The sequence below is a fragment of the Somniosus microcephalus genome, chromosome 16 (assembly GCF_052327205.1).
Source record: "Somniosus microcephalus isolate GS21.2 chromosome 16, FLI_Smic_1.0, whole genome shotgun sequence".
Lineage (NCBI taxonomy): Eukaryota > Metazoa > Chordata > Chondrichthyes > Squaliformes > Somniosidae > Somniosus > Somniosus microcephalus.
In genome coordinates this window covers 27,888,881-27,960,969 of record NC_141002.1, presented here as the reverse complement: position 1 = coordinate 27,960,969, position 72,089 = coordinate 27,888,881, and the positions used below count along the sequence as shown (strand labels likewise).

The window sequence follows — 72,089 nt, the reverse complement described above, 5'->3', positions numbered from 1 at the left end:
AAAATGGTCCTCGAGTTTCTCAACAATGTCTTCAAACGACGCATCCTTCACTTTCCCTGGCACGAGTAGGTTTGTCAATGTTCCGTAGACATCTGGCCTGATCTCCGTTAGAAAAATTGCTTTCTTCCGTTCATGAATTACTTTATTTTGAGCTTGAACATTCCCATCTGCACCTTCGGTCTCAATAATGTTATTGGCCTTAAAAAACATCTCCATCCGCTCAACGTAAGAACTGAATGGTTCGTGAGCTCAGTCATACATGCTGAGGCTTCCGATGAATCCCATAGGCACGGCCATGATTGTCCCGATCCCATTGATCAGTGACTCAGCACGCTACCTGTGTACCTGTGAGAATCAATGCCATTGTTGCTGTGTATACATACATGTGAAGGTGAAGCACAGACGATTCTGCATCAGCATTAATGGTAAAACATCGCAAAAAATCAGTTTAGTTGCCACAAATTCACCTTAAACTTGTCCACTCGAAGGTTGAACACTGTGTCCTTCCATGATCCCTAAAAATGGTTTTGGGATCCCATCCTTGTCACCAAAATGTAATAGACATGGGTAGAACAAATGAAGGAGAAACACGATGAGTTGTTAGTCCATGTGCTTGCTTTATTAGGCCAGAGCTAACTGAGCATGCTCATACCAAACCATGTGATAATACATTACAAATACAAATACAATAGATGAAAGTGGAGGGAAAATGATATTTTTTCCCTCAATGTTTAGACTTGAAATATTGTAATAATCACAGCTGCTGCATGCTACAAGTTTAAAAGACACTTCAATTTGAAGAGATTTCATCGGCAATCTGGGCCTATCCCAAATGGGACCCAAGGTGATTAGCCCGGCTGCTTTTATATTCTTCAACCCAAGAGACTCCCAGTTGTGTCTACCCTCGAAAAGCTGATTTGCTTGATTTCCAAGCATCCTGCCTCGGCACATTCCAGAAGTTCCTTTCCTGATCTCCTCACAGCACCCAGTGGATTTGACTCTGCTGTTTGTGTTATTTTTCTGCATCGGCACATTATGACACTCAGCTGGAATGCTCTGCGACAAACTCTTGCTTTGTGGCAACGTGCAACAGGCTTGGTTCTTGTGTTCATATTGTTTTTAAACGCACTGAAGAGTATGGAGATGAGGACATAAAAGTAGAAGACTTGCCTTTATATAGCGCCTTTCACAACCACCAGACATCCCCAAGCACTTTACAGCCAATGAAGTACTTTTTGAAGTGTAGTCACTGTTATAATGTGGGAAACACGGCAGCCAAATTGCACACAGCAAGCTCCCACAAACAGCAATGTGATAATGACCAGATAATCTGTTTTTATGATGTTGATTGAGGGATAGATATTGGCCAGGACACCGGGGAGAACTCCCCTGCTCTTCTTCAAAATAGTGCCATGGGATCTTTTACATCCACCTGAGAGAGAAGGCAGGGTCTCTGTTTAACGTCTCATCTGAAAGATGGCACCTCTGACAGTGCAGCACTCCCTCAGCACTGCACTGGAGTGTCAGCCTGGATTATGCACTCGAGTCTCTGGAGTGGGACTTGAACCCACGACCTTCTGACTCAACTGAGCCATGGCTGACACGGTCAGGATGTAAACAATCTTATGGTGGCTTTTCTATGATTCAGTATGAAAATGAAAGAGATCTGGGAGTCCCGATTGACAATAAATTGAAGCTATCGCAACAATTTTCGGTGGCAGTGAGTGAAGCAAATCCATTGTTGGGATGTATTAAAAGGTCAATATCGACCAAAATAGTGGGGTAATCCTGCCACTTTATAAATCATTGGTACGACCGCACTTGGAATACTCCGTACAGTTCTGATCGCCGCAGTACAAAAAGGGTGTTGCAGCTATTGAGAGGATACAGCAGAGGGCAACCAGAATGCTTGAGGGGTGGATGGATTAGTTTTGATGAGCAGTTACATAAATTGGGCTTGCTCTCACTGGAAAAATTAGGGTTGAGAGCTGATATGGTGGCTATTTTTAGGATTCTCAAAGCTAATTTAAAAAAAATGTATTCATGGGATGTGGGTGTTGCTGGCAAGGCCAGCATTTATTGCCCATTCCTAAATGCCCTCGAGAAGGTGGTGGTGAGCTGCCTTCTTGAACCACTGCAGTTTGTGAGATGAAAGATTTTGACCCAGCATCGATGAAGGAGCGGTGATGTATTTCCAAGTCAGGATGGTGTGTGACTTGGAGGAGAACCTGGAGATGGTGGTGTTCCCATACACCTGCAGCCCTTGTCCTTCTAGTTGGAAGAGGTCGCGGGTTTTGAAGGTGCTGCTGAAGAAGCCTTGGCGAGTTGCTGCAGTGCATCTTGTAGATGGTACACACTGCAGCCACGGTGCATGGTGGTGGAGGGAGTGAATGTTTAAGGTGGTGGATGGGGTGCCAATCAAGCGGGCTGCTTTGTCCTGGATGGTGTCAACCTTCTTGTGTCTTGTTGGAGCTGCACTCATCCAGGCAAGGGGAGAGTATTCCATCACACTCCTGACCAATGTTCCTTCTAATTTGCGGTCTAAGTGCGCGGTCCCTTTAAATTTGCCAGTGGCCGCGCAGGTGCGGTATCTTCCAGCGGCAGCAGCTGGTGAGCGGCCACACAGCCTCGGGGGAACATTGTTCCTGACTTATGCCTTGTAGATGGTGGAAAGGCTTTGGGGAATCAGGAGGTGAGGCACTCGCCACAGAATACCCAGCCTCTGACCTGCTCTTGTTGCCACAGTATTTATGTGGCTGGTCCAGTTAAGTTTCTGGTCAATAGTGACCCCCCAAGGTGTTGATGGTGGTGGATTCGGCGACGGTAATCCAGTTGAATGTCAAGGGCAGTGGTTAGACGCTCTCTTGTTGGAGATAGTCATTGCCTGGCACTTGTGTGGCACAAACGTTACTTGCCACTTATCAGCCCAAGCCTGAATGTTGTCCAGGTCTTGTTGCATGCGGGCATGGTCTGCTTCATTATCTGAGGAGTTGCGAATGGAACTGAACATGGTGCAATCGTCAGCGAACATCCCTACTTCGGTCCTTTTGATGGAGGGAAGGTCATTGATGAAGCAGCTGAAGATGGCTAGGCCAAGGACACTGTCCTGAGGAACTCCTGCAGCGATATCCTGGGGCTGAGATGATTGACCTCCAACAACCACCTTCCTTTGTGCTCGGTATGACTCCAGCCAGTGGAGAATGTCCCCCCCCAGATTCCCATTGACATCAATTTTACTAGGGCTCAAAAAAAAAACTTGATCCCTCCATCCTTGCAAACTAGCGCCCCATCTCCAACCACCCTTTCCTCTCCAAAGTCCTTAAACGTGTTGTCGTCTCCCAAATCAGTGCCCATCTTTCCCGCAACTCCATGTTTGAATCTCTCCAATCAGGTTTCCGCCCTTGCCACAGTACCGAAACGACTCTCAAAGTCACAAATGACATCCTTTGTGACTGTGACAAAGGTAAACTATCCCTCCTCGTCCTTCTTGATTTGTCTGCAGCCTTTGACTCCATCCTCCTCCAACGCCTCTCCACCATCGTCCAGCTGGGTGGGACTGCACTCGCTTGATTCCGTTCTTATCTGTCTAATCGTAGCCAGAGAATCACCTGAAATGGCTTCCCTTCCTGCATTGTTCCCTCTGGTGTCCCCCAAAGCTCTATCCTCGGCCCCTCCTATTTCTCATCTATATGCTGCCCTTTGGCGACATCATCCAAAAACACAGCATCCGTTTCCACATGTATGCTGACGACACTCAGCTTTACCTCACCACCACTTCTCTTGACCCCTCCACGGTCTCTAAATTGTCAGACTGCTTGTCCGACATCCAGTACTGGATGAGCAGAAATTTTCTCCAATTAAATATTGGGAAGACCGAAGCCATTGTTTTCTGTCCCCGCCACAAACTCCGTTCCCTAGCCACTGACTCCATCCCTCTCCCTAACATCTGTCTGAGGCTGAACCACACAGTTCGCAACCTTGATGTCATATTTGACCCTGAAATGAGCTTCCAACCATATATCCGCGGCATAACTAAGACCCCCTATTTTCACCTTCGTAACATCGCCCGTCTCTGCCCCTGCCTCAGCTCATCCGCTGCTGAAACCGTCATCCATGTCTTTGTTACCTCTAGACTTGACTATTCCAACACACTCCTGACTGGCCTCCCACATTCCACCCTATGTAAACTTGAGATCATCCAAAACTCGGCTGCCCGTGTCCTAACTCGCACCAAGTCATGTTCACCCGTCACCCCTGTGTTTGCTGACCTACATTGGCTCCCAGTTAAGCAATGCCTTGATTTCAAAATTTTCATCCTTGTTTTCAAATCCCTCCATGGCCTCGCCCCTCCCTATCTCTGTAATCTCCTCCAGCCTCAACACCACCCCACCCCGGCTTAATAGCACTGTTAACGACACCTTTCATCACTTTGCTGATGAGATCACCTTGTCCAGAACAGTAAACCCAGGAGCCAGTGCATGTCAGCGAGGACAGGGGTGGAGGGCAGGGGTTTATGGGCGAGTAGATGTGGAATAGGATAGAGGCAGCAGAGTTTTGGAGGGTGGACTATGGGAGGTTGGCCAGTCTGGGGAGCATTGGAGTAATCAGGTAGAGGTGACAAAGATATGAATGGGGGTTTCAGCAGCAGATAGGCAGAGGTTGGGGCAGAGGTCTGCAACGTTACGGAGGTGAAAGTAGGCAGTATTTGTGATGGAGAGGAAATGTGGTTAGAAACTCAGCTCAGGGTCGAACAGGATGGCAAAACTGCAAACAAACAGACTAGTTCAGCCTGAGAGTGGCAGGGAGGGGATGAAGTTTTCAGCAAAGGTACAACATTTATGGAAGGGATCAATGATGATGGATTAGGTCTTCCCAATGTTTAGCTGGAGGAAATTACAGCTCAGAGACTGAATGTTGGACAACCAGTCTGACACCATAAAGGCAGTGGAGGAGTATAGTCAGTGGAGAGGTAGAGCTGGGGGTCATCAGGGTAGCTGGGGAAGCTGACTCCATGTCTATGGGTGATATTGTCAAGAAGCAGCACATAATTGAGTTAGAGGAAGGGGCCAATGATGGATCATTGGGGGACTCGAAGTGGTGGTGTGGGGTGGAAAACGAAGCATTGCTGGGGTTGCTCTGGCTATGATCATATAGGTAAACGTAGAGCCAATTGAGGGCAGTCCACTGAGTTGGACAAGAGGGGAGGGCATTGTAGGAGAGTGGTGTGGTCAACAGTGTTGGAGGCTGCAGAGAGGTTGAGGAGGATGAGGAGGGATGGTGGATGGTCACAGTCACAAAGAATGTCATTTGTGACTTAGGCTAGGACCATTTCCATACTGTAGAAATTCTAATATGGAGTTAGAGAAAATATGGGCATGGAATTGGGAGGCAAACTGTTCAAAGACTTGAGAGGAAAGGAAGATTGGAGATGGGGCAGTCGTTCGGGAGGACAGATGGGTTGAGGGAGGGAGGACAGATGGGTTGAGGGAGGGAGGACAGATGGGTTGAGGGAGGGAGGACAGATGGGTTGAGGGAGGGAGGACAGATGGGGCAGTCGTTCGGGCGGACAGATGGGTTGAGGGAGGGTGATGACAGCAGTTATGAAAGAAAAGGGAACAGTAAGAAGGTGTATAGCAGATTACCTGTTGTCATTGACCCAGTTGTTGTGTGTGTATGTGAAATGGATCATAAGTACAACCATTGGGAGGATTGAGGGCAACATGATTTCTCCCTCTTTATTTTTCGGGAATGGTTATTGCCTCTTTATTCCTCCACTCCAAATCTTGGAATTGCCTACAATGTCCCCCCAAAAACTTCATACATGCTTGTGTCTCTGGAATGGAGGTCATTTATAAGTTTAAAGATGAATGAATCAAAGCTATTTTACGCCAAAGATTACGCACTTCCACATAAAGGGGGTGGATCTTTAAAAACAAATCGAAGACTTTAAGGCAAAAGTTTCCTAACTGGGGCTCCAGACTCGCAGGGTCTGTGAGTGGATTCTGGAGAGCCACAAGACCAGCAGAGTTCTGTCCACCGGTCATCAGAGTTCTGTATTTTATTGATTTACTAGCGTGTTACTTCTGTTTTGGCTTTTAAATATATTCTGCAAATGGTAGCCCTGTTTTCCTTTAAATAGCTGTCACTGTCTTCCCCAAGTCATTAACAAAGGGCCCTGGCGAACATGTGAATCATTCCAGAGCATCACCCACATAGCCCAGTTTGGAATACCACTCACTGTTTTAAAAGGTAGCATGAATATACGAAGATGTACTTAAGAAGGGTAGAATTCTTGGGCATAACTATCTGCCCATGTGCAATCCAGATTTTATTTTGTACTGCGCTGCTGATTCATTACAAGCCTACATCCAAAACTGCACTGCTAACATTGGTTTCCAGAAAGGGAGTTAATATTCTGCTACGTCAGAAAGTATTTTAATGTCTGGCTGTTTGCATTTGCTAATGAGCTTCCTACAAGCACACAATATACTGCACGGTAAAAATGAAACAAATATTACAAGGCAACCTCTTGAACATTTTACAAACCCTCCCACATTCCCTGCACACTCACCCATTGTGCACCTAATAGTGCTGATGGCAGAGAAAAGTTCAGAGAAGTCATTCTATTCGGAATTGCTTTATGATCGGATGTCAACATTTTATGATATTGCACCTCATTTTGATTGCATTGCGTGGGTACTCAGATTTAAGTATGATAATGTACATTTCAATCTTCATATAATGTCAATAGTGTTAGAAACTGGTCACTGTTTTAACAGGTTTGCCATAGTTGCAGTTTCTAATGCTGTAACTTTGGGGTATAGGTGAAATTACTTAGCATTATGCAAATGAGTTTTATTAGACTATTGCCACCAACCTAGGTACATTGTCCTAAAATAGTTTATTCCACGACACAGCTTAAGTGATATATCCCTGAATTCTCAATCCAAGGACTGCAAGCCACGGGCTGCCTCTCTCACCAACTCACTTGAACAAGCATCATGAATTCTGGGCGAGGCTGTTGGATGGTGTTGAAGTCATTCCATCCCGGGGGAGAAAGCACGATACCAATCCAAAGAGTCAGCCTTGGCACAATGGTATTGCTCTTGCATTTGAGTCAGAAGGTCATGGGTTCAAGCCGCACTCCAGGGCCTTGAAGGCATAATCTAGGTTGACGCTTCAGTGCAGTACTGAGGGAGTGCTGCACTGCGGGAGGTGCTGTCTTTTGGATGAGATATTAAACGGAGACCCTGTCTGCCCTCTCAGGTGGATGTAAAATTACTGTTCAAAGAAGAGCAGAGGTGTTCTCCTGATGTCCTGGCTAACACTTATCCCTTAAACATCACTAAATACAGATTAGCTGGTCATTTAGCTCATTGCTGGTTGTGGGATCTTGTTGTGCACAAATTGGCTGCTATGTTGTCTGTTAAAGTGCTTTGAGATGTCCTGGTGACGTGAAAGGCGCTATGTAAATGCAATTTCTTTATACCTTCTGCTGTCCAATTACACAGTGTCACTGATCCAACAGCTACAGAAGGAAGCACAACTCAAATTGTTCAGACACTACCCCACCCCTCGGATGAGTATTAATGTGGAGGAAATAGGGTGAAAATATAAAAATCAATCAAAGGATTAAGGATAAGTAGATTAATGATCTTCCTATTTGTGACCTAAGCGTATTACTATAATACTTTACAGTGTGATGCCCCCTAGCTGTTCTGGTATTTTGTTTTTAAAAAACCCAATTAATTTGGGTTTTAAAGCCAGAACAAAGCATTAGTGGCATCTGTAAAGTGGCAGCATACAACTTCCCACTTGAAGCTCCACTTTAGAGCACTTTGTGCAAAGCACTTTATAGAGATTAACCCCTCCTTTTTAAATGCATCGGATTCTGAGGGGCAAGCAAGCATCATTAATGTAAACAGGTACACTGGTCACTTAAGTCAGATGAAGGAAACTGGAACACCACGACTACACCAAATGCCAGGCTCCTGATTCATCAATCCAAATCAGGCATCACAACTCAGTCTGTACCGAGCAAGCAGCCAAACAAATACTTGTAAAACATTCTTGAAAGTCTGTAGTGATATTCTGCTCCAATGGGGTGCTAGCTAATGGCAAAATCGGTAACAATGAATAATTACTGCACAACACTCAGAATTATTATGTATGAGTTTGCAGCCATCTCACTTGTTCAATACTTCAGATATTCTGTGGTCTGTTGCTGTACATTCTAGTGACTGGAGGTGTTAAGCCCTCAAGCTGAGTGCACTGCTACATTTAAAGAGCTATCAACTCACTAGTTTTCATGCACTACATTTAAAAGCACTAGTCATCTCATTTGTGCATTGTTGGGGAGACTTAATTCCTGGCAAGGGCTGCTTCACAAACTTTACAATATCATCTCCACACTCACCATCAGGGAAACGTCGATACCAAAGCAGATGGTATAGCGGCCATAATACAAGCATTTGTACTACAGTTTTTGTTTTCTCATGTGTTACAGGTATAACTACAACTATAGTCAGTGCTGTCTAACCTGGCAAATCACCTTGCATGACGATTTGCCTGTAGGGAGAATATTCTGGGTAGTGCAAAGGTAAATAGAGATAAAGAAAAGTCAAGTTAATCTAGGAAGGGTGGCCAAACATTTTTTACAATAAGGCAAACACTGGAGCTTTTATTTACACTACAACCAGAAAGGTAGGCAAACTGCTGAAAAGCAAAATACAGGAGAGCTGGCAGATACTATCTGAAGATCGTGTGAAGTAATGTGTTGTTTTCTAACAGTTACAGTACTTTTGTTTTTAAATCTATAGCCCATTGTCCAATATACAGTACCATTTCATCACAAAACATTTGGCACCCATCCAGAAGCTTGGTATATACCATTCACCATCACCCTGAACACTGTTCAGATGATGGCATAGAAAGCCACATATCCAAGTTTGCAGATGACACAAAGATAGGCGGCTTTTTAGATGAAAGCATAAAATTACAAAGGGATATCGACGGATTAAGTGAATGGGCAAAACTGTGGCAAATGGATTTCAAGTAGGCAAATGTGTGGTCATCCACTTTGGACCTAAAAAGGATAGAACAGGGTACTTTCTAAATGGTGAAAGGCTAAAAACAGCAGAGGTCCAAAATGACTTGGGGGTCCAGGTACATAGATCATTAAATGTCATGAACAGGTACAGAAAATAATCAAAAAGGCTAATGGAATGCTGGCCTTTATATCTAGAAGACTAGAATACAAGGGGGTAGAAGTTATGCTGCAGCTATACAAGGCCCTGATTGGATCACACCTGGAGTACTCTGAGCAGTTCTGGGCATCACACCTTAGGAAGGATATATTGGCCTTAGAGGGAGTGCAGCGTAGGTTTACCAGAATGATACCCGGATTTCAAGGGTTAAGTTACGAGGAGAGATTACACAAATTAGGGTTGTATTCCCTAGAATTTAGAAGGTTAAGGGGTGAGCTGATTCAAGATATTAAAGGGAACAGATAGGGTAGATAGGAAGAGAAACTATTTGTTGGTTGGGGATACTAGGACTAGGGGGCATAGTCTAAAAATTAGAGTCAGACCTTTCAGGAGTAAAATTAGGAAACACTTCTACACACAAAGGGTGGTAGAAGTTCGGAACTCTCTTCCGCAAACGGCAATTGGTGCTAGATCAATTGTTAATCGGTGATTGATAGCTTTTTGTTAACAAAAGGTATTAAGGGATATGGGCCAAAGGCGGGTATCTGGAGTTAAGTCGCAGATCAGTCATGATCTCATTGAATGGCGGAACAGGCTCAAGGAGCTGAATGGCCTACTACTGTCCCTATGTTGCTGCTGGGACTGCTGAGATACTTTATGTATTTTATGGTTAAATACATCTGCTGCACATCAAAGGCAAAAATCAAAGAAGTACCACAGCAAGTTACAATTATCACAGTGAGTATACAGAACAGAAGAGTTTAAAAAAAAACTTACTTCAGAAGTGTTTGGGTCTAACAGCTCCAGAAGAAATCAGGTTGATATCTCAGCACACTGCCTCAAGCACACTCAGCATAAGACCCTGGTTCTAGATTCCAGGCTTACCTGAGCATATTGGTGTCACCATCAGTGCAGCCTCCCATTAAGACTCCTAGATCAACTGAAGATAACTCTCATTGTACATTCCAACTAGTAGTTTAGGGGCAAGGGCGATGGCAGCACATTCTTGTGGTTTCAGTATGAGTTGGTTCCCTGAGCACTGGTTCATTTGCGGGATGGAGTCTAGCCAAGAGGGAGAACGATGCATCTAGCATTGCCTGCTCCCTAGTAGTGGAATTGTGTTGTTAACACTCTATCTCTGTGCTGTACTTGATGGCAGCATATTCTCCTGGTTCAGATTAGAATGGGAGACATGCAAAATTCAAACCAGACCCTCTTCAGTACGCAAGTCAGTTGACAAATACTGAGAAAGTGATCATCACAAACCAGTGATAGTCTATCATACATAGTTTCATTCTTGTATTTATCAACCACATTTTTACCTTTGCCTACTCACATGTGTAATATTGCTCATTATGGCTCAGACTGGAGTGTGAAATCAGAGCCAGTTAATGGTGAGACTCCAGTTCCACCATTTAAAATGGCTGCTCTTCCTGCTGTCCTGAGCCTCCAATTCCAGGGAATGACCATCTCTTGGTGGAACTGGAGTCTCACCATTAACTGGCTCCGATTTCATACTCCACTCTGACCCATAATGAGCAATATTACACATGTGAGTAGGCAAAGGTAAAAATGTGGTTGATAAATACAAGAATGCAAAACATTTAATCAGTTTCTTAGAATGGACTAAAAAGAAACACAATTTTCATTTCAGGGAATGACAAAGTTTAGAAGAGTCTCTGATGAAGAAGCAGTGGATCTTGATAAGGAGTGTTTGTACGATTCTAAAGATCCAATCATATTAAAAAGCAGATTTCCCACACTGTAAAGAAATATCTTACACCAATCTTAGATTTCTTGCCTATAATCGGAGGTTTAGTCATCTAATTAGCACTTCTTGATCTTCTCTCCTACTCATTTGGAACCTTGGCCATGTCCTGCACTATGGGCTTTCGTTCGTCACCTAGAGGTTCGAATGCAATGATTGAAGGCAGCTGTGAATTGTTGTGATCTATTGGCAGATGTTTTTGAAAAGCTGGTGAGTGGTTTCCCCCCCCCCTCCACATAAAGACTTTAATAATGATAGCTCTTTAAAAAATTTGCAAAGTTGTTTGTATATCTGTAATTTCTTCTCTACAAATAAGCAAATCAACAGATTTGGTGTTCAAAAGGGGGAAAATCAAAAGCTGCACCACACTGTCACAGAATTTATATCAAGGACAGAATACCCTGCCTGCTTCTCATTCATATATCACAGCAGTAAACACAACCAATTAAAGTATCAATATGTTTAATTTAATGCGTACGGATTTCTTATCTCCAGTCATTACCTGTTGTGGCTATGTTGCTCCTCATTCTTTAAAAGCAATTTAAGTTCCACATACAAACAGTTATTTACCAATTCACAGAAGGGTTTCCACTGGGCAGTCTTTTCCTTTTCAGAACCACCACCGATTTGTAGTCGCATCGTAAATGGTTTTATTATTGGAGGGAACAACATTGGACTGCCCAGTGCAAACAATGTTCTTTGTTCAGGGTTTCATCTTGTTCATTTAAAATGGCTGCTCTTCCTGCTGTCCTGAGCCTCCAATTCCAGGGAATGACCATCTCTTGGTGGAACTGGAGTCTCACCATTAACTGGCTCCGATTTCATACTCCACTCTGACCTATAATGAGCAATATTAAGTGTTACATTCATTACAACAGCTGGTGATAGTGTGGATATGATGCTCTACTGGATATCGCCTTTTGTTTAAGGTTTCAGTCCTGTTATCAAGTGATAACCTAATTAAAACAAAAAGCAAAATACTGCAGATGCTGGAAATCTGAAATAAAAATAGAAAATGCTGGAAACACTCAGCAGGTCAGGCAGCATCTGTGGAGAGAGAAACCGAGTTAACGTTTCAGGTCGATGACCCTTCGTCAGAACTGGAAAAAGCTGGAGATGGAACAGGTTTTTAAGCAAGTGCAGGGACAGGGGGAGGGGAGGAAAGAACAAAATTGAAGCTCTGTGATAGGATGGAAGGCAGGAGAGATTAAGAGACAAAAGGGATGACGGTGCAAGGCAAAAGGAGATGGTAATGGGACAAGTTAAGAAACAAAAGATGGCTCAGATGAAGTGTAAATGGCACTGGCAGAATGATCGACAGCTGCCATATGAGAGAGAAAAAAAATGGAAAAGAAAGATAGGGGCAGAGGTTATGGTCTGAAATTGTTGAACTCGATGTTGAGTCCAGAAGGCTGTAAAGTGCCTAATTGAAAGATGAGGTGCTGTTCCTCGAGCTTAGGTTGAGCTTCATTGGAACAGTGTAAGAGGCCAAGGACGGAGAGGTCAGAGTGGGAGTGGAGCGGAGAATTAAAGTGACAGGCGACCTAATAACCTAATTAACCTGCAGTAGATCGTCAGCTTCTCCCATTAGTTGAACAAGCGATAAATACACAGGAATGTTTCCTATCATAGACCTTGGTGTTACCAATATGATAAAAAAACAGTAGTCGACCAGCGGAATTTTTTTTTAGCAGTTATTCTGAATAGATTCTAATCAGCAAAATTTACAGCACTAATCATTGTTAAGCTCTTCTTAAACAAGCTGTGACAAGCCTTTAACTGATTTCCTTTTAACTCGTGTTCCAAAAAATCCACTTCAACTTGAAAGCATGTTCTCACCTTTCTCCCTAAAAAGGAAAGTTGAACTGGACTTCTTGCTGACCTGTCAGCTGTGACTCTCTGGTGCCTTTAAAGCTGTGTGGACACTACAGTTAAAGTGTCATGGCCGAGTGGTTTTGCTTCCTCCCAATACTACAAATGTAGAGTCAGGAGTGAAGTAGGGCGAGGCTCTCTGGAGGAGGGATCTCTTTTAACTTTGTTTGGGAGTCGGGTGGGGCTCTGAATCCATCCGGATTTACACTAACTTCAGGTCGCTTTGAAGTAGAGTATTTTGTACTGACACTACAGTTGTATTAATACAACCTAAGATTGCAACTGAATAGCAGATAAACTGCTGCATATGCCTTCTGTTACAATTTGCTTTTGCAATGACTCTATAACATTGGGTTTTTAGTCACCTTGTGCTATGAGCTAGTGACACATTTAGTTCTATTATTTAAAAAAAGGCAGAAACCCCACCTGATACACTCCTCTGGTTCTCGGCCCTCTTCTTAAAAGGCCAGTCCTCTTACTAAATGTTTCTCCAGGTTATTGCACCTCAGCTGAGCGCTACCGACAGCAGACATGCACTTCTCCTGTTGACGATGGCGCTGTAATATGAAGCAGGGGAACAGCAGAGCCCCACGTTTTTACGGATCTTTTGAGCTGCTATTGGTTCTTCACTTAGAACTAAATACACAGCACCAGATTATCTCACTGTTACCAACTAATTACCAGCTTCCAGCCTACAATGCACCTTCATGGGAGTTCTCCCCCCGGTGTCCTGGACAATTATCCCTCAACCAACCATCACTAAAACAGATTACCTAGTAATTATCTCATTGCTGTTTGTGGGACGTTGCTGTGCGCACAGTGGTTGGCACATTTCCTACATGATAATAGTGACGACTCTTCAATAGTACTTCATTGCCTGCCAAGCGCTTTAGGTTATCCTGGGGTCGTGAAAGTGCTATATAAACGCAAGCCTTTTTTGCTTTATTTGGAGTAAAGAAAAATTGTCTTCTTGCCGGAACACAGAGATTACCGGTCTCCATGATCTTGACTTTGAATGTATGTAAGAACATAAGAAATAGGAGCAGGAGAAGGCCATTCAATAAGATCGTGGCTGACCTTCTACCTCAACTCCACTTTCCCACCCTATCCCTTGATTCCCTTAGTGTCCAAAAATCCATCAATCTCCATTTTCTCCATACTCTGAGCATCCACAGCCCTCCGGGGCAGAGAATTCCAAAGATTCACAACCCTTTGAGTGAAGAAATCTCCCCTCGCCTCAGTCCTAAATGGTCAACCCCCCTATCCCAAGACCATGGCCCCTAGCTCTAGGCCCCCCAGCCAGGGAAAGCAGTCCCTCAACATCATGCAGAATTAAAAGTGCACACTTTTTAAAAGCATAGGCACTCGTGGGTTGTGCTGTTCAAATGAACAGGTTCGTACACAAACCCAGACTGTTCCTCAGTGAAAATCATACTCTCCGTGTTGTTCACAGTAGTATGGCATTTTGTGCTGATTCAACATCTCAAAATTTAATCTGTTGAGCTGCCAATGAACAGTCGGTGTTGCACATTATTATTCTTTACTTGAATTATGTATTATATTGTTCTCTGTGTAATGTGCGTTTTATCTGTAAACATCTTTAAAGCTTTCCATTTTGCACTTGGTGCCACGTGACAGATAGCTTGGATTACGTGTAATGGTGTGTTATTTAATCTTTGCAACATATTAATAAAAAGTGGTACAGAGGGATTCAGTGCTTGGGGCAATGAACACAATCCTATGCTGATTGCAGTTCTATCCTTTCTCGAGACCATAACAGGTATGTGATTGTATGTGAGGAAGGCATTAGAGTTGGAAATTGCAATACCTTTCGAGGTGATCTTTAACATCCTAAATGCAGCCACAATTTCTGTTCCACTGGTTTTAAGGACGTCTAGCCTGCAACGAAGGCTCGCAACCAGCATTTTTCTACTCCCCTCTGTGTCTCCTAGGCTACGCGGCTCCTGCAGCCTGGGGGGGGGGGGGGGGTGTGAGGGTCTGCAGGCGGTCTACTCCTAGTCTATCCTCAAAGCTCCTTGTGACCAGAGGAGGCACACGAGAGTCATCGAGGGGTGACACCCCACAAGGTTTCCAACCCCCACAGCGAGATGCCTGGTCACTGTTCTGATTCACCTCTGTAGTACAGCTAGGAAGTAAGGAGGCCGGGAGATTAAATCTAGCAAACAGCAATCCAAAAGCACTGGCATTGTGTCCCTGTTGGCAGTCTTTTAGCTGTAGATGTTTACTACACAGGAGGAGGCCATTCAGCCCAGTGTGTGTGTGCCAGCACGTTGCTACAGCAATCCAAAACTAAACCCACTGTTCTGTTCACTCCCTATATTTCTCTCCCAGACTTTTCCTGTGCTTCAAATGTTTATCTACCATAGAAATAAAAATCAGGAGGGGTGTAAAACGGGCTGCCGATTCGCTGTCACCCGGTTTACACTATTGCACAAAGCCAAAGTCTACCCCACCATTTTTTAGTAAGTGTTTATATCCAAAGAACTTATGTATCACAAATAAGCTATTAAGATGCAGCTTTAAAAAAAAATTTCCTTAAAGGAACTTTCTGGAGCATGCTCGACTGTTGTCTCATCTGAAGGCTTCAAGACGAGTTGCAACCACGTTTGAGATTGGGAGAATGTCCTTCAGCGTAAATGTATTAATTAGCTTTATTGCATATTCCTGTCACTGCACAGAGGGAATTGCCAGGATTTAGAAATAAAGAATGCGATAGAAATAATAATGAACTTTACTTATTTTAAATAAATGACAATGAGATTCCCATATTTGCAATATTACTAGTGTACTGTGGGGAGGTGTGATGCAGACTGATGGCTTGTAGGTATGCGAGTTGCAGTGCCTGGTTATGTTCTGTAATGTAAACTATTTTCAGTTTATTTATCCACACATAGCTGAGATCCCTTTGATACTGTGAAGTATCCCCCAAAAAGCTGTTGAGGCTAGGTCAATCGAAAATCTCAAAACTGAGATAGATAGATTTTTGTTCAGCAAGGGTATTAAAAGGTTATGGAACAAAGGTGGGTAAAAGGATTTAAGATGCAGATCAGCCCTGATCTAACTGAATGGCGGAGCAGGCTCAAGGGGCTGAATGGCCTACTCCTGTTCCTATGTAACCAGGAAAAAAAGCCCATGCCACCTATATTCAGAGCAGATGGCAACCATATATGAAGAGTAACATTAATAATAAGTAAAAATATAATAACCACCTCTAGACTGGAGGCAGTCAGTCAGGTAGGTGTATCTGACAATACAAAATTCAGCTCCCCACACATAGAAACATAGAAGATAGGAGCAGGAGTAGGCCATTCGGCCCTTCGAGCCTGCTCCGCCATTCAATGAGATCATGGCTGATCATCCAAACCCTAGCACCCGGTCCCTACACCGACAGCCATCCCACACAAGCCCTATCCCCGTAACCCCACGTATTTAATCCCCCCTAACACTAAGGGCCAATTTTTTATCATGGCCAATCAACCTAACCCGCACATCTTTGGACTGTGGGAGGAAACCGGAGCACCCGGAGGAAACCCACGCAAACACGGGGAGAATGTGCAAACTCCACACAGACAGTCACCCAAGGCCGGATTTGAACCCGGGTCCCTGGCGCTGTGAGGCAACAGTGCTAACCACTATGCCACCGCACATGTTCCTATTGTGCGCTTTACTTTTTTTTGAATGATTATAGTATGTAATGATTCTTAGTTCCGGATGGAAATAAACTTTTTAACAGGTTTAAAAGAGATAAATGGAGTTGAAATTAATGTTTGTTATAATAGCAGCTAAATACTCAGTGTATTTGTTTGACTTTCCTCTATGTGTTATTTTAACAGGTGGTGTTAATCACTTATTGAAATCCATACACTTACCTTTATTTTCTCATTTCAAATCTAACCCATCCAGAAGAAAGAGTTTTTGGCTTGAAAGACAGAATTACAGTAAACTCAAAAATGCCAGAAAAACGTACAAAAATAAAGTGTCAGAAATCAAAACTTTCTGGGGACATGTCTCTACATCCCCAAAGAATAAATCACCCTTTCAACACCCATGTCCCGGTCTCGCCCCATCCTATCTCTGTAACCTCCTTCAGCCCCACAACCCCTCGAGATATCTGCGCTCCTCTAATACTGCCCTCTTGAGCATCCCTGATTATTATCACTCAACCATTGGTGGCCGTGCCTTCTGTTGCCTAGGCCCTAAGCTCTGGAATTCCCTGCCTAAACCTGTCCACCTCGCTACCTCTCTTTCCTCCTTTAAGACGCTCCTTAAAACCTACCTCTTTGACCAAGCTTTTGGTCACCTGCCCCAATATCTCCTTGTGTGGCTCGGTGTCAAATTTTTTGTCTTTTAATACTCCTGTGAAGCACCCAGGGACGTTTTACTACGCTAAAGACGCTATATAAATACAAGTTGTTGCTGTTCAGTAATTTCTAAATTCACTATTGCTGCAAACTGGACTTTAGGATTTCCCCCTACAATAAAAGTTGGATATACCTCGTTATTACTTACTCATGTCCCACTGCACTTTCATCGCAAACCCCCATCTTCACTTGTCATTAGGCCTATCTGAAGGGCTAATTTTCTACTATCAGCTTTTATGAAGCCATTAGTGAGCATTTACTTGTTTTCCAGGTTAGCAGGTATGCCATCCCCATTCCCCCCATCTCCATCACAGGCACTAGTCTTCTGTGCCCATAGCAACCCCCTTGCCAACTCCAGGCACCACCATCCCTGCTTCCTTCTACCCCACTTTCTCTTCGCATGAGTCCCCAGCCTCCAATTTATTTTACTTGCATGTGTTTCACCACCTGCCGATAGCCTCTTCCTGCCTGATCCCAGGAAGCTATCTCCAACCTGGTACAGGTTGCCATCAGTCCATTCACCCTACTCCTTATGGCATAGTCAACTGATGCCAGAGGAAAGCACCATGGTGCTGTCAGGGTACCTTGCAGTCGTGCGTTATTTGATTTTGCTGTGTATCTTCGTTTTTATCTTTCACTTTTTTTAAAAACCTGAGTCATATGTAAAGGAATATCCAAGAGCAATAAACACAGATTGGGAGGAATACAGAGCAAAGAGACACAGCAAAAGATTTTTTTTTACACAAGATGATACCAGGGAGACTTTTTTTTTTGGGGGGGGGGGGTGGAGGGGAGGGGAGGGGCGGGGGGAGGGGGGAAAAGAGATTTCTGTGGAAGCCCTGGCAGATTTGGGAAACAGTAAAGTCAGAGCTTAACTGGATATAACAGAAGCACTATCAGACTGAAAGACTTTCTACAATGATGTGCAGAATTTGAAGGAGTAAAACGGTCATGGAAAAATGTCTCCCTAACTCAAAATTTGCACTGGTGCCTTATGACATCTAAATAGCCAGATAACACTTATCGCACAGTCACAGCCATCCATAATCTACAGATCTGGAGCACCATAAAAACATAGGCCCAATTTTCTTTATAGTCTTAATATTTTTAAAATCTCATGACTGTGGAATCTAAACAACACTGTGGAGCTAAATTCTTAAATTTTATTGGTTTATTTATAGTAGGAAAATGACTTTCAAATCATTGCCAGCCAACTGTATCAGCTTGGTCAGCTCGTCGATGTTCTGAATGCAGCAATTGTTTATCTCCACTGAACTTCGCAGCTAACTCATTCTCTAAACAGCAATACTTTTGTTTTGAGCAATACAGAAGACTTCTACTATAATTCTGGGTTTTTTCCGTTTAGCCTTCCCACATTATATGTTAACACCCTACAACATTCCCTCTTCCTTAAAATGAGGCTTAGCATGCAACAGGAAAAAATAAAACAGAATTGACGGGGAAAAATCAATGCACTCAAAAATCCCATGATTTGGTATATTGACACACTATGCTTTCATATGTCTTGTCTTTAGATGGCAGTAAGAAATGCAGGCATCCATTACACTAAATTGAATCGATTGTGCTGTTTGCTCAGCCTGAGGTACCCTTAAGACTTGGTCACCATTTTGTGAGTTAGCCAGTGATGAGATCATTAAAAACAAGCCAGTTGGTTACAAATGATGGAATGCAGTAACAATGGGAAGTGTTTGTTCAGCGATCCAATGAACAAAGAACGCTTGTATCTATTGCATGGGTGCCTTTTATAAACACTGAGAATTTGCCCTCTGATTCTCCATCCTTTCCACAGTCATGAAAACTCTCGCATTAGTTGATTTATGTTTTCGTACATATATTTCAAGAAGTGCTTACTTCTGGTAATTAGCAACAGGTTCACAAGCCCCTTCCCAGTTTAAAATAATGAATAAACACCCCTCTGTCCTGGTGTTAAATTAAGCTAATTAAGGAGAGCCAACACGGATTTGTAAAAGGCAGATTGTGTTTGACTAATCTAATTGAATTTTTTGATGAAGTAATAGAGAGAATTGATGAAGGGAATGCAATGGATGTTGTCTACATGGATTTTCGGAAGGCATTTGACAAAGTACCACATAGAAGGCTGGTTAACAAAATTGAGGTTCATGGAATAGGTGGGTCAGTGGTAGTTTGGATAAGGAATTGGCTTAAGGACAGAAAACAGCAAGTTGTGGTAAATGGCTGTTTTTCAGACTGGAAGATGGTAGACAGTGGTGTTCCCCAAGGGTCAGTGCTGGGGCCACTGCTTAAATGATCTGGATATTGGAATAGAGAGTAGAATTTCTAAATTTGACGATGACACCAAACCTGGGGGATGTGGCAAACAGTGAGGATGATACCAATCGACTGTAATAGGACATAGAAAGGCTAGCAGAATGGGCAGACAAGTGGCAGATGGAATTTAATACAGAGAAGTGTGAGGTGATACATTTTGGCAGAAGGAACAGGGAGAGGCAATATACACTTAATGGCACAGTTTTAAAGAGTGTGTAGGGACAGAGGGACCTGGGAGTTAATGTGCCTAGGTCCCTGAAGGTGGCAGGACATATTGAGAGAATGGTTAGCAAAGCATATGGGATCTTGGGCTTCATAAATATAGGTACGGAGTACAAAAGTAGAGAAGATATGCTGAACCTTTATAAAGCACGGGTTAGGCCACAACTGGAGTATTGCATCCAGTTCTGGTCACCACACTTTAGGAAGGATGTGAAGGCACTTGAGAGGGTGCAGAGGAGATTTACCAGCATGGTTCCAGGGATGGGGGATCTTAGCTACAAAGACAGGCTGGAGAAGCTGGATTTGTTTTCATTAGAGCAAAGGAGGTTGAGGGGTGATTTGATAGAGGTGTACAAGATTATGACGGGTTTGGATAGGCTAGACGGGGAAAGGCTGTTCCTACTAGTTGATGGTATAAGGACTAGGGGACACAGGTTTAAGGTTTTGGACGAGATACAGGGGGGATGTGAGGAAAAACTTTTTTACGCAGCGAGTGGTGAGGTCCTGGAATTTGCTGCCGACGGAAGCGGAGACACTCAATGTTTTCAAGGGGAGACTGGATAGGCACTTGAGGGAAATAAACTTGCAGGGCTACGGGGATAGAGCGGGGGGAGTGGGACTGACTGGATTGCTCTACAGAGAGCTGGCACGGACTCGATGGGCTGAATGGCCTCCTTCTGTGCCATATGACTCTGTGACCCTTACATTCACCAACCAAAGCAGCCCAGACCTCTTCAAAATAACCTTTGAGTCTCCATTACCAGTTGCTTGAAATTGGCAAGGCCATAAAGGGATTTGAACATGAGGATGATACTTTTAAATTTGAGGCACTGGGAGATTGGGCGCCAACATAGGTCAGCGAGCACAGGCGTGATGGGTGGAGTATGGCAGGCCAGCTAAGAGGACATTGGAATAGTTGAGCCTGGAGGGGACAAAGGCACAGATGAGCGTTACAGCAGTAGATGGGCTGAGGTAGGGACAGAGATGGGCAATGTGATGGAGGTGGACTTTTTGATAAAGAGGATGTGAGGTTGGACTCAGCTTGGGGTCCAATAGGATGGAGAGGTTGTGAACAGTATTTATCTAAATCTTGAAGTTAGGGATGTCCTCATTGGATTTGTATCTTCAAAGGAAGATCTGCTTCTGGATCCATACCACTAGGTATTATTGTTGAGACGTTTTCATTTTGTAGAAGAGCTGCGTGACAACTGAAAAGGTTCTAAGACTAGACATTTCTTCCATTTGCTCAGGAGAAAGCCTTCAACTTTATACTCATTCAACACTGGGGTGATATCTTTGTTCAACAGTAAATGGTGGGTGTCATTCCATTGCACACTGCTCAAAGGTTAAGTTGCCTTAGGTGATTTCTTGATTAATTAACAGCTCTCTCATTTTAGTAAATATACAAGCTTTCATGCAAATGTTGCAGATCCCTGATGACTAACTGCAGCATATGGAACATGCAGACCAGATATCAAACATTATAAAAAGGAACTGAGCTCACATTCCTTTTCTGCTATAATCCATGTCAAAACCTCTTCATCAAAGGTTTTCATACTGCTTGTAAAGGTATCCTATTATTTCCTTTACCATGATCATTTTATGGGATCCAAAACTATGAGGCTTGGGATTTCCTAATCATGGAGAATCTTTAGCAACCTGGCCCCAACTTGTTCACGAGTGTGTGGTTGATCCAAGCTAGACAGATCCAGCTAGGAGTGGTACATTTACTAGCAAATCCCAAGACATGGAGAACTAGGGAAGGGTTAAAAATCAAGCAGTTGGCTTCCTGTGCATCTAGAAAACTAAGATCGGACATGGTCAGTAAGATCGGTGAAGAAGCAAAAGCTAACGAGGGAAAGATCTCTCTTTTGAGTTCATGGCTGACCAAGTTCAGAAAACTATGGTCAGAAAAGTACCTTTTGCAAAAGGGACATTCAGGCGTTCTTTGTTATTTTCTGCTATAAGTGCTACAGAACTAAGTTGAAGGTGAGATTTATTATAAATGTTACTCTATTCACTTATTTGTAAAGTATTAATCAGTCCACCTTTCAGCAGATTGGAGATGCATACTTAGCAGTGAGATTATAGTATTTGGTTCCCATTAACAAGGGGTTTTATTATGTTGGCTGCAGGTCACACTATTGTAGGACTAGATATGGGATAGTAAAGGTAAACTCTTGATCATAAAGGGCGCATGTATAAGAAAGCGAGTTTTGGTTCATTGGAGACATGGGTCTGCTTATGGAAAACTGCCTTTTGCCCCGAGCCTAAGAGCCAAGTTTCAAGTGTTGGGACACACTGCAAACGGTAGCTTTTATACAGATGAATCTTGCAACTGAATAACCATCATCGCTTTAGCTCCTTCACTTTCTCTCATTCAAGTCATCTAGTCTCTACCTCATTCACAACAGTACCACCTCTTAATCCTTACTTCCTCTCTCAATTCATATACACCCTCTCGGCCTCATTCTGACTCCACCTCAAAACACAGCCGCTCCTTCACATCAACTCCATCTTGTTCCTTCACCAATTTAGTCTTTCCATCTCCTCGGTGTGCTTTGTTCACAGTACCCCGCTCTCACTGGCCTTCAAATACCAGCACTCCGACTTCTTCATGCTATTGACTCTAGTATCTCCTCAGGCTCCCATCGCACTGTACTATACCCCTCCCTCGCACCAATTTTCTCAGCTTTGCTCCCTCAAAGTACACGATACACTAGTCAGCTTCCCCTTTCAGTCCTTTACACCACCCCTCACACCGAAAGCCAGCAACGAGAGTGTCAGACCAGTCCACAATGCAACATTACTGAAGTTTTGAACAACTAGAGAACAAAAACTAATTGTCTTTATATTTCATGAAGAAATAATTTTGCTAAACTTTCATATTAAAAAAAGTTATGCATGTATCAGACATCCTGACCCCAAAAGGTCTTTTGCCTCTCCCAGGCTGCAGCGGGAGGGCGGGGGAAGGGGAGATGTCTAGTCATGATGCTCCAGCCATCATGAGGTGTGGGGCAGGCTTAATCGATCAGCTGGTCGTTTCCAGTCTGTCAATTTTGTATGTTCGTAAATTGAACTTTTGAAGAGAGCAAACTCTGGAACATTTTAATATCTGGGAATCCAGTTTGGAAATTGGGACAGGACTGAAGCCAACATGTAAAATTGCAACAGTCAGGAGCTAGCTGTATCCTTCGGGTAGGAGAGTGAGGTTCTGTGTCCAACAGGCGTCTCCATGGTTTGTTCCACAGCACAGGAGATAGATATACTTCCGTCCTGGTGGAGCTAAAAGAAGCACGGAACAAGAACAGACCAAGTGCCAGCACCTTCCTCCAGAGATTGATCAGCAGAGCTGCAATCGGAGACCTGGCACCTTCTGTTCACTGGAGTAATCACATTTCAAATCTACGTCTCAAATTGGGAACCCAACATTTTACCGCAAGAGCTTTTAAGCCATTCGTTGCATCTAATCTACAGACGACGACAATTGTCAAGAAGCTTTCTTAAAAAAACTCGTAGCAATTCCAGAAAATTGCCCATGCAAAAAAATATAAATTGTGCAAAAGGTTCATTAGAGCTCAAATATAATTTTCATCTAGCAGGCCACATTCCATGCTCAAACAATTCCAAACTAGAAATGGAATGAACAGAATTCTCCCATAAATGGAGTAGAGCAGTTGCTTAAAAAATAATAATTCAAAGAAAACACAGGTGGAACGTAGTAAAACTCAGATGACTTAAATAAAAGTTCCAAAAAAATGTTTACGGTACAAATTAAGTTTGCCTCTGTGCTTTTAACTTTCACTTCAGCAACATTTATTAAAAAAACAACAAAGGATCATTGTCAACAGAAAATCTTTATTTATTTTTCCTGAATTCTTAATCAGTGGCCTTTAAAAATGAAACAGCCTGTCTCAAGAGGCCAAAACATGGTGAAACACCTGGTGCAGCTCGGAGGTGATATTACGTCTTTCGGCAGCACCAACCAAAGCACACGGGCTGTTCTGAGAATGCCATTTTCAAAATGCAAGCCAGTGTCTGACGAGGGAAAGGCACTTGAAGTTCAGTGAAAATCTGGAATTTTTTTTGACATTGACAAACTGACGATGGACAGACAGGGCCCTGTCGCAAATTAATTTTTTCCTTCCTCTTTCCCCATCCCCTCCACAAGCTTCTAGCGAAGCAGAGGATTAACAAAAGCACAGTTCCAAAAATCAAAACTGGAGAGGCAGTGTATATAAAAAAAAGCTCAAATACATTTGGTGCTTTACCACACCATGCTGACAACCCCTTAGCCTTTGAGTAACAGCACCAGTCAGAAACCAAGGCATTTTTAAGACTGCGAGATAAAGCAAGCAAGGATTTGAATACATAAATATTTTCAAGCTTACACTGAACACCCTTCATTTTACAAAGTATGTAATTTACAATGAAAGTGAGCCATTACGACAATTATGATTTTCACTTTTCTCAACTAAGAAACAAAATCAATCAAACAAGCTTAGGGTGGTACTACCGAGAAAGTGCTATTTATCATCAAGTACTGCATCAAAGAAACTAATGATTTAACACCCCTGTGAAAAAAGCAATTGCAGATTTGGCCAAAAGAAATAATTTCTTTAACACTCCTTTCATAATTTCTGTACAAGAAAACAGACAAAGCAACAAAAGAAAAATAATTTGAAGTGTTTATAGTAACGTAATAAAAATGCTTCTCATTGCGATGGCTTGAATTGTGTAGTACAGTACAGCCCATTAAAGATCGACATCTTTCATGTACAAAGCTATTCATATTTAGTACAATGTAGATTAAGTACGAGACTAACTGTACAAAGACAATCATAAAAAATCAAAATCATACATCCTATTCAGCCTAGAGATTCAAGAGCAATCCCCTACTTTTTGTATTCCATAATGGCTTGTTAATATATGCAAATCATGTCTTTCATACTTCCCATTAAGATGAAGGAGATGGGAGAACAGTAAATTTGGCAGGTATTCATTTACCGATCATTAAGAGGTTTTACGCATACATGATAAATACTCTGCAGTAAACACCACCCGAGGCAGAAAATAGCTGGCATATTAGATGGATCTTGAAAGGGCTCCACTGTTACGTACTTGTGGTGTAACAGATCACCAATGCTATTACTGACAATGTCTGCACATTCTTTCATTGCAAACCCCAACACTTAAATGAGACTACACACATTCATCTTCTCTTTCCCCCCCCAAAAAGGCATATGACACAACAGCACAAATAGCAAATACAACAGATGCATTTTCCCAACAAGCTAATGCAGTTATGAGTAATTATGAATCCTACTGTATGCTTTAGTGAGGTGGCAAACACATGCCTGAACAATTTTTCAACTGCACCACTATGGATTTAGAGGTGGTGGTGCCACATTCCCTGGATCCTGCTTAGGAGGTTCTGGTGGAGCATGCCAGCTAGTTTCCTTGTACACAAACCATGCATTTCCACACCATAGAATCAGGTTGAGGAAACCAAACACCTGTGAAGGAGAAATAAAACATCAAATTTCATCAAATTTAATGATGCAGCACGAGCAGTGTTAAGGTTGCTTAAAGTTTTTTTAAAAAAAAAAGATACCGGACAGACCATTGAGTTCCTGCCAATCGGGAGCCATTGGGAAAATCAATGACTGTGTGGCCAATGTTCCCTCTAATTGTTATTTCGTACACGGTCCTTTTAACTGGCTGCGCGGCCCATTCAAGTTTTCGCGCATGCGCAGTTTCTTCCATGTGAGCGGCCTGCGCGGGACCTCCAAACCGCTGCGAGGCCACGCAGCTTAGCGGGAACATGGCCTTTTAGGGTAAAGCAGAGCTGAGAGAAAAACACAGACTCCAGCAGTCCATGGGAATATGTAGAAGGCAGATCTTAGGGCACCAAAGAAAGAAGGTCGCTCTAAAGTACTGCCAACATTGAGGGACCCACATGTCCCTGCATGCTGGGGATCTCATCCTCCAAAAGTGAGGCTTCAACCATTGTGTGCGTCAGGAGGCACTGGGAGCCCCTAGGGTGTAAACAGTTGAACGAGATTAGGTAGTACAGGAAACTCTCGTTTAAACGGCACCTAAATATCCGGAATTCTCTATTAACCGGCAAAATTCTCACTCTGAAAACAACACCTCAGTAACCGGCAATGTTGCCGAGTCTGAGTCTCCCACGGTGGCCAAGTTAGGCAGTGGGGGTAGTTCTCAAAACTGCTACTACTCGGCTTCTTGGCGCTGTCGGAAGTTGGAACACCTCAATACCCCTGTAACAGGAGTCTGACTCTCCCGCGCTGCCGGTAGTCTCTTCTGATCCGCCATTTTACAGGGGTACTGTGCATCTCCCGCGCTGCTGGTAGTCATTGCATTGCATTACCCTCAACTGGCAGTACTGTACTTAATCAAGCATCTTCCACCATCCATTTAACACAACATTCTGTAGGTGAGTGCCCAATTACTGTATACTGCACATTTCTTGATTTTATTTTTATTTTTCTTTGTTAAAAATAGCCTCAGTAGATAACCCTCTCTGTCATCTGGAATTTTTGATCAACCGGCAACACGCCGGTCCCGTCGGTGCCGGATCCCAAAGAGTTTCCTGTACTCCCCTCCCCCACCCCCACCCCAAGCCTGCGGGGGGAAAAAACCAAGAATGCCAGTTGGCACCACGCCCCTCCCAAGCAGTGAGGGGAAGGGCTTCTGACATCATGGGGAAATAGAAGGGACCTGCTGTGGATTAGTACCAAAGGCCAACTCTGGATGGCATTGATTGACAGTACCTCTTCCTCAGCTGGTGCCAACCAGTGCTGACCAGCATGGAGCCACAAATGGGTGACGCCAACTGCAACCAACACCAGTGGACTTCCCACGGAGGTGAAAAACTTGCTGCCAACTTGCACTGAACCTCCTGTTGAAGCACCAACAGAAGGTAGTAACTCTGTGTAGCTACCAACTGGCGGTGTTGCCTCTTACATAAATGTGGTGAAGGACTGGAGCCCTAATGGGACTTGTAATGGGTCTGGTCCTTCCGCTGTGCTTCCAGACCCTGAAGAGAGTGCCATTGTGCAGAACTACACGCTGATTTGTCACAAGGCCATAACACATGATATGCTGGAGGCACCTACAGTGGGCATTAGTTACAGCAGAATCCCACAGCCTTCAGTAAGCACTCAGAACCAGCCTTATCTAATAGGATTTGAAAATAGTATTTTTGAAGTTTTCAAATCGAAAGACACACCAGAGATTTTTAAGTGCACAACAGGAGCAACACAACAAACAGAATTAATGATATATACAACAGGCGAAGGAACATCACACATGAAGCACCTCAAAAAAATAATTTTCCCAGTGTGATTCTCCACACCTCCTTCCCTCCGCCCACCCGGTGTGTGCTAGTAATTTTCTTAACCTACTGCATTATTTAAGCCTCAACACAATGTCTAATTTAATGAGCTGACATCCAACCAAACATTGCAGGGAAATAATTTAACCACAAGAAGATGGGAGGAGACGTTGGATTAAATAAAACCAAGTGCACATACCACAGAAACATTCAAACTTCCCATGCCGGACACGCCTGCTGAAGAACATTCAGCCAATCCATTACAAAGTGGAACACCGCCTTTGACGGCATCTGGATTTGTGGAGTGTTTGAGATCAGTGAGGCCTTTCCCCCAAGCTGAAGAGCAGACCAACCACAAGAAGGCAAAAATCACTGTCACAACAAAGTCCTAGAAAACAAGAGAGAGGAAATAAAAGTACAGTTCAAAACATTGGAAAGAAATGATGGAGCTCAAACCAACTTATTGACTTCTCACTATGTGATCCAAGTCAAACAGGACGCATTATGAAACAAAACATCACTGCTTTCATCTTAAATAAATGCAGCTTTCACAATGGTAATAAAAAAAACTAACAACAGGAATCCATTGAATATACCCTGGATTGGTTTGGGACTTGATTTCTGCTCATGGCAAATTGATATCAGAGTTGAGAGGTTATATCTATCAGGAAAATTTAAACAGGTTGGGGCTCTTTCCTCTAGAGAAGGTGACCTGATAGAGGTCTTTAAGATTATGAAAGGGTTTGATAAGGTAGACGTAGAGAAGATATTTCTACTTTTGGGGGAGACCAGAACCAGGGGCCATAAATATATGGTAGTCACTAATAAATCTAATAGGGAATTCAGGAGAAACTTCTTGACCCGGAGAGCAGTTAGAATGTGGAACACTCTGCCACAAGTAGTTGAGGTGAATAATGAAGATACATTTAAGGGGAAGCTAAATAAGTATATGAGGAAGAAAGGAATAGAAGGTTATGCTGATAGGATGAAATGAAATGAGGAGAGGTGGGAGGAATCTTGTGTGGAGCATGGGTTGTGCTGTAAATTCTATGTAATAATGGACAGATAAAGATTTTAGCATATTTGATAAACTTAACCCAGGTTATCTAGACGTGAAACCCAGTAACTAACTGGTGGCTACAGACTGAAGTTAAGGACTCGGTAGTGAAACCCAGTAACTAACTGGTGGCTACAGACTGAAGTTAAGGACTCGGTAGTGAAACCCAGTAACTAACTGGTGGCTACAGACTGAAGTTAAGGACTCGGTAGTGAAACCCAGTAACTAACTGGTGGTTACAGACTGAAGTTAAGGACTCAGTAACTCAGTTTGCTGCAGTATTTGCATTATCACAATATGCAAACCACAGGAAAGCCCAGTACTCATGGATTCGTGCAACAGAAAATTTTAAATCGAACCTGGGACCTTTCTTAGTCCAGTTTTAATCTGTTGCCCAGGGGAGATGGGAGGGAAGCAGGAATGGAGAGGGAAAAAAAGTGAAATACAACAGCCTTCCCGCTTTATAATAGTTTCTCCAGCAGCCAAATGGCAGATTATAACCAGCACAAATGAACATCAATTCTTACTGCCAGAGCCACAGTTACTTTCCAAATTTTTAAAAATGATAAACCCATCTTTTTTTCCCTGCGCATTGTTTAAATTTGTTGGACACTTTTCGTAATTAACTCCTGGTTGCCCTTATATATACACACACAACAATACAGAGAGTTAAACAAAATAGTTTACATCGTGGGAGGAGGGAAAGAATACTGTGCCAGTCGCCTAAGCTTTTGGGAAAGCACAACTGCAAAATCAAACGCTGTCCAGCGTCTTTTGAACAGGGTAGAAATGTTTAACGGCTGACCAATAGTAAATCAAACGCTCTGTTGCTTGCTTTACACAGTTCAAGCCTCAGGACGTGCAGCTGCTGGCCAAAGCACATGAAAACCATTTGTTTTATGCCTTCAATTCGCTTTCTCCTCCCTCCCTTCTCAAAACGCAGTCACGTTGCGGGGCCAAAAAGCCACATTGAACAATGCAGCCCTACTGTCGAAAGGATTCCACACAATAAATGGGAGACACTGAAGCCAAGGCGAACCACCCATTACAACAATAACTTGCATTTATATAGCACAACTTTAACATAGTAAAGTGTCCCAAGGAGCTTCACAGCAGCATTATGAAATAAAATTTGACATCAAGATATTCAGGACAGATGACCAAAAGCTTGGTCAGAGGAGCGTCTTAAAGGAGGAGAGCGGTAGCGAGGCGGAGAGGTTTAGGCAGGGAATTCCAAAGCTTAGGGCCTAGGCAGCTGAAGGCACGGCCACCGATAGTGGAGCCAAGCAGGTGATGGCCTCAGTACTGATTCAATGGGTGGGGGTGGAGATAAAGATAAGATCCCTCGAGAATTTAGCCATAGCGGTAGTGGGAAAAAGATAAGTGTGTTCTAGCTTGTACTACAGGTTGAGCGCCCAAAATCCGGAGTTCTGGAATCCGGGACGATAGGTGGCAGGGTCGTCCGGAATCCGTAAAATGTTCCGGAATCCGGACACCCTGCTCCCGCCGCCAGCTGGGCCCAGGCATTTCCGGACTCGGAACGTGTTTCCGAAGTCCAGAAACGCCCGAACCCAGGTTGCGATATTTCTGGACTTCGGACATCAGAAAGACGTTCCGAAGTGCGGAAAAACACGAAAACCGGCTCAGCCTCAGTCCCGAGGTTGCCAGATTCGGAACGCTCAACTTGTACCAAAACCCAGACACCCTGAAAATAAAGATAGTGGATTTGTACTGTTAATTTCACTTATACCGTTACCAAATAATACACCTGAATATTGAACAAATATTAATTGTAGTTATATTAGAAACCACTTCACACCAGTCAAAAACACTTTGCCTCTCTGTCCTGCACCATACAGAAAATAAGAGACTTTTGCAACTACTGGCATTGCCTGTGATCTTCAGTGTTGGTGATAGCACACAGACAAATTTGAGCTACTCCAGCAGTGCCACCACATTTCAGGTCCAGCAATCTAAGTAGCATTCTAGATAGAAACTGCAGTGATCGCTCTTCGGGAATGGAAAGAGGAGTATCGCTAGAACAAAGGAACATTGGCATCACAAACAAAGAGGAAAAATCTCCAGATGCTGGAAATCAAACAATAGAACAAAGTGGAAAACACTCAGCAGGTCAGACAGCAGCTGAGCCATGAATATAGGAGGTAACGTTTCAGGTGTGGACCCTTAGTCATAGCGTGAGGATATTACACAGGAACAGCAGTGAAGGAAGAGCGGACCGAAGGGGGGGATGCACACGCACACATGTAAACTGTTCAAGTGGAACACAGGAGATGGTTAAATGGTGCAAGTGATATTAGCACGAGACAATAGGAGGCCTAATGAGAGAAATATTTTTTTAAATGATGCGTGAATAGCCGAGGTGGTGAGGGGGAACTCGACGGGTGGAAATGGAAGCACGAAAAACTGTCAAAGCCAAGAATGCCCCAGCAGCTCAGGAGTCTGGAAAAATAAATTTTAAAAAGCAAGTCGACACCAAGGGAGTAGATCAGCTCGTCACCACCCCTGCATCACAAGAGACTGACACCTCATTGAGGCACACAAGGTGCTAACCATCGATTCACATATGTTGTCACAGGCACAAAATAAGTGTGCCTAATGCAACCTTGCTGCTTAGACTTTAAGAAAATATTTAAAAGCAGATTTACAGGGGAGAGATTACAGAAAAGGTTAATGATAAATTAATAAGAAAGTTTAGACTTCACTCAAGTCGTGTGTAGTTTTAAGTCATTTTATCAAGCAAAGTCTTAAGTTAAATAATATAACATTTTCCCTACAACAACAGAAATCGCTGGAAAAACTCAGCAGGCCAGGGCAGCATCCGTGGAGTCAGAAACAGTTAACATTTCAGGTCGATGACCTTTCGTCAGAACTGGAAAAAAAGCAGGAAATGGAAAGCAAGTTTAGGGGCTGGGAAAAGGGGGAGGGGATGAAAGAACAAAAGGGAAGGTCAGTGATAGGATAGAAAGCAGGAGAGATTAAGAGACATTAAGAGATATTCAAGGCGAGAGGAGGTGGTAATGGGACAGGTTAAGAAACAAAGGATGGCTCTAGATTAGGTGTGAATTGTGCTGGCAGAATGAAGGACAGCTGCCATGTGGGAGGGAAGAAAAAAAGGCCAAACAAAAAGTGTGGATAAAAAAAAAAGGAAAATATATATATATATGTGATAGGGGCTGAGGTTATGATCTGAAACTGTTGAACTCTATGTTGAGTCCAGAGGGCTGTAAAGTGCCTAATCGAAAGATGAGGTGCTGTTCCTCGAGCTTACGCTGAGCTTCCGTGGAACAGTGCAAGAGGCCGAGGACGGTGAGGTCTGAGTGGGAGTGGAGCGGTGAATTAAAGTGACAGGCAACCGGGAGCTCGGGGTCCCCCTTACGGACTGAACGGAGGTGTTCCACAAAGCGGTCACCCAATCTGAATGATGCACACAACCGTAGGTTAAAACTTCATCAAAAAGTTTGTTGTGATAATACGGCAGGCAGGGTGATGGCTACTTTCCTTCGCTCTCCCACGCTTTAGTAGAATTACATTAAATTCTACCCCTTTCCAGTTACAATGCTTTTATGAGAAGGAATCCTGGGACACACGAGACTCTGGAGACGACGTACATCAGTGAGAGTCAATTAAAGCAGACTGTTCACAGCTGTGAGCACCAAGTCGTACTGACATATAATTGGCATAATGTCTCCAGCTCACTGGAAACACCCACTGAGCAGCTTCCTTTTACAACCCTATTTTTGCAGGCTTCCAGAAAGTCACACATAGGAACAAGTAATTTAGGAACACCTCCTGAGCACAGGCTGGAAAAATACCACATGGAAACAGATCAACCAACAACACCTCGGCTACTTGTGAAGATTTTAACAGAACAAATCCCATAATCATACAACAGATCCCACAAGATGAATTTGTATATCCTGAAATGTCATGAGACTTACCACAATTTAGATTCATCCTCTATTTGTGCAGCAGGAAATAAAAGCACAAGCCATTTTAAATCTGAAGAACCTTCCTACCCATTTTGACTCAATCGTGAATGATAATAGCAATTTAGATCTGTAGAAACTACAGACATTAAACATGCAGATACTTAAAAATATATATGTAACAATGGAAAGTGCTCATCACGAACATAGTCTTAACATAAAGTATTTATCCAGGGAATATTTTAAGGGAAAAAATGTACAGGGCTATGGGGAAAGAGCAAGGAAGCTCTACCCAAGAACCAGTACAGGCATGATGGACCAAATGGCCTCCTTCTGTGCTGCAACATTCTATGATTCGCTAAAACCTATTAAAGCGGAGTAAAAAGGTACCCTGGCTTATAACCAATATTCATTCCAACACACCCTCTCCAAAATTGGAAACATATTTGAAGGTTCTTTTCTGCATCAAGGGCTGTTCCTTAAGGAAACCAAGAAACAGGCAATTAGGATCAGCCCCGGTATCAACTTAAGAGACAGAAAAGTCCGTACTAACTGCTGTGCATCAAGCCCATATTTTAAAACTTTTTCTGGTATTAAGTAAATCAGCAGGGATGGGGGTGCACAACAATAAGGATTGCCAAGGATTTAGAAGCAAATTTTAATCTTTGAATTTTGTTCACTAAATATCACAGTGCACCATTTATACTACACTAAGTAGAATGTAATGTAGGTCAACGCATTGTAATCAAACTATTGGAATTATATCATGTCATTTGCTAGTTTAGAAGGGGCTTATCTTGCCAAGCTGTTTAAAGTCACATCGCTTTTTGAAAGGGCACTTCACACCACAATGTTCCCATTTTCTAAATATATAAATGTAAAACAAATACACACCGTCATAGTTTGTGATTTTGGCTACTTAAGCCAGGAGGAATTTTTATTAGGATATTGCTATTAAATTTAATTTAGCAAGTAAGGGAATAAATTTGCAGAAAAGCTACGTGCTGGACTGCAGATAAAAATTCAACCAAGTGTCTGTTCAGATTGGTGCTTCCTGTAGATCACATCAGTTTGAGACAATGGACGTTGGTTGAAAACATTTATTAGGGGTACGGTAGCATAGTGGTTATGTTACTGGACGAGTAATCCAGAGGCCTGGTCTAATGATTCGGAGATAAGAGTTCAAATCCCACCACAGCAGCTGGAGAATTCAAATTCAAATAATTAAATAGATCTGGCATAAAATTAATTAAATAAGTCTAGTATCAGTAATGGTGACCATGAAACTACTGGATTGTCATAAAAATGCACCCGGTTCACCAATGTCCTTTAGGGAAGGAAATCTGCCGTCCTTACCTGGTCTGGCCTATATGTAACTCCAGACCCACAGCAATGTGGTTGACTCTTAACTGCCCTCTGAAATGGCCTAGCGAGTCACTCAGTTGTAACAAACCGCTACAAAAAATAAGATTAAAACCAGATGGACCACCCGGCATTGACCTAGGCACCGGATTTGGACACAACGGCACACCCAGCCCAGTCGACCCTGCAAAGTTCTCTGACCAACATCTGGGGACTTGTGCCAAAATTGGGAGAGCTGTCCCACAAACTAGTCAAGCAACAGCCTGACAATCATACTCATCCAACATTCCAGTCTCCTCTATGTCCTATCCCACCGACAGAACAGACCCACCAGAGGTGGCAGGACAATGGTATAGTCGGGATTTATGATTCCGGATCCCATGAAGTCTCATGGCATCAAGTCAAACATGCTGATTACCACCTACCGCCCTCCCTCAGCTGATGAATCAGTACTCCTCCGTGTTGAACACCACTTAGAAGAAGCACTGAGGGTAGCAAAGGCGCAGAACGTACTCTGGGTGGGGAACTTCAATGTCCATCACCAAGAGTGGCTTGGTAGCACCAATAGTGCAATAGTGACCAAGTCCTGAAGGACATAGCTACCAGACTGGGCCTGTGGCAGCTGGCGAGAGAACCAACATGAAGGAAATCTACTTGACCTCGTCCTCACCAATCTACCTGTCGCAGATGCAGCTGTCCATAACAGCATTGGTAGGAGAGACCACCACACAATCCTTGAGGAGACGAAGTCCCGTCTTCACACGGAGGACATCCTCCATCGTGTTGTGTGGCACAACCACCATGTTATATGGGATCGATTCAGAACAGATCTAGCAGCTCAAAACTGGGCATCCATGAGGCACTGTGGGCCCTCAGCAGCAGCAGAATTGTATTCCACCACAATCTGTAACCTCATGGCCCAGTATACCCCTCACTCTACCATTACCATCAAGCCAGGGGACCAATCCTGGTTCAATAAGGAGTGTAGAAGAGCATGTCAGAGGCAGCACCAGGCGTACCTAAAAATGAGGTGCTAACCTGAACATACAAACCAGGACTACATGCATGCTGAACAATGGAAGCAGCATGCTATAGACAGAGCTAAGTGACCCCACAACTAACAGATCAGATCAAAGTTCTGCAGTCCTGCCACATCCAATCGTGTATAGTGGTGGAAAATTAAACAACTAATGGAAGGAAGAGGCTCCATGAATATTCCCATCCTTAATCATGGCGAAGCCCAGCACGTGAACGTAAAAGACAAGGCTGAAGCGTTTGCAACCATCTTCAGCCAGAAGTGCCGAGTGTATAATCCATCACGGCCTCCTCCGAAGGTCCCCACCATCACAGAAGCCATTCTTCTGCCAATTTGATTCACTCCATGTCATACAAGAAACGGTTGAGCACACTGGATACAGCAAAGGCTATCTGCCCCAACAACATCCCGGCTGTAGTGCTGAAGACTTGTGCTCCAGAACTAGCCGCGCCTCTAGCCAAGCTGTTCCAGTACAGCTACAACATTGGCATCTACCCGACAATGTGGAAAACTGCCCAGGTATGTCCTGTCCACAAAAAGCAAGACAAATCCAATCCGGCTAATTACCACCCCATCAATCTCTTCTCAATCAGCAGCAAAGTGATGGAAGGTGTCATCGACAGTGCTATCAAGCAGCACTTTCTCACCAATAACCTGCTCACTAATGTTCAGTTTGGGTTCCGCCAGAACCACTCAGCTCCAGACCTCATTACGGCCTTGGTCCAAACATGGGCAAAAGATTTTAATTCCAGAGGCGAGGTGAGAGTGACTGTCCTTGTCAATGGGAATTGGGGGAAAACGTTCCACTGGCTAGAGTCATAAGAACATAAGAAGTAGGAGCACGAGTAGGCCATACAGCCCCTCGGGCCTGCTCCGCTATTCAATAGGATCATGGCTGATCCGAATCTAGACTCACGTCCACTTCCCTGCCCTCTCCCCGTAACCCCTAATTCCCTTATCTGCTAGGAAACTGTCTATCTCCATTTTAAATTTATTTAATGTTGCAGCTTCCACAGCTCTCTGGGGGAGCAAATTCCATAGATTTACTACCCTCCGAGTGAAGAAGTTTCTCATCTCAGTTTTGAAAGCGCAGCCCCTTATTCTTAGATTATGCCCCCTAGTTCTAGTCTCACCCATCAGTGGAAACATCCTCCCCACATCCACCCGATCAAGCCCCCTCACAATCTTATATGTTTCGATAAGATCGCCTCTCATTCTTCTGAACTCCAATGAGTAGAGTCCCAACCTACTCAACCTTTCCTCATAAGTCAACCCCCTCATCTCCGGAATCAACCGAGTGAACCTTCTCTGAACCGCCTCGAGAGCAAGTATATCTTTTCTTAAATATGGAAACCAAAACTGCACGCAGTATTCCAGGTGTGGCCTCACCAATACCCTGTATAACTGCAGCAAGACTTCCCTGTTTTTACACTCCATCCCCCTTGCAATAAAAGCCAAGATTCCATTGGCCTTCCTGATCACCTGCAGCACCGGCATACTAACTTTTTGTGTTTCATGCACCAGGACCCCCAGATCCCTTTGTACTGTAGCACTTTCTCTCCATTTAGATAATAACTTGCTCTTTGATTTTTTCTGCCAATGTGCATAACCTCACACTTTCCAACATTATATTGCATCTGCCAAATCTCTGCCTACTCACTTAGCCTGTCTATGTCCTTTTGCAGGTTTTTTATGTCCTCCTCACTCATTGCTTTCCCTCCCATCTTTGTATCGTCGGCAAACTTGGAAATGTTGCACTCGGTCCCTTCCTCCAAATCGTTAATATAGATTGTAAAGAGTTGGGGTCCCAGCACTGACCCCTGCGGAACACCACTAGTTACTGATTGCCAGCCCGAGAATGAACCATTTATCCCAACTCTGTTTTCTGTTAGATAGCCAATCTTCCACCCATGCCAGTATATTACCCCCAATCCCGTGATTTCTTATCTTGATCAGTAATTTTGTGTGGAACCTTGTCAAATGCCTTTTGGAAGTCCAAATACACTACATCCACTGGTTCCCCTTTATCCACCCTGTATGTTACATCCTCAAAGAATTCGAGCAAATTTGTCAAACATGACTTCCCCTTCATAGCACAAAGGAAGATGGTTTTGGTTGTTGGAGGCCAATCATCTCAGCCCTAGGACATCGTTGCAGGAGCTCCTCAGGGCAGTGTCCTAGGTCCAACCATCTTCAACTGCTTCATCAATGACCTTCCCTCCATCATAAGGTCAGAAGTGGGGACGTTTGCTGATGACTGCATAGTATCCAGTTCCATTCACAACTCCTCAGATAATAAAGCAGTCCGTGCCCACATGCAGCAAGACCTGGACAACATTCAGGCTTGGATTGATAAGTGGCAAGTAACATTCGCACTGCACAAGTGCCAGGCAATGACCATCTCCAACAGGAGAAGGTCTAAACATCTCCCCATGACATTCAAAGGCATCACCATCGTCAAATCCCCCACCATCAACATCCTGGGGGCTCACCATTGACCAGAAACTTAACTGGACCAGCCACATAAATACTGTTGCTACAAGAGCAGGTCAGAGGCTGGGTGTTCTGTGGCGAGTGACTCACCTCCTGACGCCCCAAAGCCTTTCTACCATCTACAAGGCACAAGTAAGGAGTGTGATGGAATACTCTCCACTTGCCTGGATGAGTGCAGCCCCAAAAACTGAAGAAGCTCAACACCATCCAGGACAAAGCAGCCCGCTTGATTGGCACCCAATCCACCACCTTAAACATTCACTCCCTCCACCACTGGTGCACCGTGTCTGCAGTGTGCATCATCTACAAGATGCACTGCAACAACTCACCAAGGCTTCTTCAATAGCATCTACCAAACCCGTGACTTCTACCACCTATGTAAGAAATCACACAACACCAGGTTGTAGTCCAACAGCTTTATTTGAAATCACAAGCTTTTGGAGTGCTGCTCCTTCGTCAGGTGACCTGACAAAGGAGCAGCGCTCCGAAAGCTTGTGATTTCAAATAAAGCTGTTGGACTACAACCTGGTGTTGTGTGATTTCTTACATTTGTCCACCCCAGTCCAACACCGGCATCTCCACACCATGACTTCTACCACCTAGAAAGACAAGGGCAGCAGGCGCATGGGAACACCACCACCCTGACTTGAAAATATATTGCCGTTTCTTCATCGTCGCTGGGTCAAAATTCTGGAACTCCCTCCCTAACAGCACAGTGGGAGTACCTTCACCACACAGACTGCAGCGGTTCAAGGCGGCGGCTCACCACCACCTTCTCATGGGCAATTGGAGATGGGCAATAAATGCTGGCTTTGCCAGTGACGCCCACATCCCGTGAATGATTAAAAAACGAACAAAAGAATGACAAAGAACTTTCAGGGTCTCTCAACGCACTTTACAGCCAATGAAGCACTTTTAAATGAAGTCACTATTTCAATGTAGGAAACGCAGCAGCCAACTTGTACAAAGCAAGGTCGTACAACCAACAAGGAGATAATGACCGTTAATCTGTTTTTTCTTAGTGATGTTGATTGAGTAATAAATATTGGTCAGGACACTGGGGAGCAGAACTCCCCTGCTTTCCCCTGAATTGTGCCATGGATTATTTCTAACGCTTTTTGAGCCATTAATAATTAAGAGAATATGGTTATAGTTTTGAAGAGTTTTTTTTTTTTTAAATTGCACCTACTTCAATGGAGTAGAATATACAGCAAGCCACAACTTAGTGCTAATGACTGATAGCATGTAATTGCACCTTACTATTAATGGCAAGAGACCGACACCCGAGTCTCCGAGTATTGAATTTCATGTCAATATATGACATGTGAGTAAAGAGAATACGGCTACAAGCTGCTTATAATAGAAGGTTCACCCCTTCCTGCCCCAATCACAGTGCCTCCTCATTAAGCACCGACATCTGTGCTCTAGGCTTTTAGAAGATAGGTGCCAATGGATCGCTGAAGCAATACTCTATATTTCAACATCAGTAATTAAATCTTCCAAATGCCGTGAAAATTTAGATCCTTGCTTGGTCACAAGACAAAGCTTATGGATACAATGCTCCCAGGTTCTGACTTACAGGGAAGGGTCAGATTGTTGGTTCGTTCAATGTACATAATTTGGGACAAGGCATAAGGAATACCCGAGTCTATCAAAAAAAACCATCATCTACAAGTGGGCATCTGTGTCCAGACAGGGCTCTAAATAAACAACACTCAGTTGACTCACATGCAGCAATCGCTTATTGATATGTGAAAGTCTACATTCGAGTATCGACTGAAATTAGGACCAAGACCAGATGGACACAATAAGCAAGCTGTTGATGCCCTGCAAGACAGACTATATGCATGGTAAAGATTTGTCAACATCACAGACTCCTTTGTTTTATTTGACCCTTCCCCCTCCATATACACTTACTGATTTTATCCCAGCTGGCTTAAGGTTTATAAGGACTAAAAGCACTTAAATCTGTGTCAACAGCTACACAACTTGATCAGGTCCCAACTATATTATGATGAGATGTACAGTCGTCCCCTTGGTAGTTTTCATGGAAATATTCCTCGAGATACTCACAATCATCGGCCCACGGTTGCCATCACGGTACACATGGAGGTAGCCAACATACAGAACGAGGGCGGCAATACAGTAGAGAAAGGCTAACACTGCGATCGCAACAAAAAACTCAGCAGAGGATGAAAAATCTCCCAATAGGTAGATAGCTTTACTTTGATTGCACGCCTTTGCGGGGATCATCAGAACAGAGTTCAACCTGGAAAACATCGCACAAATTCAACAATTACTTTTACAAAAAAAGCTGTTTTTGCTACCTACTTCCTCCCTCTTATCAAAATTTCTTCTCAAAAACTCAACTTCTAGGGCAGTAAATGTGGAAGACACCGTTTTGGTGCTAATATCATAACTGTTCTGCAACACTCAACAACATGCAGTTACTATAGGGACAAGACTACCTCATTTATTCCCCGCCTGCATCTCTTACCATGCGAGGCTGTTTCACTAGATGCTGGCTGGGCAAATAAATGGAAGCATCTTGTCCTGGGACAGGTTGAGACTTTTTTTTTTTTTTTTTTAAATACAAAAAATATTCAAGATTGCAAAATGCAGTAGACTCAAACTCGGTCACAAAATCTCCGAAAACTTCCGTTTAACAAAAGCATCATGATGTAGAATGCCAGCTAAACTACGTAGAAAGATGAAGAATTGAACCTGCTCATTAAACAGCAGAACTATGAAGCGATTTTAACTTGGGAGAGTGCAATATCACATATTCTGCACACGTGAAAAGTTACAACAATATGAAGCTACTAGAATTTGACTTGACTATATCAAGTAATAAATCCCACAACACACTAACCTGAATGGATATTGGAAGGCCGCAGTATATGTTTTAGTATCATTAGAGTGCTGGCATTTCACATTCAACGCAGTTTTGCCACTGAATCCGCCACATGTTGCAAATGCAAAAATTGAAAATATCTGGGGGGGGGGGGGGGGTTTAAAAAAAGGGAAACAGAAATCCATTAAATGAAGAAAACAAGTTTTAACTTTTCAGCAACCTTTATTTTTTTTCAAAGAAATGTTTAATTGTTAGCGGTTCACATTTTATTCTTTTTAAAATAACAAAAAAGTGGGATCACCGATAGTTTGCTGGTAAACGCACCAAATGGTGTGGCACTGAGACATAGGGCGGTGGCGAGCACCTATGAAAGCTCAAAAATCACATGAAAGAGAATCTCATCTAACAAAGAGGAGCAGATGCTCAGCACTTTTATCTATCACAGCTCAGGACCTGGCACAACAAAACCAAAACTAGATCTGCACTGCCATTCACTCGAGGAGGGTCAGGTCAGGTCATTTACATTTAGGAGTGTCACTGATAGGCCCGAGAACAGCTCCCAAACCCACGACCTCTTCCACCTAGAAGGACAATCTCATTGAAACTTATAAAATTCTAACAGGACTGGACAGACTAGATGCAGGAAGGATGTTCCCAATGGCGGGGGAGTCCAGAACCAGGGGTCACAGTCTAAGGATAAGGGGTAAGCCATTTAGGACTGAGATGAGGAGGAATTTCTTCACCCAGAGAGTGGTGAACCTGTGGAATTCTCTACCACAGAAGACAGTTGAGGCCAATTCATTAAATATATTCAAGAAGGAGTTAGATATATTTCTTAAGGCTAAGGGGATCAAGGAATATGGGGAGAAAGCAGGGACAGGGTACTGAATTTGGAAGATCAGCCATGATCGCATTGATTGGCAGAGCAGGGTCGAGGGGCCGAATGGCCTACTCCTGCTCCTATCTTCTATGTTTCTATGATAAGGGCAGCAGGCGCATGGGAACACCACCACTTCCAAGTCACAAATCATTCAGACTTGGAAATATATTGCCGTTCCTTCATCATCGCTGGGTCAAAATCCTGGAACTCCCTCCCCAACAGCACTGTGGGAGTACCTTCACCACACGGACTGCAGCGGTTCAAGAAGGCGGCTCACCACCACCTTCTCAAGGGCAATTAGGGATGGGCAATAAATGCTGGCCTTGCCAGCAACGCCCACATCCCATGAATGAATTAAAAAAACATCTACAGGCCACCAATACGATAAAAGTGCCATTAAGCGTGCTACTGGGGATATATTCTCAGTTCAGTGCATTTTTTTGCTGAATAGCCATGTCAAGAGTCCAATCATCACCATCTTCAAATGATATAATGGGTAATTTGCAAACATTTCAACCAACTCAGCAGTAAACAAAATTCAATCTCTCCTGAAATAATGAAATACTAGTGAGCTCAGTGACATTGTCACAAACTACAATTTTTACACAAGTTAGAGTCAGAGGCTTGAACTACTGCAGCTTTTCGACATGTTTTGCCTCTCGAGACCAGTGCTACTCTGCGTGCACCATCGCACCAACTCTGAAATCTGAGCATCAGTCGGAACGGAGCGGTCCTTCCATTGCACAGGCACAAAGAAAATATACACATTTGTGCACACAAGTGGTACTGAATACTGAAAATCAGAATATTTCTCACAAAGAGCCCAGTCCTCCAAAATTCAGCTTAGCACTTACATTTTTAAAACACGTCACTGGGCCTCAAACTCCATAACAGAGACTTCAGCTCAGTACCAAAGCACTCGTGGTGTGCCCAGCAGGATTTCACCCCATCTGTCCTTATCCCTCTCTTCTATTCCAGTAACTCTCCTTCATACTGGGACAGATAGCAGCTCAAACCTTGAACATAACTTTTTATTAAATTAAGAGAAATTCTTCTACAGAAGTCACTTTCCAACTCGCCTAAAAGAATCCATTGACAGCGCTTGAATCCCGAAACCCGACAAACTATCGGCAACAATTCATACTTCTGAAGCAAAGACCGTCTTCACAAAGTCGCCAAGTTTCACTCGCTACTTTGCCCTTTACAAATCACTTGTTACAATTTAAGAAGCTGTTCATTATTGCTTAAATGATGTTGCTGCAGCTGAAAAACTAAGTAATCCGAAAAGGCGTGGAAATAAATTGTAGGATGAATACATTTAATATCATTCTTTGACTAAACTGGAAAGATAGAATGAACTGTCACTACCCACTCTGCTAACTGCTGCTTCTCACTTTTCATAAAATGTCAGCCCTGATCCATCTCATTAGTAAACTCTGGTCCTGTTCCCTTGAAAACTCTGCTCCCGGGGTGGGGACGATGACAAAACAGCACTTTCCACTGCAAGTGTGGCATAGGTGATTGTTGGAGCCGCCCAGTTAAGAGGTCCACCATACTGTCCACCATGTTGAAAAGCCAAAAGATCCTCTTTTAACCTCACTAGAGCAAAAACAGAGCCAAGTGCTGGCCACGACTGCCAGTGAGCCTGGTACACATTGCCGGCTGGGTGTGGTGGCTGCTTATTCTCTCTAAGCCCTTAAGAGGGAGCTGGACTGGTACTTGACTGGGGCAGGGGTCGCATCGTATAAAACACTTGATCCATGGTGATCTCCTGGACCAGTTTTGATCGCCTGAGGGGGTCAGAGAAGGAATTTTCCTGAGTATTTCCCTTATTGCCCCAGGGTTTTTTCTGTTTTGTGCTTCTCCCAGGAGATTATATGGCTGGGGATGTGTTTATTCATGATGCTCTGGCCATTGAGAGTGTGGGGAAGGCTTGATGGACCAGCTGGTCCTGTCCATTTCGTATATGATCCAGGAAGACTCCAAATTCAAACCCTGATCTGTGCCAAGTTAGCACATCCAAGGGAAAAGCAGGTCACTGCATTGCATAGCCCAATGACTGCAACTTTTTCCTCCCAATTTCTAAACGCTTTCACATCAAGATGCCATTTTGCAAATCTAGCTCGCACCTTAATTACTGCAAGAGAAAGAGCTGGTTAGGAATCGCTTCACAGTCGCACACTGTTGGGACGTCACCAGGACGATACGGTTTGCGCCAAGGAGTTCCCCCAAGCATTTGCCAACTGTAAGCAAGGATTGTTGCAATTGTTTATGGAATACAATTGCAAATATCTAAACCACTTTTGGAGCATGTGTATATATATCGTGCTGATCTGCAGTGGCATTCTACTTTCAAAGTGTGCCCCTTAGGAGACTTTGGTCATGTTTTATTCCATCTCTTGGAGGCCTACCAATTTGGGTCAATAGAAAGCAGTAACCAGCACTATTGTCCCAGCCCAGGCACCTCCCTATTAGCATCCAGGCCAACAGTCCTTATCCCTATTCAAATACCAGCATCAATGGGGTGATGCTCCACTGAGATGGGAGCAATACTTGACTTCTCCAACACTCTCTCCCCTCCCCACCCCCCCCCCCCCCTTAAATTTTCCTCCTCCTCAAAGTTATTTTCACTTTCAAATGGTGAACATTACAAAATATATTCCAGGGGAAAGAATGTTATATTTTACCACAAGAGTGAAATTCGGGAAGAACCATTAGCCACCGCCCCCCCACAAAAGAAAAATCACACAACTGATAGCTCTGACTGTAGCAGTCTGTGAAAACCTGCTGTCATTTTACTCGTGAAAACAACTTTCACAACTCGGCATCGGTCCAACACCATGCTAACACTCCGACCAGCACTGCTAACCATCTCGAAAACACAACACGTTTTTACTTCCTTCTGGAAGGGTAGAAAATGAAGCGATGCAGTCTCCGCCACTTATACTGGTGTTAACGTGATTTGCCCACTATACACGGTAAACCCAAAAAGCAAAGTAACCAAAATATTTTTTCAAAACAGGAAATCGGACTTCGCGATTGCCTCCCCTAATTGTTCGCAGTTGTGTCCAGAATCGCTACGGTAATCACACTTTAACGAGTTACAAACAGCTGAATGAAGCTGCTTGACGACCTGAATTTGCCAGAAATCAGCAGAGCCTTTTAAATGGGTAAGTACTTATTAAACGGCCCAAAATAGTTGCCTCGCTCGAAACGTTGTAAGCGGCGCCTTTTATGACTCTCATGGTGATGGCAAATGGTCAGCGTCAATTGCCCGATATAGGCGGCTGCCTGTGAGAAGCGTGGGCGGTGTAAGTGGTGGGGTGAAACTATATCTAGAGCACACTAGCAAGGTGCAACATACTCGAAGAGTCTGGGCAATATCAAACTGCAAGAGTGCGACGTGAGGAGTTTATGACCATTACTCAGGTCCTTTGTGCACACACTTTTACCCCTCCCCAACCATCCCGTCGACTGCAAGGAACTCATTCAAGTTAACAACAATTAATTTTGCCCTCAATTACACTGAGGGAGTTTTATCATATGGTGGATGTGGTGTATGTGCCTTTAAGAGCAATTATGGTGTATGTGCCTTTAAGAGCCCCAGGTGTGCGTAATGCCAGTAATTGCCACTTGGGCTATATAAGCCTGTGTATTGTGTATATCCTTTAGAAACCCCCCCCCCCCCCCCCCCCCCCCCAAACACTTGCTTAGTAAATACCTATGAACCAACTCCTGTCTTCAGTGTCTTTATCTACACACGGACACTACAGTGGCGACGAAGTTGAAACGGACTTACCTGCAATTCAGCAGCACCTCAAGGACATCGATTCCTCCAGCGTCCAGAAGACTCAAGGAAGTAAGAGATACTGTGGTTTCACCAGCTGGCGACAGGTACTGCGCTAATCCTTTCTGGGAGTCAGGCTGGAGCTCCAGCGGCGGGCTTTACAGCTGAGACAGGCAGCGAAATCGGAGGCAAGCAATAACGGACTGGGAGGGTGCACTCGAGAGACGGCCGGCGCGGCAAGCAGGTCAGCGTTTAGACCTCCGTCGGGAACGAGTCTCCAATAGTGAATAAACGGAAACCACAGTAAAACAGCGTTGTTATCGGTAGCAGCGGCAGGGAAGCGCCATATCTTTTCTGAAATGCCTAAATCTGGTAATATTGAGGCTTTTGATGGCGAAATAGAAGATTGGACCACATACGTGGAAAGAGTAGAGGTTTATTGCACTGCAAATGGAATAGCAGATGAAAAAAAAGCTTCAGTACTTCTGAACTTAATGGGCGCGAAGACATACGGGCTGTTACGAAATTTAATCACTCCAGCCAAACCAAAAGGACAAGACTTTAAGAAATTGTTGATACCCTGCAGGAGCATTTAAACCCAACACCGCTGCTGATAGCGGAACGATTCAAGTTCTTCAAGAGAAATCAACACAAGAATGAAAGTAACGCTGATTACCTAACCGAATTAAGAAAGCTATCAAAGTACTGCCAATTCGGAGCAGGACTATCGGATTATCTTCGAGACAAATTTGTTTGCGGTCTCTTAAGTGAAGGAACACAAAAAAGACTGCTTTCTGAAAAAGATTTAACATTGGACAAAGCTTTCAGTATGGCTGTATCATACGAAGCAGCAGCAAAAGGAGCTGCAGAGATACAACAAGAGACACAGGACTTCGGCACCCATAAAATGACACAGGAGTTCGGAAGATGTTATCGCTGCGGCAGATCCACCCATAACCAGAGGGACTGCTGGTTCAAGGGCAAAGCATGCAGGCAATGTGGTAAGATTGGACACATTGCACGGGTATGCCAATCTGGACAAAATAAATCCACTGACAGAAAACAAAAAATCAATAAAGAAAAGTACAGGAAGGTACAAATGATGACGGACAATAGCTCCGAAGACCAGAATAGCGATAGCGACTCCGGAAACAAGAGACTAAGCTGTCTCAAATTACATAATGTACTTGCCAAAGAGGATTACCAAACCATTTGGGTTACCCGCACAATAGCAGGGTCCCCAGTTAAAATGGAGCTAGATACAGGATCAGCTCTAACCATAATAAATCGACGAGATTACGAGAGGCTATTTTCGCATATACCTCTAAAAGACACATCCATTATCTTAAAAACATATACGGGGCAGAAAGTCTACCCCAAAGGAAAAATAAGGGTGCCTGTGGTATACAACGGCAAAGAAATACAAAAGTTGTATTTATACATTCTACAAGATGGTGGTCCACCGTTGTTGGGACGTGAATGGATAAGGAAGATACGTTTAGACTGGCACTCCATTCAGGCACTGACGGTGACCAGTAAGGAAAAAAACAATGATGACATCATACCTGAACGATTAAAAGACATCTTGGCCAACGCCAAAGAAGTGTTTCAAGAGAAACTAGGAACCTTGAAAGGCATCACCGCCTCAATAAAAGTGGAAGATACAGCAATTCCAAAATTTTTTAAGGCAAGACCGGTGCCATACGCAATACGTCCGGCAGTCGAGGCAGAGCTGAAGAATTTGAAAAAGGCAGGCGTATTATCCAAAATAGATTGGAGCGAATGGGCAACACCCATCGTTCCAGTCATAAAAAAAAAATTGAAAAATAACTCTGAGGAACAGAAAAAAATTCGCATCTGTGGGGACTTTAAGGTGACTGTAAACCCGGTCCTTCACACGGTACAGTATCCTCTTCCGAGGATAGAAGATATTTTCGCCTCACTATCCGGAGGGAAACGTTTCACAAAAATTGACTTGGCACAGGCATATCTACAGATGGAGGTTGAGGAGACCTCTAAAAAGTATCTCACAATAAACACACACAAAGGCCTGTACCAGTACAATCGACTGGTTTTTGGAATAGCATCAGCTCCAGCTATCTGGCAAAGAGCTATGGAGCAAGTCCTGCAAGGGATTCCGGGGACTCAATGCTACCTAGACGACATCCTTATAACAGGAGAAAACGACAACGAGCACCTTGCCAATTTGGAGCAGGTGCTCACTAGGCTGAAAGAACGGGGCCTACGAGCAAATCGCCCCAAGTGCGAATTTTTCCAAAATCAGATATCATATTGTGGCCACATAATTAATAAGGAAGGGTTGCATAAGTCACCTGAAAAAATTGAAGCAGTTATAAAAGCCCCAGCACCTGAAAATGTTTCACAATTAAGGTCATTCCTGGGATTAATAAATTACTATCATAAATTTTTACCGAACTTATCAACTATTCTACACCCTCTTAATGATCTTCTACAGGCAGGAGTGATTTGGAAATGGAACGAAGACTGTAAACGTGCCTTCCATAAATGTAAAGACTTAATCACATCCGAGAAAATTTTGGCTCATTACAACCCATCACTACCAATCAGACTGGCGTGCGATGCATCCCCTTACGGCATAGGAGCGGTATTGTCCCATAGATTCCCTGATGGCTCGGAACGGCCGATAGCTTTTGCGTCACGCTCATTGAACTCAGCTGAGCGTAACTATGCCCAGATAGACAGGGAAGCACTCAGCCTGGTATGGGGAGTGAAGAAATTCAACCATTACCTACACAGACAAAAATTTACCTTGCTGACTGACCATCAACCCCTCATCTCCATATTCAACCCTAAAAAAGGTGTCCCCATTATGACGGCACAAAGACTACAGAGGTGGTCCCTTTTTCTAGGGGCACACCAATACAACATTGAATACAAAGGGTCAAAACAGCATGGGAATGCTGACGGTTTATCGCGCCTACCGTTGCCAACGATAGAAGAGGCACCTACAGTAGACCCAGTAGAGATATTCCACTCTACCATAGTGGAATGTCTACCGGTGACAAATTCTGCCATTGAAAAGGAGACAAGAAATGACCCTACTCTCTCACGGGTCTACGATTTAACGGTGAAGGGATGGCCAGCACATGGCGAACCACTGTTGCCAGCATTCTCGCAAAGAAGAGAACAGCTGTCAGTGTGCCGAGGAACCTTGATGTGTGGATCCAGAGTGGTGATTCCACCCAAACTCCAGGATAAAGTGCTAAAGGAGCTTCACGAGGGGCATCTGGGTGGAGTGAAAATGAAGAACCTAGCTAGGGCGTTTGTATGGTGGCCAGGTATCGATGGAGACATCGAAGACATGACCAAGAGCTGCCTAGGATGCCAGAAGGTTCAAAATGCTCCGCCACAGGCCCCTCTACATCCATGGGAGTGGCCCTCATCTCCCTGGCAAAGGGTGCACATCGACTTTGCTGGTCCATTTATGGACTCAATGTTCTTAATCGCAGTTGATGCACACTCCAAGTGGCCGGAGGTAATAAAGATGTCCTCCACCACCACGGAAAAAACCATCACAGTATTAAGGACCATATTTGCCAGGAATGGGCTGCCGGAACAGATATGTTCTGATAATGGACCGCAATTTGTGTCCGAAGAATTCAGAAAGTTCTTAAAGAACAATGGGGTAAAGCACTACACGTCCGCCCCATACCATCCCGCCACCAATGGATTGGCTGAAAGGTTTGTCCAGACCTTCAAGAAGGCCATCAAGGCCATGGGTAATGAAGACATAAAACTTCAGCACAAGGTGGATAACTTCTTATTGCATATAGGAATGCAACGCATATGATTACTAACCAAACTCCCGCCATGATGTTCTACAATAGAAACCTAAGATGCCGGCTGGATTTGGTCAAGCCCAACATCCGAAGGGACGTGGAGAACCGGCAGTTTCAGGGCATGAATGAAAGGCCAACTAGGGCTTTCCAGATAGGCCAACCGGTTTTGGCCCGGGACTACCGTACCGAGAAATGGCAGCCTGGAACTATCTGCACACGATTAGGACCACTGATGTATACCGTGGACATCGGAGACAGCATAATAAGGCGCCATGCTGACCAAATCATCAAGTCATCCGAAAAGGGACAACCTACACCACCACTCTATACATCTAACGATGAAGTAGAGATACCCATATCTACCTCCGATCCGGTGATACTGGAGCCCGATGAACCCGACACTGGCCTTCAAGCCGAATCAGCCTTGCCAGAAGAACCTACTACACCACCAGAAACTACTACACCCCCGAGGCGTTATCCGGACCGAGTCAGGAAGCCTCCTGAGAGACTAACTTATAATTAATTAATACAGCAATGTATATTATTTTGCATATAACATGTAATTAATAATTACTTAAAATATGATGTACTAGTTAGCTAGAAGGGGAGGAATTGTGGTGTATGTGCCTTTAAGAGCCCCAGGTGTGCGTAATGCCGGTAATTGCCACTTGGGCTATATAAGCCTGTGTATTGTGTATATCCTTTAGAAACCCCCCCCCCCAGACTTGCTTAGTAAATACCTGTGAACCAACTCCTGTCTTCAGTGTCTTTATCTACACACGGACACTACAGTGGAAATATTTAAAACTTCAGTGAGGCAAGAGGAGAAAGACTGTTTTAGTGTGCAATATTAGCAGACGGTTAGAATAATTATATAGACATGATGATTTTTTTCTTAAGTTTTGTTGTCCAACGCAGCTAATGGGTTTGTGTCACTAAGGTAGGAGCAAAGCTTTCCGCAGCTCAGTGAACTATACAAATGTAAATAAAATTGATATGACAGAGGTCAATACGGTCACCTTCTGATAATTCAGTCATGCTTTTGCACAAAAATTGAAATAGCCAATAATTTGAATTAAGCAATGTAAATTACAGAGTGGCAATAAAAAGTTACATCTTCATAATTTGAATGGAGGAGGCTGTAATCATAACAATGATAGTGCCATCAAATTACTGGCTGCATAACGATTCCTGGAATCACTTTCAGATTAACCGCCAGTTAGCAAAGCAGAAAACGATCAATATCACACCAGTGGCATTGAATTAGTTTCACGTGCTCTTTCACTCCTGGAACAGATCGCCAATCATTGCAGTCTGTCGTGTTCGTCGAAGAACACGAGCAGCCACCAGCAAGCTCCCTGCCACGATACAGGCACCCTTCCCATTTGCCGCCACTGCTTCAAACAAGAAGCCATGATGAAATTCAAAGGATTAATTTCGCCCAGGCCGCTGCACTAAAAATATCGAAACAATCATCACTTAATGGTGGCTGGAAGTTCCATTTGCTGGTGGAAAACAGCTCATTAGCCATCGTGTGTTCATTAACATTAACTATCAGCTGCACTACAACTATCAGCTGCACTATATCAGCGTCGGATTGAGCTCTCCGCCTGGTACAGCAACCAAAGAGCAAGCTGCCTTTTCAAAGCCATAAATGAATCGGCAGTTCACTCACCCAATTGACGCAGGAAGTGTGGAGGTGAGCGGTTACAGATTACACAAACAGTGTGCCATCTGTTCGGAGGCCTCAGGCACCATACAGGAACATGTAGTATAAGAAGTTTCTCTATCAGAGCATTACACAACCATTATTTCTCCCCCCCCGCCCCAATTTAAATTTTAAAAAAATATTTCCCCTCCACTTAAAGTGACGTAACAAATGTACCAGCCCTTTAAAAGAGCAAAGTAGACACTCACAATGTTGCCTGTAAAACCATATACTGGCTTGCGACCTACAGGACTACATGAGAAGGACTTCAACTATGCTGAAATGAGGCTGGGAAGGAGGGCAAGTATAGCTGGGTGCAGGATTTCAAAATAGGTTCCAAATGCAACAATATTGAAGGTTAAAGAAAAGAAAATATGGCATTTTATCAGAAAAGGATGAAGTAATGGTCAGTGATTTGAGGTGCTGGCCACTGGCTTTTATTTTGAATGCACATACAGCAAAGGTTAGTGAGTGTTCACCTTGACTTGTTGCCCAACCAACTGAATAGTACCTATATTAAAATAAACTGTATATACTAAAATTAACTGAACCCTAAGACCGAGAAGCTAAGCCTCGCAGCCACAAGATCAGTTTCAATTCCTGTCTTGAATACAGAGCCACTCTTCACACTGCTTCAGCACTGTGTTGCTGAATGACGGGACTCGGGGCTGCATCCGTGACTCCTCACATGGCCAGTACCTAATTTCAGTCCAGCCACTGTGGCCAGCAGATTGAGCAAAACTAAATTGGCCCAGTAGTTTACATTGAGCTTTTTTCACCTGCGCAGTGGCTAGAGATATAGAAAAGAGAGAAGAAACTGCACCGAATCCCAGCTGTCAAAATCCCATACACAGAAAGGTAGTGAGTGGCGACTCAGACACCCGGAGCAGCAGAAACCTCTCAAGGGCCCAAGTGAAGGAGGTGCAGCCAGTGACACTCCGCCAAGAACTACATGTACCACCAGGAGGGTCAACCAAAAATCGTATCATTAGGGAAGTTTTACTACATTAAAAGAACTTGCATTTATACAGCGCCTTTCCACAACCTCAGGACAACTCCCAAAGCATTTTACAGCCAACTAATTACTTTTGAAGTGTAATCACTTGTAATGTAGAAAACGTAGCACAGTAAGCTCCCACAAACAACATGATAAAAGGTGCTATATAAATGCACGTTGCTATTGGAACGCCTGCCCTAGAGATGCATACAGGCCTGACTGAATAGACTAGCCTAGCCTTCCTAACTCAAAAAAGGATCACAAAGGTATTAAGTTCATGACAGTAATGTGGAAATACTGTTTAATTTTTTTTTTTTTTTTTTTTTTTAAAGACCTTAGAGGTACACAACCTGGTACTGGTTCTCTGGTTGCTAACAGTAAGACCGGGGTCCTATGGTTAACTTAGTCCTCGAGTCAGCTACTGACAAGTCATTTCAGTTCAAAAAACAGTTCAAACAAACAAACAAACAAACAAACAGCAATACCTGTGGAACAACGTCCTCAAAAGTGAGAGGTAGTTAAACAGGAACAATTGGATTTGGGCAGCACTACGATGCAGTCATTTAGGCAGTCAAAGGCAAATTCTTCACTCCCCAATATTTTCCGCCCCTCCCTCAGCCTTTAGGAATCAGGGACAAAGCTTCCAATCTCCTCCACCCAACAGTAAGAATCATGCATCTCGAATTTCAACAGAGAGGGGTGAGGGAGAGCTGTGTATGTAGGGAAATTACATCTGTCTGAACACACCCTGCAGTGAAGAGAAACAAGGAGGAATATGAACTTCAAAATAAATGTACAATGTTCAAAATTATGAAAGGTTTTGACAGAGTAGATAGGGAGAAACTGTTTCCTCTGGCAGGAGGGTCGGTAACCAGAGGACACAGATTTAAGATGATTGGCAACAAAGCCAGTGGGGAGCTGGAATGCACTGCCCGAAAGGGTGGTGGAAGCAGATTCAATGGTAACTTTCAAAAGGGAATTGGATAAATACTTCAAAAGAAAAAATCTGAAGGGCTATGGAGAATGAGCAGGGGAGTGGGACTAATTGGCAGCTCTCTCAGAGAGCCGGCACAGACACGATGGGCCAAATGGCCTCCTTCTGTGTTGTAAAGAGGTCCAAACTTCACCAGATTTGAGCATTTGCTTTGGTGCTGAAGTAACATTTTTAAAGATAATGAAACCATTACCAAATGCCTCAGATTTTGAATTTTGGTTTTGCTCATGCACTTAAAATTTAAACTGCCAAATGATTTACACAAGAGGAAATTAATCTGATTTAGGAACAGTAGATTTTTTTCTCTTTTCTGAAACATAGGAAAAGAAAATCCCAACTTTTCCAAGGTTCAGAACCTGGTTTTTTGAATGTCAAGCAGCAGAAAATTTTAATAAGTACAAAATGTGCAGATGTGTGATGCAATTCTAAATTCTTGCCACTAAACTTGGGGTTTTAAATTCAAGTACTCAACAGTGATATGGACCTTACCGTGGGATGAAGAGTGCACAAAGTAGTGTTAAGTGGTTTATTTTTGCAGCAAATCAATTAACATAGTATTTATAACCCAATATAGATGGCAGTCCTTTCAGACTGCCCATGAGAGTGGTCCCAATATTTGTCAAAGGAGCATTAAGACTCCCTAATGGATTTGCTTGCCCAGGCACCAAGACCACAAACTGGAAAAAAAATGACAATGACACCACAAATATAGAAAAGTTTATTTCTAAATGGTGGCACATTCAACTCCTTTAACTTGAGCAGTTGCAGGTTTTGTGCGGTGTGGTTTTAGAAAGCAAACCTTAAAAGTAAGAAGTCACCAAAACCCACGAGCAGGAGATTTCAAAACAAGCAGTTGTGTAAACTGCCGCAAAGCTATCCTCTTCAGCTTCACCCAAAACGCGACACAAACAGTACAAGCATCTTGCACAAGTTTCCAATCATATCCACCAAGACAGCCTCGAAATCACAACTTAGATAGCCTCGAAGGCACTACTCTGCAGCGGATTGTGTCCCAACACCCACAGCACTGTACACTACGCATCCGAAATTGGTGATTTGTGGCAAATATCCCAGTTTGCGCTGCAGCTACCATAACTCTCATCTGCAGCTGGACAATGTCAGCTCACATTTACATGTACTAAAACCGTCTCTCTTATCAGTAGCATCAGAGGCCCACTTTTACTTTTATTGGGTTTAACGATTCTGCCATCAGGATAAGAGCCAGTTTAATCGGAGTAAATGTGGAAAGCGAACCACAGCTTGCGAGGCCTAAATCAAGGGTCTACTTGGAAGTGATGCAACCTCCCCCTCAACTCGGAGGTAAAATAGTCCTTGGCTCAGCTCACACAAGTATAATATCCTCATGGGTGATGGCTGCTACCACTGTGGAAGTGTACAAGAGTGAGCACCTTCAGCAGAGGTAGCTAGTGTAAAAAACACCTGTCCTGACATGTACTGCCCCATCCCACATACTTAATCATAAGTAACCATTAATTTCACTAAACAAACATTAATTTCACAAGTAATTAAACATTAATCACCAAGTAAGCATTAATGTTAGTAAATAGACATTAATTTCACTAAATCAAATGTTAATTTCACTAAATAATCATTAATTTCACGAGTAATCAAACATTAATCACTAAATAAACATTAATTTATCACTAAATAAACATTAATTTATCACTAAATAAACATTAATTTCACTAAATCAAATGTTAATTTCACTAAATAATCATTAATTTCACGAGCAATCGAACATTAATCACTAAATGAACATTAATTTCACTATCAAACGTTAATTTCACTAAATGAACATTAATTTCACTAAATGAACATTAATTTCACTAACAATCAAATGTTAATTTCATTAATAAATGAGCATTCCCCCCATATCTTTGGCTCAAAGAGCAGGCGGACAATCTGCTCCGAATGCCCCTCCTTTGCTCAGTCTGCAAGAAATGAAGAGTCTGCGGCTGATCCCCGAGGAGTTGGCACCAAGCCCCGGGGCCGATCACAAGGCAGAGCCGAGCACGGCGCACCCCGCCCCTGACCCTAGCCCCAGAGCAGCGTCAGGCACCGCCGCTCCCCTCCCGACCCAAACCACCAGGCCCAGGCCTCGAGTTTGAAGCCTCCCCAGCCTCCTTTTTCCTGAACCGACAGGCCCCGGCCCTCTTTATAATTAATTAATTAAAGACATAAAGCTCCAACTCACCCACTCCAAGAGTTTGATGAAGCCGATCGGCTCTTTCAGGGGCCCAAAGTCCAACTGCAGTCCGGCCATTTCTGGGAGGGGAAAAGAGTTTTTTGGGGGGGTAAAGTCTCTGTAAATAGGTGAAAGTGTTGCCGCCCTGCTCCTACCTGTCCGCCCGCTGCCTCCACTTCCTGTGTGAAACTGGACGCAAAGTTCCTCCTAAGCAGCAGCTAAGACGAAGCAGCGAAATGTCAGACTCCTCCTCCTCCTGCTGCTCCTCCACGTCCAGAGTCAGCTACAAGCTCAGCTTCCTGTCAACAGCTCCACACACACACACTATTTACAGCGAGAGAGAGAAAAAGCACAGTACAAAAGGTAACTGGCAGGTTGCACAGCAACTGTCTGCATCAGGGAACTGTTGAAAGTGAAATTTTTGATCTAAAAAGAGATTGGCGACAAACCCATTTAAACATTTGAAAGCAAATATGTCAATGCCCGCATGCAACAAGACCTGGATGACGTTCAGGCTTGGGCTGATAACTGGCAGGTAACATTTGCGCCACAGAAGTGCCAGGCAATGGCTATCTCCAACAAGCGAGAGTCTAACCACCTCCCCTTGACATTCAACGGCATTACCATTGTCGAATCCCCCACCATCAACATCCTGGGGGGTCACCATTGACCAGAAACTTAACTGGACCAGCCACATAAATACTGTGGTAACAAGAGTGTAATGATCAGTAACATGTCATTCTAGAATGGTACACTAGGTGGAGCTGTATGTTTAGTAGGGGGCTACCCACAAGGCAGTAGTCAAGATGGATGCCTGTACACTAGTCCACATGGCTGAATAAATGACTAGCTCAAGCTAGCTGTTCATAATGAAAACGTCTATTTATTAATGAACATAACATGGTACCAGGATTGGTAATATCTGCTGAATATTGTGAAATGCGACATGGAGAATTTGAAGTCACCGGAGGGTTTAAAACTCACGGGGAATGTCGACTGCAATTGGCGGACTTTCAAACAACAATTCAAATTCTATATTGCTGCCATCAGGTTCGGTACGATGCCAGACGCAAGGAAAATAGCATTACTGCTCACGGTTGCAGGCCCGCAGGCGATAGAGGTATTTAATACGTTTGTATTTGATCAAGAGGAGGACAGAGAAAAAATGGACGATGTGCTAAAGCAGTTTGATACACATTGTTCTCCCAAAAAGAACGAGACCTATGAGAGGTACGTGTTCCGTTCACGGACACAGCAGCAAAATGAGACTTTTGATAGCTTTGTGACCGATCTGAAACTGAAAGCACAGACATGTAATTTCTCTAAACTAAAATTGTAAACGCTGTGGTTACCAGCACCAGCCAAGACAATGCCCTGCGTTTGGGAAAATGTGCACAAAATGTAATGGAAAGAATCACTTTGCCAAACAATGCTTTTCAAAAGTAAAAACAAAGAAAGGGTAACAAGTCAATGTGATTGAGGACACTGATTTAAGTGAGACATTTTTTGTAGGAATGGTGTCATGTGACAATATCGAAAAGGATGCAGAAAATATGCAGCCCTCAGGAATGGACAATGCTGAACATAAAGTTAATGCAGTAAAAGAGGACAAATGGATGATGCCACTGCAGGTAAATGGAGCATTAGTTTTTTTTTATTCATTGATGGGATGTGGGCGTCGCTGGCTGGCTAGGCCTGCATTTAGTGCCCATCCCTAATTGCCCTTGAGAAGATGGTGGTGAGCCACCTTCTTGAACCGCTGCAGTCCATATGGTGTAGGTACACCCACAATGCTGTTAGGAAGGGAGTTCCAGGATTTGGACCCAGCGACAGTGAAGGAACGGCGATACAGGTCCAAGTCAGGATGGTGTGTGGCTTGGAGGGGAACTTGTAGGTGGTGATGTTCCCATGCGTCTGCTGCCCTTGTCCTTCTAAGTGGTAGAGGTCGCGGGTTTGGAAGGTGCTGTTGAAGGAGCTTTGGCGAGTTGCTGCAGTGCATCTTGTAGATGGTACACACTGCAGCCACAGTGCGCCGGTGGTGGAGGGAGCGAATGTTGAAGGTGGTGGATGGAGTGCCAATCAAGCGGGCTGCTTTATCCTGAATGGTGTTGAGCTTCTTGAGTGTTGTTGGAGCTGCACTCATCCAGGCAAGTGGAGAGTATTCTATCACACTCCTGACTTGTGCCTTGTAGATGGTGGAAAGGCTTTGGGGAGTCAGGAGGTGAGACACTCGCCGCAGAATTCCCAGCCTCTGGCCTGCTCTTGTAGCCACAGTATTTATATGGCTGGTCCAGTTCAGCTTCTGATCAATGGTAACCCCCAGGATGTTGATAGTGGGGGATTCAGCGATGGTAATGCCATTGAATGTCAAGGGGAGATGGTTAGAGTCTCGCTTGTTGGAGATGGTCATTGCCTGGCACTTGCGTGGTGCGAATGTTACTTGCCACTTGTCAGCCCAAGTCTGAATGTTGTCCAGGTCTTGCTGCATATGGACACGGACTGCATCAGTATCTGACGAGTCTTGAATGGTGCTGAACAGTGTGCAATCATCAGCGAACATCCCCACTTCTGACCTTATGATGGAGGGAAGGTCATTGATGAAACAGCTGAAGATGGTTGGGCCTAGGACACTGCCCTGAGGAACTCCTGCAGTGATGTCATGTGATTGAGATGAATGACCTCCAACAACCACAGCCAACTTCCTTTGTGCTAGGTATGATTCCAACCAATGGAGAGCTTTCCCCTTGATTCCCATTGACTTCAGTTTTGATCAAATGCTGCCTTGATGTCAAGGGCAGTCACTGTCACCTCACCTCTTGAGGTCAGCTCTTTTGTCCATGTTTGGACCAAGGCTGTAATGAGGTCAGGAGCTGAGTGGCCCTGGCGGAACCCAAACTGGGCGTCAGTTAGCAGGTTATTGCTGAGTAAGTGCCGTTTGATAGCACTGTCGACGACACCTTCCATCACTTTGCTGATGATTGAGAGTAGACTGATGGCATGGTAATTGGCCGGGTCGGATTTGTCCTGCTTTTTGTAGACAGGACATACTTGGGCAATTTTTCACATTGCCGGGTAGATGCCAGCGTTGTAGCTGTACTGGAACAGCTTGGCTAGGGGCGCAGCTAGTTCTGGAGCACAAGTCTTCAGTACTATTGCCGGAATGTTGTCAGGGCCCATAGCCTTTGCAGTATCCAGTGTCTTCAGCCGTTTCTTGACATCACGTGGAGTGAATTGAATGGGCTGAAGACTGGCATCTGTGATGCTGGGGACCTCAGGAGGAGGCCGAGATGGATCATCCACTCGGCACTTCTGGCTGAAGATAGTTGCAAATGCTTCAGCCTTGTCTTTTGCACTCACGTGCTGGGCTCCACCATCATTGAGGATGGGGATATTTTTGGAGCCTCCTCCTCCTGTTAACTGTTTAATTGTCCACCACCACTCACGACTGGATGTGGCAGGACTGCAGAGCTTTGATTTGATCCGATGGTTGTGAGATCGCTTAGCTCTGTCTATCGCATGTTGCTTCCGTTGTTTGGCATGCAAGTAGTCCTGTGTTGTAGCCTCACCAGGTTGACACCTCATTTTTCGGTATGCCTGGTGCTGTTCCCGGCATGCTCTCCTGCACTCTTCGTTAAACCAGGGTTGATCTCCCGGCTTGATGGTAATGGTAGAGTGAGGGATATGCCGGGCCATGAGGTTACAGATTGTGGTTGAATACAATTCTGCTGCTGCTGATGACCCACAGCGCCTCATGGATGCCCAGTTTTGAGTTGCCAGATCTGTTCGAAATCTGTCCCATTTAGCACGGTGGTAGTGCCACACAACACGGTGGAGGGTATCCTCAACATGAAGACGGGACTTCATCTCCACAAGGACTGTGCGGTGGTCACTTCCACCAATGCTGTCATGGACAGATGCATCTGCAACAGGTAGATTGGTGAGGACGAGATCAAGTAGGTTTTTCCCTCTTGTTGGTTCCCTCACCACCTGTCGCAGACCCAGTCTGGCAGCTATGTCCTTTAGGACTCGGCCAGCTTGGTCAGTTGTGGTGCTACCGAGCCACTCTTGGTGATGGACATTGAAGTCCCCCACCCAGAGGACATTTTGTGCCCTTGCTACTCTCAGTGCTTCTTCCATTGAAACTAGACACTGGGGCAAAAGCAAACTTAATCAGTATGAGTGACATTAAAAATATGAAAGAAAAGCCCAAAATACTGAAAAAGTCAGTACTACTGAAGAACTATAATGGACAGAAAATAGATAGCTTAGGTGTATGCAGACTTAAAGTGACAATCAAAGACAAAGTGCATCATCTCATGTTTTCTGTTGTGGCTGAAGGACTTGATTCACTATTAGGTGACAAAGCTTGTGAGGACTTAGAACTGGTCAAGAGAGTCTACCGTATAAACTGTGCCATAAGCAGACCAGATGACTCGGTGGATTCTGTAGTGAATAATTTCCAGGATGTGTTCAAAGGATTTGGAGTTCTACCATTCACATACAAGATCCAGCTAAAGGAGGATGCTCAGCCAGTGGTACATGCTCCACGGAGAGTTCCAGCACCCCTGCGTGACCGGCTCAAGAAAGAACTGGACAGAATGACCACACTAGGAGTCATCAGGAAAGTCAAAGAGCCAACAGACTGGCTTAACTCCATGGTATGTGTAAAGAAAAAGAACAATGATCTAAGAATATGCATGGATCCAAAGGACTTAAATGCAAACATAAAACATGAACGCTACCAGATTCCCAAGTGAGAAGAAATCACCAGTGAAATGTCAGGTGCCAGATACTTCACAAAGCTCGATGCCTCACAAGGATTTTGGCAACTAAAACTGGATGAAGAGAGCACCAAATACTGTACCTTCAACACACCATTTGGCAGGTATTGTTTCCTCAGAATGCCTTTCGGGATAATATCTGCATCTGAAATCTTTCATAGAGCGATGGAACACATAATTGAAGGTCTGGAAGGAGTTCGGGTCTATGTTGATGACATCATCATCTGGGGCTCCACACTGAAAGAACACAATGAAAGACTGACTAAAGTGCTACAGAGCATATGCCGGAATGGACTGAAGCTCAACAAAGCCAAGTGTCAGTTTGGCGTCCAGGAAGTCACTTTCCTAGGAGATAATCTATCTGGTAAAGGAATAGAGCCAGATATGGAAAAAGTAAACGCCATACTCAAAATGCCCCGACCCACTGACAAAAAAGGAGTGCTACGCATCATGGGGATGATAAACTTCATAGGAAAGTTAATTCCTAACTTGTCAGCTAAGACAGCCTGTCTGCGAGACCTGCTACATAAAACAAATGAGTTTGCATGGACAGAAAGACATGAACAAGAATGGATGAACCTCAAAACAGTGCTGACAACCACACCTGTACTCACCTTCTTTGACCCAACAAAGAGAATCAAAGTGTCAACGGATGCATCAAAAGATGGCCTAGGCGCGGTCTTGCTACAAGCAGAGGGTGAAGATTGGAAGCCTGTTGCCTATGCCTCCAGGTCTATGACTGATTCTGAGTGTCGATTCGCCCAGATTGAAAAGGAATGTCTAGGCTTGGTAGTTGGACTAGAAAAGTTCCATGGCTACATATATGGACTTCCCACCTTCACAGTTGAGACAGACCACTGCCCACTGGTTGCCATCATAAAAAAAAAATCAGAATGAGATGTCTCCAAGGATTCAACGACTCATGATGAAGCTGCAAAGATATGACTTTGAACTGATCTACACACCAGGCAAACACATAGTGTTAGCAAATGCACTATCCCGAGCACCCACAATGAGTCATGTGAGCTCTACTGAGGAAGACGTGGATGTTCATGTGAGTATGGTCACTGCTGCGCTGCCCGTGTCAGACACAAAATCAAAGCAAATAGCAGAAGAAACAGTAAAAGATACAGTATTACAAACAGTAATAGAGAACATTCATCATGGTTGGCCAAAAGGTTCCTGTCGAAAGTACTATCACATCAGGTCAGAGTTGAGTGTCGCAGGTGGACTATTACTAAAACAGAACAGAATAGTCATTCCACAGGCTTTACGTCGAGACATGCTCAAAAGGATTCATGAGGGACATCTCGGAATTGAAAAATGCAAAAGGAGAGCAAGAGACACTGTTTATTGGCCTGGCATAAATAAGGACATTGAGAACATGATAGGCAAATGTGAGACATGTCAGAAACACCAATACAAACAAGCAAAGGAACCAATGATAGTAGCTGACTTACCAACAGCACCATGACAAAAGGTTGGTATGGACCTCTTTCATTTGAATGGTAAAGACTATCTAATAGTGATTGACTACTATTCTAACTATCCTGAGATGGTGCTGCTCTCAAGCACATCAGCAAGCAGTGTCATAATGCATGTTAAATCCATCTTCGCCAGACATGGAATTCCCAGGATTGCCGTTAGCAACAACGGTTCGTGCTTCAACTGTAAGGAGTGGCAACAGTTTGCAGCACATTATGACTTTCAACACATCACATCCAGTCCTCTGTATGCTCAGTCGAATGGTAAGGCAGAGAAAGGTGTTCAAGTTCTCAAACAGCTACTGAAGAAAGCAACAGAAAGTAAGTCTGATCCTTATCTCGCCCTGCTGAGCTACCGAGCCTCCCCTTTAGACTGTGGTTCTTCACCTGCTGAACTCCTAATGGGTCGCAAGTTGCGCACCACGCTACCCTGCTGTGCAAAAGAAAAGCAGAGTAAGGAACTGAGACAGAGACTTCAACTGTTAAAGCTGAAACAGAAATCACACTATGACAAGTCATCCAAAACTCTGAAACCATTGACAAGGGATGATGTTGTCAGGATTGAGGATCCAAATGCATGGAACAGGAAAGCTACAGTTCTTGAGGAAGTAGGACCAAGGTCATACACCGTTAGAACTGAGGAAGGACAGATTCTCAGGAGGAACCGCCATTCCCTCCCGAAAACACAAGAAACTATCCAAGAGCAAATCGATGACAATGCCGCAACTGAATCTTGTCAGTCACCACCAGAACAATCTAACACAAACACACATACAGGCTCTCATGAAAACACATCAGACTTACCTGTGCTGAGAAGATCCACACATGAAGTAAAAAGCCTGATAGACTTAATCTTTGAGTACAAAGAAAACTATAATAAAAGAATGAAAAGCTTAGAGTTCATAAAGTAAAGCTTTGAAAATATGTTGACTGTTGTGAAGATGTTTATGTCGTTATGATTGATTGATATTGATTTTGTTTAACCTCTAAGGAAGGGGGATGTAATGATCAGTAACATGTCATTCTAGAATGGTACACTAGGTGGAGTTGTATGCTTAGTAGGGGGCTACCCACAAGGCAGTAGTCAAGATGGATGCCTGTACACTAGTCCACATGGCTGAATAAATGACTAGCTGAAGCTAGCTGTTCATAATGAAAACGTCTATTTATTAATGAACATAACAAAGAGCAGGTCAGAGGCTAGGTATTCTGCAGCCAGTGTCTCACCTTCTGACTCCCCAAAGCCTTTCCACCATCTACAAGGCACAAGTAAGGAGTGTGACGGAATACTCTCCACTTGCCTAGATGAGTGCAGCTCCAACAACACTCAAGAAGCTCGACACCATCCAGGACAAAGCAGTCCGTTTGATTGGCACCCATCCACCACCTTAAACATTCACTCCCTCCACCACCAGCGTACCGTGGCTGCAGTGTGTACCATCTACAAGATGCACTGCAGCAACTCGCCAAGGCTTAGATTAAGGTGTAAGACGGTACATGAGCAGTGGTGTACGTTCAAGGAGATATTTCACAACTTTCAAGAAAATATATTCCACTGAGGAAAAAGGGGCATAAAAGAAAAGACAGCCATCCGTGGCTAAGTAAAGTAATAAAGGACAGTATCCGACTGAAAACAAGGGCATATAAAGTAGCCAAATCTAGTGGGAGGATAGAAGATTGGGAAGCATTTAAAAGCCAGCAAAGAATAACTAAAAGATTAATTAAGAAAGGGAAGATAGATTATGAAAGTAAACTAGCAAAAAATATAAAACAGATAGCAAGAGTTTCTACAGTTATGTAAAAAGAAAAAGGGTGGCTAAAGTGAATGTTGGTCCCTTAGAGGACGAGACCGGGAAATTAGTAGTGGGGAACATGGAGATGGCAAATACGTTGAACAAATATTTTGTATCAGTCTTTACAGTAGAAGACACTAAAAATATCCCAACACTGGACAAACAGGGGGCTATAGGGGGGGGAGGAGCTAAACACGATTAAAATCACTAAGGAGATGGTACTCGGTAAGATAATGGGATTTAAGACGAATAAATCCCCTGGACCTGATGGCTTACATCCTAGGGTCTTGAGAGAAGTAGCGGTAGGGATTGCGGATGCATTGGTGGTAATTTTCCAAAACTCCCTGGATTCCAGAAAGGTCCCAGCAGATTGGAAAACTGCTAATGTAACACCCTTATTTAAAAAGGGAGGTAGACAAAAGGCTGGAAACTATAGACCAGTTAGCCTAACATCTGTGGTTGGTAAAATGTTGGAGTCCATTATTAAGGAAACAGTAACAGGACATTTGGATAAGCATAATTTAATCGGACAGAGTCAGCATGGTTTTATGAAGGGGAAGTCATGTTTGACAAATTTGCTCGAATTCTTTGAGGACGTAACAAACAGGGTGGATAAAGGGGAACCAGTGGATGTGGTGTATTTGGACTTCCAAAAGGCATTTGACAAGGTGCCACACAAGATTACTGCACAAGATAAAAAATCACGGGATTGGGGGTAATATACTGGCATGGGTGGAAGATTGGCTATCTAACAGAAGACAGAGAGTGGGGATAAATGGTTCATTCTCGGGTTGGCAATCAGTAACTAGTGGTGTTCCGCAGGGGTCAGTGCTGGGACCCCAACTCTTTACAATCTATGTTAACGATTTGGAGGAGGGGACCAAGTGCAATGTATCAAGTTTGCCGACGATACAAAGATGGGAGGGAAAGCAGTGAGTGAGGAGGACATAAAAAACCTGCAAAAGGACATAGACAGGCTAAGTGAGTGGGCAGAAATTTGGCAGATGGAATATAATGTTGGAAAGTGTGAGGTTATGCACTTTGGCAGGAAAAATCAAAGAGCAAGTTATTATCTAAATGGAAAGAAACTGCAAAGTGCTACAGTACAAAGGGATCTGGGGGTCCTGGTGCATGAAACACAGAAGGTTAGTATGCAGGTACAGCAGGTGATCAGGAAGGCCAATGGAATCTTGGCTTTTATTGCAAGGGGGATGGAGTATAAAAGCAGGGAAGTCTTGCTTCAGTTTTACAGGGTACTGGTGAGGCCACACCTGGAATACTGCATACAATTTTGGTTTCCATATTTAAGAAAAGATATACTTGCTCTCGAGGCAGTTCAGAGAAGGTTCACTCGGTTGATTCCGGAGATGAGGGGGTTGACTTATGAGGAAAGGTTGAGTAAGTTGGGCCTCTACTCATTGGAATTCAGAAGAATGAGAGGTGATCTTATCGAAACATATAAGATTGTGAGGGGGCTTGATCGGGTGGATGCGGGGAGGATGTTTCCACTGATGGGTGAGACTAGAACTAGGGGGCATAATCTTAGAATAAGGGGCTGCCGTTTCAAAACTGAGATGAGGAGAAACTTCTTCACTCAGGGTAGTAAATCTATGGAATTTGCTACCTCAGAGAGCTGTGGAAGCTGTAACATTAAATACATTTAAAACGGAGATAGACAGTTTCCTAGCAGATAAGGGAATTAGGGGTTACGGGGAGCAGGCAGGGAAGTGGACGTGAGTCCAGGTTCGGATCAGCCATGATCCTATTGAATGGCGGAGCAGGCCCGAGGGGCCGTATGGCCTACTCCTGCTCCTACTTCTTATGTTCTTATGTAAGGCTCCTTCGGCAGCACCTCCCAAATCCGCGACCTCTTCCACCTAGAGGGACAAGGGCAGCACGGGAACATCACCACCTCCAAGTTCCCCTCCAAGTCACACATCATCCTGACTTAGAAGTATATCGCTGATCCTTCATCGTCGCTGGGTCAAAATCCTGGAACTCCCTCCCTAACAGCACTGTGGGAGTATCTTCACCACACGGACTGCAGCGGTTCAAGAAGGCGGCTCACCACCACTTTCTCAAGGGCAACTAGGAATGGGCAATAAATGCTGGCCTTGCCAGCGGCACCCAGATCTCATAAGCAAATTTTTTTTTAATTGTCTTTATATAGCTCCTTTCATGACCTCAGGACATCCCAAAGCATTTTACAGTCAATGAAGTACTTTTTGATGTGTACGCATTTGTAATATAGGAAACACTGCAGCTAAATTGCACACAGCAAGGTCCAACAAACAGCAATGTGATAATGACCAGATCATCTGTTTCAATGGTTTTGGTTGAAGGATAACTATTGGCCATGGCACTAGAAAGCACTCTCCTGCTCTTCTTCACATAGTGCGATGGGAACTTTTACATTCACTGGAAAATTTAATGTCTCATCTAAAAAGATGGCACCTCCAACAGTGCATTGCTCCCTCAGTACTGCACTGGAGGGTCAGCCTGGATTTTGTGCTCAAATCTCTGGAGTGGGATTTGATCCCACAACCTTCTGACTCAGAGACAAGAGTGAGCCATGGCTGACACCTGGGGTCTGATAATATAACTTGGAACAGGAAAAAGAGCGGGGAGGGCTACCCAGAAGCGTGGGTTTCCCACAGATCCTGCCGGATTTAATGGCAAATCCCCGTTTTAAATTTTTTCAAAAGGTTTCCCGCCCGACAGCTGGCCAGATTGGGCTGGAAAGGAGCCGCGGAGCGCATGTCAGGTAAGTCTGACATCACGGGACGGGGTGGGGGGAGTCGGATATCGCGGATGGGGGGAATGGGACATTGTGGGGGGTGGGGGAGTCGGATATGGTGGGGGGGAAAAAAATCAGACATCGTGGGGGGCAGGGAGAAGAGTCGGATATCGTGGGGAAGGTGAAGGGAATTGGACATTGTGTGGGGGGGGGGATCGGACATGGAGGGGGGGAATCTCACTGAATCCTGAACCAATCAAAAAAAAGGTTCTACACTTGTAGATCTGGGCAATCTTGTTCAGCAACAATTTTCATGATAAAGAAACCATTGGGCTAGTGCTGATGTACAAAGTGAAGCTAAAGGCACTATTATTCTGTGTGCCAGGCTAGGGGAGGTAATCTCTGTTTAAAATCAAATGAGGTATCTCTGTATGCCCACTAAGTTTTTAAGTATAATACCAACACCCAATTGCAGGGTAATAATTGTGCAGATCCAGCTTCCTTTGTTTAGTCTACTTTAGAAGCTCTCAATCCAATGAACGATTCATATGCCAGTTTCTATATCAGTGGTTCTTTGCAGGTTAGGTTATTTGCATGTACAGTAATGGGCCTTTTTGGTAGTATTAGTTACTTAAGAATGATAGAACTACAGCCAAACGCTGGAACTTGCAGCCCTTGCATCCTAGCTTTCCAAATCAGGGTCACCTCACCAAGCAAAATTGGATATTGATGCATAAAGGCCTAGCTCTTCACATCACTGTGAAAAATATTTCTATTTCCATTCTTTTTATTATATGAATTTCTTCAGGTGTTCTTCCCAAAGGCATCAGTTTGTATCTGTTATCAAAAGTACAGGAGTACTGCACTCTACACAAATATCCCCATTTATAATGAATCCAAACCTGGTTTAACACTGGCACTCAGACAGTAAGTCATTGGTGTGGGTTCACACTGGAGTACTCCACTAGCATTGCAGAATAAGCAATTAGCAAGTCTCGAGAGGTGGTAACTGTCCTTTGGCAAATCTCATTTGATGAACCATGTCAGAACAGCATCCAACTTTAAAATAGATAGATACATCAAGTATGAAGAGGAGGAAGGAATTGCTTCTAGTAGTTTACTTCACAACACAAGAAAGGGGTGGGAGGAAGAAACTGTTGATAATGCTGTATAATCCCTAACTTCCCCCAGAACAAAACAAGCTGGACTTTAGATAATGAGAATCCTTTGTGAAATCCACTGGATCAGATGAAGTTCAACTTTTATTCAATGGTTGAGGCCTAAATATATTGGGCAAATATCACCAGATGACCAGTACAAGCTAAGAGCTAGAGGCACGTAACCAGTTACTGCCCTTCTTTATATGTTGCAAGTTTCTTGTCTCCATTTAAGCCTTCTGTGATGTAGCACAGGCAGTGCAACCTCATGAAATCAATCCCCACAAGATATAATGGCAAAGCACATTGAAGATTTTGTCCAATGTTTAGAATTTCCTGCCCTTTAATGGCAAGAAATTATTGGGGAAAAACTGTTGCAAATGTGGTATGAAACTAATTCCTAGCCGCTCCCTTGAAGGGTAGAGGTAGAGGGATTTATATTTAACTCACTGTCCCCATTTCAAAATAATCCTGAAGTTTTAGCAGTTCTCAAATTAGAACACACAGCTATGGGGAAGCACTTTAGGAACTCCCAAGTTAATCTTGTTAACCTCTGCTTGTATAGCAATACAGCAAGAGGAAATAAAGCAGCAATACCAAACTGACTTATATTCTTCCCTTTGTTTTGAAATCCAGACTGGCAGAAAGACAGACCAAAAGGGTATCTTTCACAATGATATAAAGCAGGTTTCAAAGACACACATTCTTTCAGCACAAAGCCAAAGTTCCCCGAATGGGGCAAATGCAAAAACCAAGGATGATACCTGGATGAACTTCGTGTCCAATATTCATTAGGCAGTAGAAGTAATTCATCCATCTTTGAAGTGGTAGCGGCATACGAGACAGGCTGCTTCCAGCAAGCAGTAATCAAAATTTAAATTGGCAGCAGGCTGGCAAACTACTGGAATCCCATACAGAAGTATCAAGAAATATGATCTGTCACACCCAGTCTCTTCAATGTTTGGGCAATAGTGACTTGTTCTTCCAAACTAGTGCAAAACACATGTAGCTTCTGATGCCTCAAATGTTCATGCAACACTATGAAGGCTTGACAGTGGTAAGCAGTCAAACCGCGTTAAGCAGAAATGGAAAAATAACAGACATTTTCAAGGGTGCATTTTAAAAAAAAGGTGCATCACTATACATTGTTGAATATTAAAGCATAGAATATTGCAGCACAGGAGGCCATTCGGCCCATTGTGCCTGTGCCGGCTATCCAATTAGTCCCACTCCCCTGCTCTTTCTTCATAGCCCTGCAAATTTTTCCTTTTGAAGTATATACCCAATTACCTTTTGAAAGTTACTATTGAATCCGCTTCAACCACTTTCAGGTAGTACATTCCAGATCATAACTCACTGCATAAAATTCTTAACAAATATACATTCCATTGAGCAATAAAAACTCCACAGGAAAAGTGATCCATCCATGGCTTAAGAAGTTAAGGATGGTATTTGATTAAAAGAGGCTTATAATGTTGCCAGGAAGAGTAGTAAGCCTAAGGATTCTAGAATGGTCCCAGTGGATTGGAAGGTAGCAAATGTAACCCTGCTATTCAAGAAAGGAGGGAGAGAGAAAACAGGGAACTACAGGCGGTTAGCCTGGCATCAGTTGACGGGAAAATGCTGGAATCCATTATTATGAAAGTGGTATCAGGGCACTTAGAAAATCACAATCTTATTAGGCAGAGTCAACATGGTTTTATGAAAGAGAAATTGTGTTTGACAAATCTATGTTTTTTGAAACTGTAACTAGCAGGGTAGATAAAGGGGAACCAGTGGATGTCTTATATTTGGATTTCCAAAAGGCATTCGATAAGGTGCCACACAAAAGATTGTTACACAGGTAAGGGCTCATGGGGTTGGGGGTAATTGATTGGTTAAAGTACAGAAAACAGAGGGTAGGAATAAACGGGTCATTTTCAGGTTGACATGCTGTTATTAGTGGGGTGCCGCAGGGATCAGTGTTGGGGCCTCAGCTATTTATAATCTATATTAATGACTTAGATGAAGGGACCGAGTGTAATGTATCCAAGTTTGCTGATGATACAAAGCTAGGTGGGAAAGTAAGCTGTGAGGAGGACAAGAAGAGGGCTATAGACTGGTAGAGTGGGCAAGAAAGTGGCAGATGGAGTATAATGTGAGGAAATGTGTGGTTATTCACTTTGGTAGGAAGAATAGAAAAACAGAATATTTTTTAAATGGTGAGAAACTATTAAAAACACAAGGCAAAATATTGCGGATGTTGGAAATCTGAAAAAGAACAGAAAATGCTGGAAATACTCAGTAGGTCAGGCAGCATCTGTGGAGAGAGAAACAGAGTTAACGTTTCAGGTCGATGACCCTTCGTCAGAAGGTCGTTATGAGAAATCATTAAATGTTGGTGTTCAGAGGGATTTGGGTGTCCTTGTACACAACACACGGAAAGCTAACATGCAGGTACAGCAAGCAATTAGGAAGGCAAATGGCATGTTGGAAGGGGGTTGGAGTACAAGAATAACAAAATTTTGCTGCAATTGTACAGGGCCTTGGTGAGACCACACCTGGAGTACTGTGTACAGTTTTAGTCTCCGTACCTAAGGAAGGATATACTTGCCTTCGAGAGGGTGTAACGAAGGTTTACTAGATTGATTCCTGGGATCAGAGGGTTACCTTAAGAGGAGAGATTGAGTAGAATGGGCCTATACTCGCTGGAGTTTAGAAGAATGAGAGGTGATCTCATTGAAACATATAAGATTCTGAGAGGGCTTGACAGGGTAGATGTTGAGAGGCTGTTCCCCCTGGCTGGAGAGTACTCGGTGGCATAGTCTCAGGATAATGGGTTGGCCATTTAAGACTGAGATGAGGAGAAATTTCTTCACTCAGAGGGTTGTGAATCTTTGGAATTCTCTACTGCAGAGGGCTGTGAATGCTGAGTCTTTGAGTATATTCAAGGCTGAGTTCAATAGATTTTTGAACTTTGAGAATCAAGGGATATGGGGATCGGGTGGGAAATTGGAGTTAAGGTCGAAAATCAGCCATGATCTTATTTAATGGTGGAGCAGGCTCCTGCTCCTATTTTATATGTTCTTATTCTCATCTCCCCCCGGTACTTTTGGCAATTATCTTTAATCTGTGTCATCTGGTTATCGTCACTCCTGCCAGTGGAAACAGTTTCTCCCTATCTACAGGAGTCATGATTGACTCCTGTAACCATTACTTGTTAACTTTTTCTTTAATTTGCCACTTCCTGACATCAGCAACTGTTATTGTACAAACAAACCTCTCATGGCTAGTACTGATGTTGATCTTCCTTTTGGCTTAGAAACTGAAACAAATTTTGCCACATTTTATTCACTTGTAGCATTTTGTTATATTTTCAACACTTGATTTCCAGTAAGCAAACAGCACATTTACTATAGCTTTCTGTACAAACTTTAAACTGTAATTCAGTTCGCAATTAAAAATCCAGTGTGAAGGAAAATGTACTCAAAGATCTTCTAAATCACATTGGCCTGGATTTTGCATTAAGAATAACTGTGCTGTGTAATGTATATACCTTTAAGGGGGGAGCTATCTTTTACAGCTCATGTATACTGCAGTACCGGCAGTGACCACATCTGTATATAACACTGAGTAGTAATCTGTACAGATCAGTTCCACTGTGAGCCACGTTGAGTAAACACCTGTTGTACCGTTTCTCCTGCAGTCTGTGTCTTATTATACACAGACACAACATTGGCGACAAGGCATGTTCGAACCTACCTGCAACTCTGCATCACCTCCCGGGGATTCGTTCCTGGAGATCAGTGGATTGGAGGTCAAGGCCAGTGTAATGATATCAGCAAATAGTGATGATATTTGTTTGTGTTTGATTACTTATGCCTTACAGCATATTTGTCTGTGTTTTTGATTACTTGTGCCTGACCAGCAGAGGTCATGTGAGAGACAAGCAGTCCAGAGGAGTTTTACTTTCAGTTTGATTCTAGCTGCATCACAGCATAGTGTGTTCTGTAAAAAGCTGTAGAAAGTCTTGAACAAGACTTTAGATTAAACAACATTCTCTTTCAGAAATGAGTCTTTATTGAACCCAAAAAGAAAACAAAACATGATGTCAGAAGTGGCTGAAAGAGAAAAAATCTGAAGTTAGCAACTTGATGGGACAGTGAAAGCAGTTGTGGCAAGTAAGCGAAATCAGCTCTCCACGTATTAGCAAGCCAGAAGAGAACATCGTTGCTTACCATTAGAGAATAGCTAACGAAGTGAAAAAATGGAAGGTTTACACCCACCGGCGACGCTTCAATTAACAGGTAATGTGGCTGAAAATTGGAGAAGGTTCAAACAACGTTTAGAGTTGTATTTAGCGGCAATCGGAGCTGACAAGAAAAGTAATAAACAGAAATCGTCACTGTTCTTGCATGTCGTGGGTGATGAAGCACTGGAGGTGTATAATAACTTCACATTCATAGAGAAACATAGAGATAGGAACAGGAGTAGGCCATTCGGCCCTTCGAGCCTGCTCCGCCATTCAATGAGATCATGGCTGATCTTCGTCTGAGATCATAGCTGATCTTACCAGTTCAGTACCCCGTCCCCGCCTTTTCTCCGTAACCCTTAATCCCCTTAGCCTTCAGAAATATATCCAATTCTCTCTTGAAAATATTTATTGAATTAGCCTTCACAGCCCTCTGTGGCAGGGAATTCCACAGGCTCACCACTCTTTGAGTGAAGAAATTCTTCCTCATCTCTGTTTTAAATGATTTGCCCGCTATTTTTAGACTGTGGCCCCTGGTTCTGTGCTCCCCTGCCATTGGAAACATTCTCTCTGAATTCAGCCTGTCCAGGCCTGCCATAATTTTATATGTTTCGATGAGATCCCCTCTCAATCTTCTAAACTCCAGTGAGTACAAGCCCAAACTATTCAATCTCTCCTCGTAGGTCATTCCCGCCATTCCAGGTATCAGCCTGGTGAATCGCCGCTGCACTCTTTCCATGGCAAGAACATCCTTCCGCAGATGGGGCGACCAAAACTGTACACAATACTCCAGATGTGGTCTCACCAGCACCTTGTACAGCTGTAGTAAGGTATCCCTATTCCTATACTCGAACCCCCTTGATATGAAGGCCAACATACCATTTGCCTTCTTAATCGCCTGTTGCACCTGCATGCTCTCCTTCAGTGACTGGTGCACAAGAACACCCAGGTCCCTCTGCACTTCCCCATCTCCCAATCTATTGCCATTTAGATAATAATCCACCCTCCTGTTTTTACCCCCAAAGTGGATAACCTCGCATTTATCCACATTATAGTGCATCTGCCACGTATCCGCCCAGTCCCCCAACCTGTCCAAATCGCACTGTAGCCTCCTGACATCCTCATCAGAGCCCACCCCTCCTCCTAGTTTAGTGTCGTCAGCGAATTTGGAAATATTGCATCCAATTGCCTGATCCAGATCATTTATATATATTGTGAACAGCTGGGGTCCCAGGACAGATCCTTGCGGCACCCCGCTGGTCACTGCCTGCCACTCCGAAAACGAGCCGTTTATTCCAACTCTCTGTTTTCTATCCGCCAGCCAGTTCTCTATCCACGTTAATACTTTGCCCCCAATCCCATGAGCCTTAATTTTGCATGATAATCTTTTGTGTGGAACTTTATCGAAGGCTTTCTGGAAGTCAAGGTACACCACATCCACTGGCTCTCCCCCATCTATTTTACCAGTTACTTCCTCAAAAAATTCCAGCAGATTAGTCAAACACGATTTACCCTTTGTAAATCCATGTTGACTCTGTCCGATCCTTTCCCCATTTGTCAAGTGCTCCGCTATTTTATCCTTAATAATGGACTCTAGCATTTTGCCCACAACCGATGTAAGGCTTACTGGTCTATAATTCCCTGCTT

The 72,089-nt window shown here is 43.7% G+C and overlaps 1 protein-coding gene across 1 annotated transcript; it reads right to left on the bottom strand.

Moving 5' to 3' along the window:
• Positions 1-24,434: 24,434 nt before the first annotated feature.
• On the bottom strand, positions 24,435-54,548 carry LOC147106037 (synaptophysin-like protein 1). Its single transcript, XM_086008725.1, has 6 exons — positions 54,415-54,548; positions 54,269-54,339; positions 39,885-40,006; positions 39,086-39,281; positions 27,317-27,505; positions 24,435-25,276 (listed from the first exon to the last, which is right to left on the bottom strand). Exons 2-6 carry the CDS (start codon positions 54,335-54,337, stop codon positions 25,142-25,144), a joined length of 711 nt encoding a protein of 236 aa, XP_085864851.1. The 5' UTR covers positions 54,338-54,339; positions 54,415-54,548; the 3' UTR covers positions 24,435-25,141.
• Positions 54,549-72,089: the final 17,541 nt, after the last annotated feature.

Bases quoted from the DNA above. Each gene is read 5' to 3' on its own strand.
- LOC147106037 (XM_086008725.1), bottom strand. From the start codon at position 54,337: ATGGCCGGACTGCAGTTGGACTTTGGGCCCCTGAAAGAGCCGATCGGC. The intron at 39,282-39,884 runs GTTAGTGTGTTG...GATGTTTTCCAG, and splicing joins GCCTTCCAATATCCATTCAG to GTTGAACTCTGTTCTGATGA. The intron at 25,277-27,316 runs GTATGTGCACTT...TCTCCTTCACAG, and splicing joins GAAGTTTGAATGTTTCTGTG to GTGTTTGGTTTCCTCAACCT.